This window comes from Carassius carassius, chromosome 37, assembly GCF_963082965.1.
Source record: "Carassius carassius chromosome 37, fCarCar2.1, whole genome shotgun sequence".
Lineage (NCBI taxonomy): Eukaryota > Metazoa > Chordata > Actinopteri > Cypriniformes > Cyprinidae > Carassius > Carassius carassius.
In genome coordinates, this window is record NC_081791.1 from 11318220 (window position 1) to 11390308 (window position 72089).

General features: G+C 38.6%; 1 protein-coding gene across 1 annotated transcript; it reads left to right on the forward strand.

Moving 5' to 3' along the window:
* Positions 1-1429: 1429 nt before the first annotated feature.
* Positions 1430-58582, forward strand: LOC132117999 (protein SOGA1-like). The gene is made up of 14 exons (XM_059527455.1): positions 1430-2571; positions 4331-4555; positions 13721-13879; positions 37332-37391; positions 38380-39690; positions 41592-41720; positions 43237-43362; positions 43498-43728; positions 45431-45577; positions 45712-45879; positions 53105-53365; positions 55795-55865; positions 55949-57401; positions 57631-58582. Exons 1-14 carry the CDS (start codon positions 1726-1728, stop codon positions 57781-57783), a joined length of 5340 nt encoding a protein of 1779 aa, XP_059383438.1. The 5' UTR covers positions 1430-1725; the 3' UTR covers positions 57784-58582.
* The last annotated feature ends 13507 nt before the right edge of the window (positions 58583-72089 follow it).

Here is a 72089-nt window from a genome sequence, read left to right on the forward strand (position 1 = left end):
AGTTTTGTAGCAAATAATGCCATCAGCACACTTGTGTTATTTTGATTTCTGACAAATAATGCCAGTTTTGCTTTTGTTGTAAAAAGAAGCATAGACTGCACATACACAGGAATGCATCACATGTGGATGAATAAAAGGCCTGTTCCTCTTTTTAAATCAATAAAAGATTAAGTAAAGCCTCTCATTGATCTGCCTCCGTCTCAAAGACTCTGGAGGGTTGGGAGAAATCCTCTTCTTTCATGCAGAGTTGAGAATGGCTCAGTTAGCACAGCAGCAACCAGTTTCTCTGCCCTGTCTTCAACACTATTAACTTTGTGCTTATGTGAAGTTCGGGGAGCGCCACCTTTGTCGGGGTCCCAGAAGGGGCCCTTTCTAAGGCTCTAGTGTTCGGCCAGGAGGACAGTCTCTGAATAAAGCCATCGTTATAGACTAATTATGGCGCATGTGACCTGTGCTCACATTCCTGCCTCATCATTCAGCCTCCCATTCCACTGCAGGAGGCAGTATTCAGCACAGAAAAATGTATTTATCATCAAGTAACTATAGAACAGTTTCAGCCCAAAATCCAGTATTCAATACCTTTCCCCTGTGTCATTCCATTTTATTATGCAGAACTTAATTTCTAATCTTATTTGTTTTGTTTTCTTTGTATGTATGGATTACTACTAGGGTTGTTACCGACATCTGATGAACATTTCAAGTCAACAGCACCTTTAGAAATATATTTACTGTATATTTGTTAATACTTTCTTTAAGGAATATAAAATATATATATATTGATACAAACTATTCTTTTTGCAAACAGCTCCCAGAGAACATAGTGCATTTATTTCCCTTACCCTAAACTGTTGTGGAAAGACCTCTCTTTGTTCGTTATGGAGAATATTGATAAAGATTTTTCTTTTTTTAATGGAAATGTTTTGTTTGGATTTGTTAATTTAAAAAAAAGTGCATTTACAGAAAAACGGTTGCACTTAGTGTACTTACAGTGTATTTATCTAAGTTCTGGTAATACATGGTATAACTACATGGGGTATAGAGTTAGGTTTAGGGGTAAGTTCAGGGTCAGTACCTAGTTATTACAAAGTTATTGTAATTACTATAATAAGTACATAGTATGTACATGAAGAACAGGACTGTAAAATAAAGTGCTACCAGAAAAACTAATTGTACTTACTTAACACAATTTGATAGAAGTCTACATACATGTACATTCTCATGTCATAAGCCTGTGTTTTCTGTTTTGCTTGCAGAAATACAGCATTACTTTGGGATTGTTTATATAAGAACCGGTTGTAGATTCCAAACACTTATTTAGGATTGTTTTTTTTTTTTTCATGCATCGACTTTTTTTCACTTGCCGTGTCTTGGTGGCAGTAGTGCTCTGCGCGCGAGGCTCTCTAGAACCACTCGTCACGGTCAGAGCCGCTATCTGGGCGGAGAGAAAGAAACCCAACTGAATTAACCCTCCAGCCAGCCGACACTCAACAGACTAGAGCAGCAGCCGAGGCTCACAACTGAGGACGCACAGCGGGACATCCTACAGACGAGCTAAACAGAAGAAAACAGAAGCATCTCAAGCCAATCCGTTCAAATCTCTTCTGGATTTACAGTACAAAGGTTTTGATGTAGGCTGATCTAGTGTGAAGCGTTTACTAGTTCAGCTTCTGTGTTTGAGGAGAGGAGGTACATTTCAGCTATACTCGGGTCTCGTAAACGGAATGAATGACCAAGACAAAGGTTGACACCGGTTCCCCGACGCATTTTGTCTCGTCGAAGGAGAAGAGGCAAAAGCAGAAAATGGAGAGCAGCACTGGAGAACAAGAGCAGCCGCAGCCGTCACAACAGCAGCCTGCGCAGCCGCTACAAGTTACCGAGAGAAAGAAAATACACCGGGCACCGTCTCCAGCAAGACCCAAGGATGTGCCCGGGTGGTCCCTCACTAAAATCCGCGGCGGTATCGGCACGCCGACGCTGAGCGTGAAACCGGGGGCCATATATTTAGGTGGCCGCGTGTCCAGACGGAGCCCGGTTACCGGGAAGGAGACAAAAACAGAGAAGAGTAAACCGGCCGGCAAACCCGCGCTGTCCGCGCCCGGTGCTCAGAAGAGCTGCGTGAAGTCTAATAAAAGCGGCCGAAGAAAAGTCTCGGACGCCAGCATCGGATCGGATGATTTGAGCAAGGACTCCGGCTGCGCTGCGGGGAAACTCTCACCCACCGACAGCAGCTCCGAGCTCTCCGACTGCGTCTCCGAGGAGAATAAAGTCTCCACAGATGCGCTGAGCAGCGACACCGAGACCAGCAGCCGCGGGGGGGTCGACGGAGAGAAAGCGCCAGCGAGTGGTCAAACCAAGAGCAGCGTGGAGAAAGAGCGGCTCTCGCTGGGAATGGAGACCGCAGAGGGGAGCGTCTCTCCCGGCGACGAGCGCTCGCTCACCTCGGTCGACAGCAGGATGCCCGCCAGCACGTCCTTGGCGTTCTCGGACCTGACTGAGGAATTAATGGACGGCATGCATGAGGAACTAGTCAGGGAAATAGAGGAACTCAGGTCGGAGAATGATTATTTAAAGGTAACATAATGATTATACATATATTTTTTATTGTTCAATAAAATGAGCACTATGGCAACCACAGTTTCCATCAAAATATCTTAGCTGCCACATTCAGGTTAAGGTTCAACATGATGCTATTGTCTAGTTCTTAAGAAATCTTACATGTGTTGGTGCTTTAAACAGCCAAGAACCAAAACACTGTTCTCAAGAACATACTGTATGTGACCCTGGACCACAATACTAGTCATAAGGGTCAATTTTTTGAAACGGAGGAAGCTGAAAGAGCTTTCCGTTGAGGTATGGTTTATTAAGATAGGACAATATTTGACTGAGATACAACTATTTGAAAATCTGGAATCTGAGGGTGCCAAAAAAATCTAAATATTGAGAACAGCACCTTTAAAGTTGTCTAAATGAAGTCCTTAGCAATGTATACTACAAATCAAAAAGTAAGTTTTGATATATTTACGGTAGAAAATGTACAAAATATCTTCATGGAACATAATCTTTATTTAATATACTAATGATTTTTGACAGAAGAAAAATCGATATGTTTGACCCAAACAATGTATTGTTGACTACTGTGACAAATATACCCCAGCGACTTAAGACTGGTTTTGTGGTCCTGGGTCACATATAGGCTAATGCAACATCAAAACCTCCAAAATAACAATCATAAGAACCAAACATAACCAAAACGGTGCTTGATGCACAGGGAGGTTCTTTGCTGAACCTTTAAAGACCTTTAACATTTTTCCAAAGTATACAGTAGAGTTACAGTAAACCTGAAATGCAATATTAGTATAAAAAGATTTCAGAATCTTTTATTTCATGATTATTACTACACTATAAAAATGTAACCCATTCAAAATGAAAATGCTATATTATTGCATTTCTGAAAATCAAACAAAAAAATAAAAACATGTTTTACAATGAAATTATTCAAAACAACTGTATAATTTTCTGGTGAAAACTAGTCACAGGGTAACCAGTATAATACTGTATTTCTGCCATATATCATTATCTAAATGTCTATGTTCCTTCCCCCTGAAACTGGAAACACTGTATTCATTCTTCTCACAGGGCATATATTTAAGATCCTTGTTTACTATCATATGGGTTTGTCATTTCTCCATTACTATGAGTCATATGTAAGAGATAAACAGTGATTCTTTTGTAATCTCGGTTTTCATAAACTATCACAAGACCATGACAGGACCAGATCTATTTAATTTACCATGACTAATATAAAAGCCTTAAAAAGGCTAGTGGCTAGTTGCTCCTGCACGCGTGTTGCTTGAATAATGCAGCTGTTTGTACAGATGCTGCAGCAGTCAGTCAGTCCGCTGCGCCCGCGCCCACTTTTCACTCCATTGTTTATCCGCGCGCTGAGCACGTGACGCACGCTGCAGTAGTTGACCTATATTCACTGGAAATATGTGGCAGCACGCGGCGAGCCTCTGAAAGCTGAATAAATTTTCATTTGTTTGAGGCATTAATAGTTTATTTGGGGTTAGAGCAAAACTGCTTTCTAAACATGGCACTATTATGTAAACGGTTTAGTAAAAGAGTCTGGAGGAAATTCATAATGCAGCATAATACATACATGATCTCAAGTAACTTTGATCCTAGGTGAGACTAGTGACAGATCATTGTCTATGTCTAACTAAAATGTCCAATATGTTTTTGATAAAGCTTGCAAAATGCATTGTCATTTCTAAAATGATGCATTGTGTGTGTGTGTGTGTGTGTGTGTGTGTGTGTGTGTGTGTATCAGGACGAGATGGAGGAGCTTCGCTCTGAGATGCTGGAGATGAGGGACATGTACATGGAGGAAGATGTCTATCAGCTCCAGGAGCTCAGACAGCAGCTGGATCAGGCCAACAAAACCTGCCGCATCCTGCAGTACCGCCTCAAGAAGGCAGAGAGACGCAGCATCCGCGTAGCCCAGACCGGACAAGTGGATGGGGAGCTTATCCGAACACTGGAGCAAGACGTCAAGGTTAGAGCATGTTAATGTGTGATGGAGAAATTCAGTTGGTGTGAAGGTGTGATTTATTACAGATAAAAGCCACCAAATGTATTCTGTTAGCTAACTGTGTTTGGCAAGTGATTGCTTGATCTTTAAGTTGAGTTAGACTCAAACACCTTGTGAAAATTAGGTGCGCTTAGCCTAATTGTTTTGAATGTGTACTTTAAATCTTAAAAGTACACTTTAAGAAACCATATTTGCAGAAAATACAATTTTAATGAAATAAAGCGTCATATGAGTGTTTCAAGATCAAGTTCATTTATTTATAAAGCACATTTAAATACAGCCACAAGACTGACCTAAGTGCTGGACATAAAAAACAAACCTTAAACACATGAAACAAAAATAATAAAACATGAAATTAAAGACAAAAATGAATGACAGATAAACATTCTGAAGACCATAATACAATGTAATTAGAAAGGGATATTAGTAGGCCAGATCGAACAAGTACACTTTCATGGTTGACTGTTTCTTAAACACACTTAAAAGTGCACTTATTATTTTGTCATGCTTTAAAGAAGTACACTTATTTTGATGTTTTGACTAGCATAGTAAATCACATGTAAAAAAGCTAATTCGAATTATAAAAGTGGTGTGTTATTAGATATTACAGTTGATGTTTTAAATGTACTAAATTCAATTGCAACTTCATTATTACAAAGGTGTAATTACAAATATATTTAAATGCATGAAATTACATTAAAAGTATATCATCGTTCACTATAAATGCTTGTCAGTATATGCAGCAACACACTTTAACCATAAAATTACGAAATTACAGAGATGTCACTTAAGTTCTACTTAAGTGCATTTAATATAAATGTAAAATATATTATGTTTGAATTTAGTTTTAAATAACATAAAACAAATAACTGAAAACAGCATATTCAACCCGCACTTAAAATATATCAAGGACTTCTTTTGTATGTTTGCTAAAGTGTACTTATTTTTCACAAGGGACTCTCTGAATGAAGTGAATCTCGTAAAATATCCAATGATGCAAACATCTGCGGTAGACTGTAAGATCATGCTTTAGGCAGCATGTAATGCACCACACAGGCAACTGTCTCACATGTCTGAAGACACAATACTTCCTTTCTCTGGTCTGTCAGTGAGAGGAGAAATAACCATGATGTCATTCCCGTCAGTATTGTATTCCTCTTTTACATGGCTGATTTGTATACAGTAACAGAGGGAGAGTGATTTCCTCTTTGTGCTACTGAGACTGGCTGTGTTGGTCTATAACAAGTTACACTGTACATACGTAAGTTTCACCACTCAGGACACAGCTGGTAAGGATCAGAGCCTGCAGAACACAATCGATGTGGCGTTAAACACAGGAGGGGGATGTGTCTGTAGACATCTCAGCCTCTGCTGAATTCTTTAACTGCTGACAGGAGTCTCCTAACACAGGGTCAATTGTCTCTCCACAGCCAGGTCAGATTACACTGATCTTCACAACGCTTGTGCATTCAACTGGTTGAAATACTCCATTGCTATCGCTTTGACAGGCATGCTATAGGCTTTGAGGAAGAAGGACATTGGTTCTTTACATTCATCTTAGCCCAGCAACAAAACATTGTGCAAATCGAAGTGCTAACTCAGATTTTCTTGTAGCCTTACAGGGTTATGAGAACAACTCATACACCAATCAGTACTTTAATGTGATGCAACAAACTTAATTTTTCTTAAAACAGAGAAACCGTCAATAAAGTTGTAAAGTAGCGAAAAACCAAAACAGACAATAAACGAATCAATTAATCAACTTTATTTAATAATCAACTAATCTGTATAAAAAGAGTTAAATTGCAAACAAGGCCGTTTTTATGTCAACTTTTAATATAAATATGTTTTGATTCCAATTAGATGTTTCAATATTAAATTTAAACAGTGCTTGTATTAAATTCCTTGACATATTTATTCAAATATACATTAAATAATGAAGGAGGGCTGGGTATTGTTAAAATTCTTTTAATATCATACAGATACTTTGACTTCGATACCGATTCCTGAATGCTAATTTTTCATTACCAGTTTTATGAAATCCGTTTTAACAAGATTACTTTACACTAGTGGTCGACCTATATATCGCCAAGGCTGATATATCGGCTGTTATTGGGTAATACGTTTTTCTTCTTGGCCGATGTGTTCTAGTTGGGACTTTTATTTTGACAGCGCTGAGAACAGCAGCGCCTGAACACACAGTTTTCTCCCTCTTGTTTGCTGTCGTCATTAACAGTTCTGTCTAATAAAGATATAAGTTCTTTCTTATAATCAGATAGAACGGTTAAACAAAGGAATTAATGTATACAGAAAGTATTATAATGATTGTTTGCCATCAGCATTAAGCAAATACACATTTATGTCATTACAACAAATCTTTGAATGACTAATGAACATTCAATTTCACAAACCTTGCAAACTCAGTCGAATCCAGCTGTGAGATCTTGTGAAGTGTGCATGTGACCTGCATGATCACGTGTTCTCTGTGTGATAGTCGGTCCGTGTGAACTGAATGCTTTAAACTTCAAAATCGTGATTTCAAATTATGCTGCGCTTTATGCATTTGCCCAGTGTAATATTCATGTCATTTTCTCTGTGTGCTGTTTGTAAAACGAGTGTTACCCTGGCTTTATTTGAAAAATATGATTCCCAAATGCACACAAACTTCCCAGAAAACTGAGTCCCCTGTTGGTTACAGTGTTTACTTCCATTGTAATTATATTTTTATTAAATATTTATGTATTTGTGAAAAATACTTTGTGATCTAAATTGTAATCCACTGTCAAATGATAAAAAATGTCTTAAATATTAATAATAATAATAATATATATATATATCGGCTTTATATCAGCTATTGGCCCCTTTGCTTTCCAAGATATTGGCACCGGCTGTCAAAAAAACAATATCGATCGACCACTACTTTACACGTCAGCAGTTTTATTTTTTTCTACTTTTGACAGACTTAAAGACTCCTCTCCTCTCCTGAGCCACTGCACAAAGGAAAAAATGTAACCAACAACACAAAAAATCAGTGCAAATAATTTTAATGCATGAGAAATGCTAAGCAGGTGTAGTGATAAGCTTGATATAAAAGGCTACAAATAGCATATATACAGCAACATTATATGGCCAAAACACATATTAGACCGCAATCTCCAGCACTTGATGTAGGCACATAAAGCATGCAGCATGCTTATTGGCTCACTGACATTGATGAGATTAACCCCTTAAGTATCAAAATTTGATACTGAACGACAAGATATTTTTTGAAACTCAATGGTATTGAAGCAATTTGATCAGTGACTAAAACGTATCAAACTCAATACCCAGCACTATAATAAAGACCGTAAAAATAAAAGAAGAAATTTAATATAGTGCATATATTTAGCAAGCTCCTCTGTTCAGTTGTGTAACAGTTGATGCAGTGTTCAGTTAAGATTAGTGGTCTACATCTTTTCAATATTCACTGTAGTCCTTGGCAACATAAAGACATAAAGACTATTATGTCTTTTGTTTCACACCACAGACACACTCCCTTGTTTCATACAAACACAACTGCTGCCAAATGTGATCAACTAGTGAAAATTACCTCAGAAGATTGAGTCAGTGTTTTGTCTTGTTGCTAGGCTGATTGTTCTGAACATTTGTTTTTGTATCAGAAACTTTATATTCAGGTAAATCTTACCGAAATGGACTGTGATGTTAACCAAAAACATGAATAGTTGAAAATGAAATATTATATTATGTGTAAGGAGAGAACTGGGGGAGCACAGATATTTAGGAAATTGATTACCACAGAAGGATGCAAATAACCAGTCGCAATCAAGTATTCAACAAAGCCAATGAAGACAAATGAAACAAACATTAATTTTGAATCCTGAAAGTTTGTTATCTTAAAATGACAGAATATGTGCTGATGAATCAATCTGATTTCTGAGAACTTTTTGGGGCTGAGATGACCCACGTGTCAGTTATTGTTTGGTAATTTCCTTATAAATGAACTCCATTCAGAGGTCAGTGATGTTCTGACCAAGAAGCTTTGTAAGACAAATATTTTTTTCCCCATGGACTAACATATACAAGTTTCCCATGTTCGACTTCTTCCCATCTCTCTCTGGTCTCTCTGGGTGATGTCATGGTCAGGAGGGGGTGGGGGTGAAACGGGCTGATGGAGGATCTGAATGTTTGTAAAATCCCTGCACCATTTCCTGCTCTCTGAAGCCCTGGCCTCATTTCTCATCCAATGAGAGAAACATCTCCCAGATCTGTCAGGGGAAGGACGGAAAACAGCTCCACACCTTCTCATCAGCTGCTGTGGCTTGTGAAATTGGGTTTGGAGGAACACTGGAACTTCCCCTCTCCCTCTGTTATCCATCTGAGCTTCTCCAGCCATGTGCTCATGCAAAACAACAGCTGAGAAACAGAGAGAATGATTACAGCTGTAGACAACAAATATCAGAAATTAAATTCTGATCATCTTGTGCGTCAAAACTGAATCACTCCAATTAAAATCTAGTGCCTGATGCACTATACAGCTTGCAGAGTCAGAGTCGAAATAAGACCCTAGTTATCTCTTTTAGACTTTACAGATCTCAACAGTGTCTCAATCTATGTTCAGATTTGCTGAGATATAACTCATATATAATCTTATCCAAGATCATTTGTTGTGCTCTGCTGGTTTGGCTATATAGGACTACAGAAATTCAAAAGCTCTGAAGGTGACATTAAAGTCATGTGACCTTGCTGTATTTGGTTTTTAGCCTATGCTTATGATGCTTAATCCATAAAAGTTCATTTGTAAAGATTATCATGATGAACAAAATGTGTAAAAACCGTAAACCTTTGTTTGAGCTTATTTTCTCCAATAATACGTTATGCAGTTGGGTTTTTGGCAAGAGAACCAGGGTGATGCTCACTTATGGGCTGACCTACAAAAATATGTCATCAATGCAGCACTCGATTAGCGTCAAGTTGATCTGCGAGATGACCGTACAGAGAACACATGCTTATAAAAACCAGGCTTTGTATGTGCATACCGTGCTGCTGATGAAATTATATCATTATTTTCACCACATGCACATACACAAAAATTTTATCATTTTGTGGTATATTAATGAGACTTGCAGTTAGTCATGAGCTATGGAAGAGCAACATATGAGCAGAAAAAAATAATTCTGGGCAGAAGCAGAATAATAAAGAGGAAGTGATGGTGACAGATGATCATAAGCAAGGAAAAAACTGTTTGGTCAGTTTGGACTTTGCCTGCTCAGATATCAGCTTAGCAGCAGCATCCTGGAGATAAGAGGAAGAGAAAGAGACCCAGTAATGAACAGCTCCTCATCGTGAAGCTGGCTTGGTCCATTCGCGGTCGAACTGCTTCATTGTCATTTATGTGAGGAGCGCACTTGCATAATCAGACTTGTGCTGCATTCATATCTCAAACAGCCACGGAGCAAGACAAAGCCCCACTTTAAAAACCAGATCCTAAGCTGAGATGAAACTCTAGAGGAGGTACATTTGAGATAACTAGGGTCTCTCCTAGAATAAAAAATTGAGAAGCAGGAAACTTAGGCTAAAGTCTCCATTTACTTGCCCTACTTTTATCTAATTGAATATCCTTTTTCACCCAGAAATGCATCACATTGTAAGTACAATGGATTGCAAATGCCATTTTATATTGACTCAGTTGTGAGTTTCAAAGGCAGGGTGAGTGACATATGGCTGGAAGCTGCATTTAAAGTGTCAGTGCATTTAAAAATGTAGTGAAGCTGTGTTAATGGTTGTCTTTCAACACAACAGTATTTGGTGCCCTAGGACTGTCTTCATATGGCTCATCTGAGCTGCATGTGTGCTAATAGGTTAAACAATGGGCAGTTTGTTTTTTCTAAGCAGGGCAAGGTTAAGTTTATAGTGTGAATGTGCCTGGGCGGCTGTCCCGCAGATGCAATCAGATACAGATCTGGAGGGAAGTCATTTAAAACGACCGTTTGCACAGCAGAGAGGCGGAGCAATCCTGAAAAGCAGGATCAGAAAGGAGCGACACACACACACAATTAAACCCAAATACAAACAAATTCCACAAAGCCATTTTCATATCTGACCAAGTTCTGCTGACAAACAGTCATGGTCACATGCAAATGAGCCATTATCAGTCTTTGACGGGTCATTACACTCCTTTGATTTCAGGGTTTTGTCAGATATGGCAGCTTTTTCTACTTCAGGCTGTGGTGAGAGGGCGACCAACTAAGCACCTAAACACACACACACACGGCACTGCATTGCTTTACTGCCCCTTTCCCTGTGGATCTAGAGGTGTCTATCTCCTTTTGCATGTAAAAGCAACAACAGGCCGTGACATTGTCAGACAAAGGCAGGTGGGTGGCGTCCAGACAGAATGGAGGGAGGAGTGAATGCAAATAATCTGGACCAACAGACACTTTCGGGGCTCTGGTAATTAAAGCTTTTGTGTGACAATACAGACGTGCAATTACCATAAAACCCTGGGACTGTGGTCTAGAAACATATTCTATACTATATCATGAATTGTAACATTGATTTATTTCCTGCTTTTCTGTTTGTCTGTAGAAAGACTGATACTGTATAAAAACTTCTGTTATAGTTACAGGAAAAAATAAAAGCTGTGGTTGCTTTAATGATGGTGTTTTTACAGTTAATGATGTGCATTTTACAGTTAATAACTCTATATGTCTTTTATATAATTTTAAAGGTCCCGTTTTTCGTGCTTTTTTGAAGCTTTGATTGTGTTTACAGTGTGCAATATAACATGTGTTCATGTTTCGCGTGTAAAAAAAAAAACAGTATTTTTCACACAATTCACCTATCTGTCATAAAAACGGGCTGATGACTTCCTTGTTCTATGAAGACCCTCCTTCAGAAATACGTAACGAGTTTTGAAATAGTTTTGAGGAGCAAGTGTGCAGGATTTGTTTTGAAAACCTGGCAATCCTGATCTGAATGTAGTCAACGCACGTGCTGGAGATGTACTTCTAATCACAGGAGCATTTTTACTGACGAAATGCGCATGAAAACCGTATTCGATTTTTTTGCACAGCCCTAACATCTAGTTAACAAATCTAAACAGCGTTGCCCTTTGTGTAATAAGTTACAGAAACTGTTAAACGCACCAACTTAAATAATAAAATACACTTACCGGTTGTAGTCCATAAACAACGCCTTCTCCAGACAAAGAGGGAACTGCTCCATCTTTCAGGAATAATCTTTGTGCGAATCCGGCATTAAACTGATTGAGATTATAAATAACAGCGTTTCGACGACATGGCGACAAACACAAACGCAACTCTTCCTCTTCTCCGTCGGAGCGCATCAAGGGCACGACCCTTTTTTGTGTATTCCTGTGGGTGGAGGTTAGTCAAAAACGGTTCTAGTGACGTCATTACTGCAGGAACTAGAGGGATGTAGTCCAAACGGCTCGTTCGATGCAGGCGAATTCTGTTAAATAAAATATCTCGCTTGGCATTGAACTTTGAGCTTTATAAATTCACAGATATTATTTATACTCTAACAACAACATTACACACTAACTGAAGTTTGAAACATGGGATCACGAAGAACGGGACCTTTAACATACAATCCAAAAGGGTATTAATGTATAAAAATGTTTCCAGTTCAATAAAGTTTTTTTTTTTTCATGAACTGTGGCAGAACACCATTGGAATAACTGACATAACACTTATAATGCAATAAACATTAAAACTAAAATACAGAATTGCATAACTAATAAAAAAATAGCAAAAAGATAAATGATATAGGTCACACATAGACATCTGACCTATGATTGTTTTTCAGTAAATAGTCAATATGTCAATAAATAGTGAATATTTTTTACTTAGAAAAAGGTAGTTTTAATAATATTATAGATAGTACATAGTGCTAGTACATAACCTATACTAGTACTATAGTACTATACTATATATACTGTATATACTATGTACTATAACCTATCTATATTTTAATTAGAATTTTCACCATATACTGTAAGATAATGTACAGTAGTGTAACGTATTCACTGATATATATATATATATATATATATATATATATATATTATTTTTTTTTTTTTTGCTGTAAAATTATGTTTTTAATGCGCATATCCAATATATAGCAACAGCAAAACACAATTTTATCATGCCACAGCACAACATTTTGGGGAAAGTAGCTTGTACTGGAAAAGCTGAAATAAAAACAACAGTGAACTACTGTAACACTACTGATAAGGTAGTTAAGGTAGTAGTTTTGCTGCTTTTAGTTCGTTTCTTCCACAACATTGATGGATAAACAAAGTTGTTTATAGCTCCTGGCAATGACAATTGGAAAAAAAAGACTGATGAAACAAGGCAGAGAGGCTGTTGGTGATTTAAAGAAAAGGAAAGAATGAGACATGGGGGGATCTGATATGAATTAGAGCATGGTGTTTGGTACAGTGGAGCATTGTGGGTACCCAGCTGCACATTGGCTGTGGTTCAGACACACAGAGAGGAGAAAACCCTCCCTCACAAACAGGGGCTGTGTTTCTCCTAATAGCCCTTCACAATCCCCATTTACCCCATTCAGTGACTGCTGCCCTCTCTTTCCTCATTCCTCTCACACAAACCTACATCCTTCCTTAATATGTGCCCCATAGAAACATACAAACATTGTCAGTAATGACAAACGTTCTTGTGTTGCTAAAATGGTCCAAGCACCAGTATGTGTGTGTTTGGTAGATATGGGTTTGGATTCTCTGTCTTTGTTTGCCCAACACTGATTATTGCCTCCTTAAGAAGTTAGTGCATCTCTAACAATCAACCGCTTTTAATGAGCTTTCCTCTACCTTCAGGGAGACATGAATCATAGACTCGTGAACAAGCCATCTTTAATACTATTCACTGGCAAAAGTAAAATCAAAAAGAGGATAAATTTTATGATAAGATTAATTACTACAACATGCAGTATTTTTAACCATTTCTGTAATATTTAAATATATTACATATACTTTCTCTTGCCTATTATTTTTCACTAAGCTCATTTCTGTAGGCAGCTCACAGAGTACCTTTATTCCAAATGATATTTTTAATGCTCCCCTCATAAAAACTGTTGTGGTTGTTTTAGGTGGCAAAAGACGTGTCCATCCGTCTGCACAATGAGCTGGACGCTGTGGAGAAGAAGAGATCTCGTCTGGAGCAGGAGAACGAGGAGCTGAGGGTGAAACTGCAGGATCTGGAGGTGGCCAAGCAGGTCCTGCAAGCGGAGATGGAGAAGGCCAGAGAGGTGAGAGATAACTGATCATTCCAGAAGCTTTCAGGATGTTGAGTAGATAGCAAGTGGGCTTTAAAATGAGCTGTAGATATGTGAAGTAAGACATCTCAAATTTGTGGAAAACACAATGAGCTGCTGTGAATTTTACCACAGGAAAGAAGCGTGGTGTACATTGATGAAATCAAAGAAAAGATTCTGCTAGGGGGGTTTGAATTGCTATGCGGTTGATAAAGTTAATCTGTGTGGTTGTGTGTGGATTTTTTTTACCAATCATCATTAAAATAATGATGATGCCTTATAATACACCACTAAAAATAATAACGTAAATAAGCCATTCTTTCACCAGGTAATGTAGTTCATAAGCCTATCTGTTTTGTTTAATTAAGAATTTAAATCACAAGTCACATGCATGTGGCCACAAGTTGGCCATTTGGAGCTGGAAAACTACCCGTTTTTGGTTATTGTAGCTACAATGATGGAAATTAGTGCGAGTTCTGTAAGAAGTTGCTAATTGGGGAAAATACGATCAATAATTAGTTTCAGATTCACTGAAAAGGCTTCATTAGGAGCTCCAATGCAGGTTTTTGAAAAGACAAGTGTTTATATTGTAGTTGATTTGGCCTGGGGCAGAACTCTTAATGTTGACACTAGTCAAAGCTCTGTGTGTGTTACGGGAGAAGCTGAGAGCCCTTCGCTCGGACCGATCTGTTGACTCTCGCTCTGTAAATGTCAGCTCGGGTGGGTGGATTTGAGGGTGGACGGGGAGCACATGAATTTAGCATTAGGTTTTCTCTACTGACAGTTTAACGAGGATGAACATAAAGCATGCTACTTGTGTTTGGTTAATTCTCTGTTTTGTCCTGCATTCTTTTTGTAATAAATGTTCCTTTGTGTTCTGAGTAATGGATCATTGGCAGGATGGTCTGTGTTGGCTCAATGGTTGGTCTGTGCTCTATTAGCGATGTCTGCTGCATGATGAAAAAAGTGATGAATGCATTATTGTATGAAGCAACGGTCATTATTGGTCGGTTCACTCTTTTCTTTGAGAATCATTTTACGGGGTGTTGTATACCGCTGTGATAGTCAATGCCAGCGCTCTGATTCGCTCGGCTGCTCTGCTTTGGGTCAGCTCACAGGTTTGCTCTGTGTTCTTATTGTCTGTAAGCCCAGGGCAGGATGCGTGCTGCTCTCTGTTGTTGAGGACTGAATTCTTGGCATAGCGGGCACTTATGGTACACAGTGAGAGTTCATCCTCAACTGAACTTCCAGAAAAGAGCCAGTAGAGCCTTTCAGACAACAGATGACTCAAAGAATGGAAAGAAGTGATGGATCATTACAAGTAAAAGAAGATGATCTGGCTGAACATGATATCTCACTATGACATGCAACAAAGTACAAGATGAAAGAGATGCATGAACAGTTATTAGAGCAAAAAATCGATTCTAATGGGTCAGTGGTGGAATTCTACTGTAAAATAGGCCTATTTTTGTATAATGATACCTAAACTGTATTTCTCATTGACTGATTTCATACATAGCTGTGCTAGTTATGTCTTTATTCATTATTACTAATTTCTTTAATAAATTACATCGTTCCTAAATTTTTATTTTTTTTACTTCTATAGACAAAACTTATCTGTTCTATCGTTACAAACATGGATCTGCACAATTTATGTGCACAAGAATGAAACTTGAAAAAATGCAACAGTAAAAATATCCTTACCTGGTTAACTGTAAGTAATACTATAGGGTGAAACATTGTAAGTGGTTTAACATTGCATTATATGATATTTTACTGTAAAATACTATAACATTTAATTCCCAGAATTCCTTGCATGAAACATCACATTTTACTTTATTTTAATTCAGTTTAATTAAAAATGTTATCTAAATATGTCATTTGTCATTTTGCTATTTATTAGGGTGTTTTGTGTTATATTTTCTGTTGTAACACCATCTTTTATAGGCTACTCGATTAAATTCTGTATTACTATGCTGGTCATTGGATAGTTCAAGATGTTTTTTACTGTACATTTAAAAGAATATTTGCTTTGAGTGGATGGAAAGTTACATCTGATGATGCATTTATAACGAGACTTCTCAGACTTTTAGTAGGTCAGCCGCTGATGTCATCAGATCACCATCAAAGACCTCCCTTCCTGACACAAAAATAAACACTCAAAATGAAAGCTTGCTGATATAGGGCTTTTTAACCTAGATAGCACCACACCCAAAAATCTTCCTATAAATGCTTATAGTTCTCCTTCTATGCTCTCCATCCCTCATTCTCAAACTCTTTCTCAATACTTCATTTAACACACAATGGGTATCGATCGGTACTGCAGCTGGGTGATTAGGTTCACATGTCTACTGCTGCTGTGAGTGTAAGAGGTGTGTGTTTGTGTGTGTTTATGGCCTCTGATGGTGGTCGCTATGTGGAGGGGCTGTTTTATAGGGCCTGTTTTACAGGTGTTAGTATAAGAGCGCAGCCTTATTACTGCTGTTTCTTTCTCCAAATACACATTCATACCAATAGCTCATTTGTTAATTTATCATTCAGAGCCCAAATGTGTCTCAAAAACAGCATGTAATAGTGGCATTATCTATGTAGAGCTTAGTTGTTGATCCAGAGCCCTTCTAGACTGTGCTAGAGGAAACAGTCCTATGAGGCTGACTGAACTTTTATTTATATTTTTCAGGAAGCTCCTATCTTTGTTTCGCTCTAAAGGGGAAACCCTGAGAAAGGAAGGAAGTGCAGGGTCTCTGGAGCAGGGTTCATTAACTCTGCTCTGATGGAAACAAACACTAGATGAGGAAGAATTACAGCTGGACAGTCAGCGGAGAAATGCGTCAGGGCCATTTAATTTTTAAAACCCCCTTGTTGGGAAAATCACTTGAGGATTTTGAGGAATTCTGAGCAAGCCAGAAAACTGCTGAAAACTCCCTGAAAGTTTGAGGGATGATGTGGGATTTAGCAGGTGGTCATGTAACTGTTTTTTCAGAAGGAGAATAATAAAACGCTGACCCGTTGACTCACAGACTATTGGATGACTATTGACTATGTTACCAGAACAGTCAGAGAAGCCAGTGAGCACAGTGCTGTGTGCTTTTATAAGAAATAATTTCCAGATATATGAGTCTTGACATTTTGATTTACTTTTCTCTTACAGTGGTGGTACTGTGGTACTGAATGATCACTCTGTTCATGTACAACGGTTTTTACATGTTTCTCTGTACCTTGAAGATACTAATGGTACATTAGTGGTCCAATAACCCTAGTAAAATGTCCTGTACCATGAAACTTTGTAGTACTTGTTTGTGTGGTTATTGTGGTGCATTTTAAATTGCCCTTTTCTGTCTATTATAATATGATTCAATGAATTAGATACATAAATGCACAATGCACATATTCATAATAAAGCGAGTGTTCTCAGACTATATTTACAATATCCAGTTTTCATTGTATCTAATATTTACATTGCTGTAAATAACACAAAGAAGAGAGTTAAATGGAGGCAGAATTGCTGCTGGGTTGTGAGGTCTTGAGTCTGGGAAGGTTTGGCAGCTGTGTTTGCTGTGTTGTTCCGTATTGTAAGGTCTGATCTGTACAGCAGCATCAAAGCACATGGCATTCAAGGTTTTGTACTGGTTTGGAACATGGAAAAATAGAGAATAAAAGCAAGTGAGAAACGCACACATATACACTCAAACACGTGTGACCTGGATATGTTTATTTTCTCAAAAATTCAAAAGTCCCTTTTGGAAAGCAAAAGGAGAACTTTCGAAAAAGTACTTTTTACAGAAATTATATATTTTAAAAGAATATATTTAAGTTTTAACTGGCTGTGTTTGACGCATAACTGCATGTTAATTGCTATAAAATTAAAATACATTATAGATTAAATTTAATATAAATGCCGTTAGGTGAACTTTAGAGTGATGTTTGGACCTACTTAAGTGCATAGTTATATAATTACTTTTGTGCTGCCAAATGTACTGACAAGCATTTATAATAAACTGAAAATACTTTAAATATAATTTCTCTATGAAACTTGTAATTATGCATTTTTAATGAAGTTTCAATTGAATACATTTAAACTTTAAATGTGATATTGATGATACACTACCATTGAAATTAAGTACTTAACGTGCTTTAGTTATTAGTCAACTCATCAAAGCATACTTCTTTAAAACATAATGATTTCAAATGTACTTTAAAGTAAAGCTTCAAATCTGCAAGCACAGTTACAGTTTTGCACACTTTTAAGATTTGATGTACATTAAAATTACACGCAGTGAATACAATTAAGCGCACTAATTTTTAACAACAGGTATCATTTATATACTTAGAGTTTACTACTTGGAGTAAGGGGCTGGTCCAAATTGAATGAGTATGAGCATGAACAGTAATATTGAGGATTGCCTTAGCAAACACCAATGTTAATATTTTACTGTACCTTTGGCTACTATTCCTGCATTTCAGGAAGTGTAACCAAACCCTGGTTAAATCTAGCACACATCTACATACAGATAACATGTTCTTTCCTCAGGGAGTGAGAGGTGATTTCATGCTCTAGTAAAGATCTGCATGAAAAACCAAACATACTACACAAGACACGCAAGACTGAAGCATACAAAACTCTTGAACACACACATTCAGGCCTGGACTCTACTATATATGTTAGAGCAGGGGGTCCCCAAAGGTCTATTGCAAAGGCAATGCTGGTAGATCGCGCTTTAAGTCATTGAGGTGTGAGATAGCTTAAAAGTAAAATATTATATATTCACTAATGTTATGACTAATATGTTAATGATGTAAAAATGAGTGTTTTATAATGGATGCTCGCGTGTTTCTGAGAAGTTTGTGAGGATCAGTGGTATTTACACACATATGGCCATCAGATGCTCCAAACAGCGTTCTGACAGAGGAACTATTTACTGTAGCGTCGAGCCACCTTCACATCGCTGAGTTGAGAATGGTTTTATTTTTCATTTGTATTTTGGTGTTTAGTGATTCTGAATGGAACCGTACAGTAGTTTATATGATATGATATGATATGATATCAGTCACAGTTGTAGGATTTAGATTTGCACATTTAAATGAAACCCAAACGCTGATGTTATACGAACACTTAATAGCTCTGTATGTGTGTGTATGTTTGTACACATCAGACAGACAGCCTGTAATCTCCCAACTGCTTCCACTTGAGAATTACAAAACTGAACAAATGGCACAGGTAAAACAAACAATAAGAGGATGTTGGGAGGGAGTTAGTGGCAAGCTCTTTTTTTATGAAGCTCAGCAGTATGCAGAACTGACAGACAAAGAAAGTGCAGAAAGGGAAATATGTGTTTGACTGATGTCTAGACCCTTAAGTGTGATACACACATACAGAAGGACATATAATGCAGTTAGAGGTTATTAGATTTGATAGTGACAATGCTGCAGCGCTTGTAGGTTATTTATAAAACCCATGCACACACAAAAAACACACATGCATGCACCAACTGGCTGGTATATTTCTGCTTTTAATGGAAGGGTAATTGTGTTGTCTCCTGGATACATGTCCACACAAACTGGATTAGGTGAGCAGCATGTCATGTATTAAGATTGTGTCTGTGGAAACCAGCTGAGATCAGCTGTTTGAAAGAAGTTTAGCATGTCGGACAAGATTAGATCTGTCAGGTTCCCTGCTGTGTCAATCTTTTTGTAGGCTAGAAATATTGTCCAGACAATACATACTAGCCTGTTTACTTGTTGGAATAGTTTTGTTTAATTTTCCTTTTATTTCTCTTTTATAATTGTTTGATCCTAGTGGCATATTTTTGGAAAGTTTAAAAATAGTTTGATTCAGCAAGGATCTATTAAATTGATCAAAAACAGTGACAAAATATTTCTATTACAAATAAATGCTGTTCTTTGAATTTTTCAGTCATTAAAGAATCCTGATGGTTTCTACTAGTGTTGTGAAGCAATTAATCGCGATTATAATCGCATCCAAAATAAAAAGAAATTCTTTACATAATATATAAATATATACTGTGTATATTTATTATGTATATATAAATACAAACACATGCATGTATATATTTAAGAAACATATGTTATGTTTATATATTAAATATATTTATATATAATATAAAATATAAGATTATAAATATATAAATGTATATATGTAAATAAATGCAAATATTTTCTAAATTATATCCTGTATGTGTGTGTATTTATATATATACATAATAAATATACAAAGTACACACACATATATCATGTCAACAAAAACTTTTATTTTGGATGTAATTAATTGCGATTAATCGTTTAAATTAAACAGCACTAGTTTCTACATAAATATTATGCTTCAAGCAGCAAATTATTTGTGATTTTTGATCATTTCTGTAGGATCAATTTGACACTGAAATGAGTAATGATGCTGAAAATTCAGCTTTACATCACAGGAATAAATTACACTTTAAAATATACTAAAATAGAAAACAGTTATTTTAAATTGTAATAATATTTCACAAAATTACTGTATTTTGATCAAATAAATGCCTTTTAAATAGTTTTGTTTTAAACTTACTCACCCCAAACTTAATAAAAAAGTATTTTAAAACCTTAAACAGGAGCTATAAGATTTATAATCAGCTGAAAGTGTGTTTGTGCCACAGATATTTCTAACAACTGTGCAAATATCTTTCTCTCACGGAGAGCTTGTATTGATCTACAGAGCTATTTCAGTTGTGTCATGCAGCTCCCATCCACTTGTGTTTCCCAGGACTGAGGTTAAATGAATTTGATTGCAATGCTACTGATTATGCTAAAACCCATATTATTGAATCAAGCTATTCAGCCCAAAACATTCATTTTTATAGATATTGTTTATAGTGTGTGAGATGTTAAAAAGTGAAAAAGAAGCATTTATACAGAAGACAAGTCTTCATTCCTGTTACCAGATTCACACATGTTCAGACCTTTACATCATTACACAACACAACAAGCGCCTCCTGCCCTCTGATCGAATACACTGGTCCCTTAGGTGAAGCTAAGTGGTTAGATCTCAAATCCTCCGCTTTCTTCCTAATCAGATCAGTAAGCTGTTGCTTTGATTTTGAGTATGAGACAGATCTTATATAAGACATGTCTCCTCATATCCAGGCTCTTGGGAACTCCTTGTCCTGTGAACCTAATCTGGGTCAACCAACAATCTTCCACTTTCATCACACACACACACACACACACACACACACACACACACACACACACACACACACACACACACACACACACACACACACACACACTGAGTGCTATAGAAAGTATGTGCATGCACTTTGCTGCATTGATTTATATAGAGCATGGATAACAGTGTTCGCTTCACTGCCTTTGCACAAGACTAACTATCAATATTCATCTGCGTCTGTACACTTCACTGATTTGTTAAAGGGTTATTCATTATGGCTTGTTGGAATCTGCAGACTCTTGTTATTTTAGCACGTTCAAAAAGGGAATCCTGTGGTTTAAATATAGATTTACGAGTCATCTGTAAATGTGATGGGTTCATTACAGACAAAGCTCCTAAACTGCTTTTGGAAAAGTGCTGTGTGTGTGAAGTGTGATTGTAGTTAGGATCTTCTGGTTTAGATATAATGACTTGAGAAGTGAGCTGAGATTGAGATTGATTGTGTAATCACACATCAGAATTATACAGTCAGCGATTCTCTTCAGTAGAATGGGTTTATTACTGCATCAAGTGACCTGCTCACCTTATCACTGTAATCTGTCTAGACCAATAATCTGAGGAAATATGACCAGCAGAAACTACAGCTCTATTAGAACAGAGTATTACTGTAGTCCTCACTACATACTGCACAGTATATACTAGATGTAGAAAGAAAAAAGCTGAAAGTGACCCTGGAATTTAAAAATTTGGAGCAAAATCTGCTTAATTTTTTTAAATATAATTTTAATAATGGTTTTATTATTATTATTTTTTTATTTTCTTTAAACCTAGGCCTAGGTGTACATACAATATACACAAAATATGTGTTGAGCAAGATTACATTTTATGTAACAGTCATGTTTATTTAGATTGAGAATTTATGTGAATGCTACTTGATCCATACCTTAAAAATAAGTTAATTGATATTAGGTCATACTTTGTTTTTGTTTTTTGCTGTCATAAAATCAATTAATTTTAAATGTTTTATTTTTCTGCATTGTCTAACCTTTTTTTTTCAGTGCGTAAAGTCATGACACATACGTGCCATTATACATTGTACATGTATTACCCCCAATTTTCTCTGCTTGTGGACAGTATACTTATATATTTTCTTCATGCCTTGAGTTACAGTGCAGCTAAATTCCTTAAACCAGCATGCATACTGATTCATCATGCTATCATAATGAATTCATACTCAGTTTGTTCAGCTGAAGCAGTTCCGTGGTATTTGGCAACAAATCCATTCAATACTGATTGAGGTGCAATGTGTTTATTTTTGTACTATAGACAATTATCTTCATTAATAAATAAAGGCTATCGATTAAGAAGTCATTAAATGCCTCACAATCTAATTACACAGCTCGTGACCGTTTCTCTCTAATGACCATCTAAATATCTTAAATACCATTTCAATAACCTATTAATGATTTTTCAAAAGCTTGCTGAAGCGTTATCTAAAATGTATCCCCTTTGTCACTCATCAATAACTCTGTAGCCGTCTCAATGCACATGTATTTTTAAGTATTTCATGTACAGTGTTGGGAAGGTTACTTTGGAAATGTAATAGGTTACAGATTACAAGTTACCCTATTTAAAATGTAATAGTAGTGTAACTTTTTTAATTACTTTAATAAAGTAATGTAACTAATTACTTTTGAGTACATTTTGATTACTTTTATAAATTTCTAATGAATGTTAATTTGCAACTGTAAATCATCTTCAACCATTTTACACCATGCAGGTTTAACCTTAAAGTAGTGCTCAATACTGTCAGACTTTCACCATCCTTCATCACTTAAATTAAGATGATCACATTTGAACACATCCACCACACAATCAGACTTTACTTTGAGATTGATCTGAAGTTCAAAGCAGATTTAAAATCAAAAGAAATAGTTTATAGATACTGTTTTTAAAACCAAATCTTTGCATAACTACAGGCATCTAACTGCATCTAACAATGGTTTGGGGAAAAATAGTTAATAAAAAAATAAAAGCATATACATCAACTCAAATACGGTTATCTAATAAGCATGTGTCCTATTTTGTGTACTAAACTCCTGAAACATTGGTGTCTTTCTGAAACACTGCTGTCTCCTTGTATATGATATGATGATAGTTTCTCAAAATAAGTAAAAAATGCTCATGAAGTGACTGTTCTAGAGATTAATTTCCATGAGGGGCAGACTGGGAAAAAAATAGGCTGGGAAATCTCACACTCATACACCCACAACCCATTCTGAAACATGGACAACACTATTTTGTGTATGGACCTGACATGAAAAAGATTTGAATCCTTAGGTTGGGGGACTTGCAACGTAATTAAGAGTTCTCTCCTGAACTGCACCTTCACTTCCATTATCCATCCATCTCTCTCATGACTTTAATACTGAAGATTTTTATTTGACTTTTACCATGTTTTGTAAGTGCAATTTAGTTTTTTTGGCAAATGAATTACCACTTGTATTTATTTTTACTACAAATTCCATAATTAAACCACGGTTAGTGCCATACCATAGGCTATATTAATTTTCCTAAGGGTTGTGTTTTTGTCAGTGTTGGGGAGTAACTAGTTACATGTAACGGCGTTACGTAATTTAATTACAAAATTATAGTAACTGTAATTAGTTACAGTTACTAAGAAAAAATGAGTAATTAAATTACAGTTACTTATGAAATTTTTTACGATTACAAAGGGGATTACATTTGAATATTTACACACATCCACATACAGATTTAACTGATTTCTTTCCCAAATTGCACTGACTATTCTGAGACATACCGCCCTAATAATTTCCGGGATGCGGAAACACAGTCTGGTTCGTAGAATCCAGTCATAAAAACGGAATGCCTAACGCGGACGGAATATGCCACATTTTGGATGACTAAATCAAAAGTAGGTCAGTACACTTGAATCAAAACATGACTGACATGTGAATATAAAGCCCCAGAAATGCAATATATGACTTGCACATTCTGCGTGTCTGTGGAAATCAGGCGCGGACTGGACACCGGGAGAACCGGGACAATTCCCGGTGGCCTGGCAGCCGATTTTGCCCTCTATTTAATATCATTATTGTATAATTGCCTGCCGAATGTACTAAAGCGATCATTTGCGAATCCGCCATTTGATAATTAAATCTCTAATAAGTCATGAAGTGTTAGTCATGACTCGCGCGTTCTCCGCGCCTCCGCCAAACGGTTTGGATCAGACTCCGAGTAATCAATGCGAGAGAGAGAGAGAGAGAGAGAGAGAGAGAGAGAGAGTGGACTGCTGGAGCAGAGAAGCAGAACTCCTGTTCAGGGTTTCAGGTCAGTTTCATCTGTAAAGATGCTTTTTTGTCTTTGTTTTTTTATTTATTTAATCAAGCAGCAGCACGTTGCTCATCAGTCATCACTCAAAATACTATATAAAGGACATCATTATTATCTGTTGTAATGTTACAGTAGGAATTTATCTGAAAAAAAAATCCGATTTTTTTTATAGGTTTAGGGGGAGTTACGGACAGACAACAACACAACCCTTACGAAAATTAACATTTTAATATTTAACTATAAATCCAGAGAAAATGGTTACTATTGTTTAACTGTGATAACCAAAAATGTAAAATTATTTTACAAATGTATTTATTTAAAAATAAATACAAATCCATTTGCAAAAAACAAAAAAAAAAAAACATGGTTATTTTACTTTTATATAGGCTAATAAAAGCATGGCAATTTTTTGTAAGGGAAAAACATGACTCGTGTACAGTATTAGGATTTTTCTATAAAGATATTGTATTGTAGAGTATTGTATTGTAAAGTATAGTTTTGTTCAATCTTGAGTATTAAAGTCATGAGAGAGATGGATAACACGGCAAAATAAAGAGACTGAAGAGAAAAATGGAAGTGAAGGTGCAGTTCAGGAGACAACTTTTAATTATTTTGCATGTCCCCAAATTAAAGATTTAAACCTTTTTTTATGTCAGGTCCATACAAAAAATAGTTTTGTCCATGAATTTGTTTGTATGAGTTTGAATTTTCCAGTCTGAATTTTTTTCCCAGTCCGACATGGTTTCATTTACTACACATAGGCCTACTGAAGCTCGCAGTGTTTTCAACCTCTGCCGCCTCAATATAGGAGTACACGAGCACATAAACATAATTTCTAGAACTGTTTTGTGTCACTTAATGTGCATTTTACTTATTTTAGGAAAACTATCATCATATACAGAGACAGCAGTTTCAAAAAAACACCAATGTTTCAGGAGTTTATTACACAGAATACGTCACATGCTTATTAGATAACTGTATTTAAGTTGATGTATATGCTTTTATTTATTATTCTTTAAATTTCACAAATTTAGAAAAGTAATCAAAAAGTACTCAAAAGTAATTAGTTACATTACTTTAATAAAGTAATTGAAAAAGTTACACTACTATTACATTTTAAACAGGGTAACTTGTAATCTGTAACCTATTACATTTCCAAAGTAACCTTCCCAACACTGGTTTTTGTATCCACTAGCTCCCCCTAAACCTATGATAAAATATGATGATTTGTCTGCTAACTTACTACTGTAACATTACAAAAGATAATAATGACGTCGTTTATACAGTATTTTGAGTGATTGCGAGCAATGTGCTGCTGCTGCTTGACTAAGTAAACAAAGACAAAACTACATTAGCATATTTACAGATGAAACTGACCTGCACCTGAAACCCTGAACAGAAGTGTCGCTTCTCTGCTCCAGCTGTGCGCTTACACAATTCACTCCGGTCTCTCTCTCTCGCATTGATTACTCGGAGTCTGATCCAAACCGTTCGGCGGAGGCGCGGAGAGTGCGCGAGCCCAACCATTGCCAGTCACGACTAACCGATTCATGATTTATTAGAGATTTAATTATCGAATGGCGGATTCGGAAATAATCGCTTCAGTATATTCAGCCTGCAATTATACAATAACAATATTAAAGTAGAAGGCCAAATCGTCTGCCAGGCCACCGGGAATAATCCCGGTTCTCCCAATGTCTAGTCAGCACCTGATTTCCACAGACACGCAGAACGTGCAGGATTCATTTTCAGTCTTTTTGTGGCTTAATATTCACAGACATCAGTCCATATCGGGTTTTGATTCAAGTGTACTGACCTACTTTTGATTTATTCGTCCAAAATGTGGCATATTGCGTCCGCGTTATAGGCTGAATTCCATTTTTATGACTGGATTCTACTAATGTGTTTTCCGCGTCTCGGAGATTATGGGCCATATGTCTTAGTGCAATTTGGGAAAGAAATAAACTGTATGTGGATGTTTGTAAATATTCAAATGTAATCCTCTTTGTAATCGTTACAATTTTCATAAGTAACTGTAATTTAATTACTCATTTTTTCTTAGTAACTGTAACTGATTACTGTTACATTTATTTTGTTATTAAATTACGTAACGCCGTTACATGTAACTAGTTACTCCCCAACACTGTTCATGTATACTCATATTTTGTACTTGAGATAATTTTGTGAACCATTGAAAAAACTAAATATATAAGGTGCCTCCTCAAGGGGTTTGTAAGCATTGTTATTATGCCATAACTGCACCATCTAACAATATATAGCATCCTTCTCAATTGACAACCCTGTCTTTTTGGAACGCATATAAATTAACACAATTTTGGAACGCATATAAATCAAAAATAATTATATATATATAATATATATATATATATATATATATATATATATATATATATAATAGTAGAAGTATAACTATTTCAGTATGCCTTTAAAAAGTGAAACAGACTGACTTCACGACTCAGGGTGTTTTGAACTGGGGTGTGTTCTTATGGTGCAGTCAGCTCTTTCATGATGCATTTATGGCTCAAATCAGCCTGACTGCAGAACTGAGTGCATTTTCAAATTGCCTGCTTCTAGGGAGATTCTGGTCCAGCCAAACAATTGCCTTTGAGATGAATGGGTATTCTTTTTTTAAGACCTCCATCCCATATCCTATGATATAGTGCTGATGTGTGTACTTGCCCATCATATTTTCTCCAGCTCAGGACTTCTTTCTCTTACTCGCCCGCTCTTAGATTTTTCATATAGCCTCTTGAGATTTAAGAGGTTCTCCTGAATTTTTCTCCTGAAATATTGAATTCAGTCTGAGATGTCTTCTATTTCTGGACTAGTAAAGACTGTCTGCTTATGCAAAAGTGAAGAAAAGACCACTCAGATGTCAACAAAACTACAAATCTTACTCATATATTTTCATCTTTGGCTATGCTGTAAACTGAGGAAACTGACCTATTTCTGTCTTTTCCACATATTCCAAAAACTTCCTCCAAGTTCAGTCTCCCAGTCTGAAAGCCAAATGTCGTTCTTAATACAAATGAGAGAACAAACCAAGTGAGCAACGAGAGAAATGTTTGGAGAGTTTTCATCCGCCAAGAGCCCATGCGGTTCGCAACCTGACACGCTAATGAGCGTCAAGTGCTTGCTATTCTCGCTAAGGAGCACATGGGCTCCATGATTGAATTCCTCTGAAATGGGAGGGCGAGATACGAAGACAAAGAGCAGTTTATGTGGCTGTGGGGAGCTGGATGTTGCGTTCCTGTTATGACGTACTGTCTTTCACGCGGAAAACGAGGACAGATACTCGATCCAAAGCTTTGGTGGTATCTAGGACAGATCATAGATGAAGGGGCCAATTCCTTCAGGCTGATTCTATACAGGTTTATTGTCAGTTTTCATCAATTTACATGTTGAAAAATTTAAGGACTGTCACATCTATGGAATCTTTGTTTCAATTTTCTTTCAGGTTACAGATAAAGAGATCTTCAGAACTGTGTTTTTTATATATATATATATTTCCCCAACGTAAGGCAAATTGTGACTGCTTTTGATTGCTGTGTCAGTGGTGTTAATGAGAAACAGGCTGCTGTAGTTAGATTTGATTGGCCCACACTGGGAGCAATTACTTGATGCTCAGTACAGGTGGGATTCACCACCACTTTTTTTCTCTGTTTCTCTGTTTACCAAATGTCACAAAACACACTGACGGCAGACTGTCAATATGTATTCACAGGTCTACATCCTGTTATATTCGTGAGATGGTTGATCAGGTTTAATTTAAATGTTAAATTTAAATGTTGAAATCATAATATGGAAACAGCTGTACTGGAGTGCACTCAAAGAAGGTGAAAATGAAGGGATTAAAGTAAGAAAGAGGGAGGTGCCCTTAGCCAAGGCTTTTTTTGTGAAGTGTGCACACAACAGAAGCTTAGAGATCAAACTCACAAGCCAAAGAGAAAGAAAGAAAGAGGCAGAACAGACCTTTTCATACTGTATGCTGCAGCCACATTAATAATATGTTCATGTAGAGGTGGAAGGATGCAGTGTTTCTCAACCCATGTGACCTTTTTATGACCTTTTACACACACACACACACACACACACACACACACACATATACAACCCGAATTCCGGAAAAGTTGGGACATTTTTTAAATTTTAATAAAATGAAAACTAAAAGACTTTCAAATCACATGAGCCAATATTTTATTCACAATAGAACATAGATAACATAGCAAATGTTTAAACTGAGAAAGTTTCCAATTTATGCACAAAATGAGCTCATTTCAATTTTGATTTCTGCTACAGGTCTCAAAATAGTTGGGACGGGGCATGTTTACCATGGTGTAGCATCTCCTTTTCTTTTCAAAACAGTTTGAAGACGTCTGGACATTGAGGCTATGAGTTGCTGGAGTTTTGCTGTTGGAATTTGGTCCCATTCTTGCCTTATATAGATTTCCAGCTGCTGAAGAGTTCGTGGTCATCTTTGACGTATTTTTCGTTTAATGATGCGCCAAATGTTCTCTATAGGTGAAAGATCTGGACTGCAGGCAGGCCAGGTTAGCACCCGGACTCTTCTACGACGAAGCCATGCTGTTGTTATAGCTGCAGTATGTGGTTTTGCATTGTCCTGCTGAAATAAACAAGGCCTTCCCTGAAATAGAAGTTGTTTGGAGGGAAGCATATGTTGCTCTAAAACCTTTATATACCTTTCAGCATTCACAGAGCCTTCCAAAACATGCAAGCTGCCCATACCGTATGCACTTATGCACCCCCATACCATCAGAGATGCTGGCTTTTGAACTGAACGCTGATAACATGCTGGAAGGTCTCCCTCCTCTTTAGCCCGGAGGACACGGCGTCCGTGATTTCCAACAAGAATGTCAAATTTGGACTCGTCTGACCATAAAACACTATTCCACTTTGAAATAGTCCATTTTAAATGAGCCTTGGCCCACAGGACACGACGGCGCTTCTGGACCATGTTCACATATGGCTTCCTTTTTGCATGATAGAGCTTTAGTTGGCATCTGCTGATGGCACGGCGGATTGTGTTTACCAACAGTGGTTTCTGAAAGTATTCCTGGGCCCATTTAGTAATGTCATTGACACAATCATGCCGATGAGTGATGCAGTGTCGTCTGAGAGCCCGAAGACCACGGCCTTGTCCCTTACGCACAGAGATTTCTCCAGTTTCTCTGAATCTTTTGATGATGTTATGCACTGTAGATGATGAGATTTGCAAAGCCTTTGCAATTTGACGTTGAGGAATTGTTTTTAAAGTTTTCCACAATTTTTTTACGCAGTCTTTCACAGATTGGAGAGCCTCTGCCCATCTTTACTTCTGAGAGACTCTGCTTCTCTAAGACAAAGCTTTTATAGCTAATCATGTTACAGACCTGATATCAATTAACTTAATTAATCACTAGATGTTCTCCCAGCTGAATCTTTTCAAAACTGCTTGCTTTTTTAGCCATTTGTTGCCCCCGTGCCAACTTTTTTGAGACCTGTTGCAGGCATTAAATTTTAAATGAGCTAATTAAGTGGATAAAAGTGTAAAATTTCTCAGTTTAAACATTTGCTAAGTTATCTATGTTCTATTGTGAATAAAATATTGGCTCATGTGAATTGAAATTCCTTTACTTTTTATTTTATTAAAATTTAAAAAACGTCCCAACTTTTCCGGAATTCGGGTTGTATATATATATATATATATATATATGTGTATGTATATATATATATATATATATATATATATATATGGGTGTAACGGTACACATACAGGTGCATCTTAATAAATTAGAATGTCGTGGAAAAGTTCATTTATTTCAGTAATTCAACTCAAATTGTGAGACTTGTGTATTCAATAAATTTAATGCGCACAGACTGAAGTAGTTTAAGTCTTTGGTTCTTTTAATTTTGATGATTTTGGCTCGCATTTAACAAAAATCCACCAATTCACTCTCAATCTCAACAAATTAGAATACTTCATAAGACGAATAACAATATTTTTTTTAGTGAATTGTTGTCCTTCTGGAAACTATGTTCATTTACTGTACATGTACTCAATACTTGGTAGGGGCTCCTTTTGCTTTAATTACTGCCTCAATTCGGCGTGGCATGGAGGTGATCAGTTTGTGGCACTGCTAAGGTGGTCTGGAAGCCCAAGTTTTTTTTGACAGTGGCCTTCAGCTCATCTGCATTGTTTGGTCTCTTGTTTCTCATTTTCCTCTTGACAATACCCCATAGATTCTCTATGGGGTTCAGGTCTGGTAAGTTTGCTGGCCAGTCAAGCACACCAACACCATGGTCATTTAACCAACTTTTAGTGCTTTTGGCAGTGTGGGCAGGTGGCAAATCCTGCTGGAATATTAAATCAGCATCTTCAAAAAGCTGGTCAGCAGAAGGAAGCATGAAGTGCACCAAAATTTCTTGGTAAAGGAATTTCTTGGGTGCAGTGACTTTGGTTTTCAAACAACACAATGGACCAACACCAGCAGATGACATTGCACCCCAAATAATTTCAGACTGTGGAAACTTAACACTGGACTTCAAGCAACTTTGGCTATAAGCTTTTACACCCTCCCTCCAGTTCTTTTTCTCCTTAGCCCAGGTAAGACGCCTCTGACGTTGTCTGTGGTTCAGAAGTGGCTTAACAAGAGGAATACGACAACTGTAGCCAAATTCCTTGACATGTCTGTGTGTGGTGGCTCTGTATGCCTTGACCCCAATCTCAGTCCATTCCTTGTGAAGTTCACTCAAATTCTTGAATCGATTTTGCTTGACAATCCTCATAAGGCTGCGGTTCTCTTGGTTGGTGGTGCATCTTTTTCTTCCACACTTTTTACTTCAACTCAACTTTCTGTTAACATGCTTGGATACAGCACTCTGTGAACAGCCAGCTTCTTTGGCAATGAATGTTTGTGGCTTACCCTCCTTGTGGAGGGTGTCAATGATTGTCTTCTGGACAACTGTCAGATCAGCAGTCTTCCCCATGATTGTGTAGCCTAGTGAACCAAACTGAGAGAACATTTTGAAGGCTCAGGAAACATTTGCGGGGGTTTTGAGTTGATTAGCTCATTTGCAATTTCACCATATTCAAATTTGTTGAGAGTGAATTGGTGGGGTTTTGTTAAATGTGAGCTAAAATCATCACAATTAAAAGAACCAAAAACTTAAACTACTTCCATCTGTGTGCACTGAATTTATTTAATACACGAGTTTCACAATTTGAGTTGAATTATATTAATAAATAAACTTTCCCAAGACATTCTAATTTATTGAGAAGCACCTGTGTGTGCGTGTATATATATATATATATATATATATATATATATATATATATATATATATATTCACGCACACATAATTTATTCTATTCAACATTCTATTCATGTGCATCAAATCAGCATATTAGAAGGATTTCTGAAGGATCATATAACATTATTTCCATCCATCACTTCTCTCTTCTGTTTCTGTTTCCCACATGCACACATATCTGCATTTCTCTCATGGGCCTCAGGGTATCATGTGTAATTATAAAAGTGTTTCCCAGCTCTAATTAACACTCTAGCCTATTAAGCATGTAAAATAACCGTCATGCTCACGGATGGACAGAAGCATATGTCACTCTTCAAGTGTGAGAAAGCTGGAGGAAAATGCTGCTTAATGCCAAAACTTTATCCTGAATAAGTAATCCAAGAACAGGATGAGCATAATATGTGGCACGTTGTGTTCGCATTGGTAAAATGGCAACAGTGATTTGCTGACAGATGCAAGCAGCAGAACCTGGCAGGCAGAGAAGCTGCTTGCACCTGTGTGTGTGTGTGTGTGTGTGTGTGTATGAGTGATTTAACCATATATGCTCCATTAGGACTTCCTTAAAGGAGATGTATCCTGCAAACTAGGATTTTCCCCTCTTTTTTATGTAAAGTAGTTGATGTACAACATACATGTATGTTTACTCTAGTGTTCTGCATGCTCTAATTATGTACATAGAGATTAGCCAATCATAACAGAGGTCGTATACATATGGAGGTCTTAAAGGTACAGTGCCCAAAACAGCCTGTTTAATATGAAGCATCACAGAGAGGTAAATCATGACAAAATCTCATATTTCTGTTCCAGGACACATTAGTTAACATGAAATGGGGTAAAAAAGAACATGCTAGAAAAGCATGTGTGTATAAGGATGGACAGAAAAAGGTTAAAATTTATTCTGTTCTTGAGTTGCCTCTGGTTAATGTGGACAGAAAAGCCATGGGCAGCTTTTGGATATAAAGAAGATTGGAAATGTACTTGGGGAGAAATATATTTTAACAGTTCTTTGTGTAAGGCATGGTGTTGTGAACTAATAAACATTCTGTTGCTGTGGATCAAAGCAACAGAATATCTCATTTCCCAATCATGTACGGAGGGACAGAATTTGTGTGGGAAACACGCAGGACCTGCAGGCTCTCAGTTGCTTTATGAAAAATGCTATGATAATGATCTGGCTTTTAGCACCCTTGTGCTTTAGCACAATTAGTAAGAGAGAAAGCTGGGGAAGCGTGGTCATTTTCTGCAGTTGTTTTGCCTGTTTGTGCAGGAGGAGAGGGGCCTCCTCATGTTAAATGGATTTGAAAGGTTGTGATTTCCTGTTTTCCCTCTCACTTCTTCCTCCCCCCATTTATTCATCAATTTGTTCCATTGAACTCTACAGGGGAACTGTTCACAAAACCTGTTGTCATGGGAACTCATTATAGTCTGGAATGGTCGGGTACTCGTGTCTCTGCGGTCTGGGAATTAAGAAAAAACATACAACGCGAAAATGGATTTACCATAGCTTAAGTCTGTGCATATGTCCAGCTTTTGGAGTGGTACACAGTGGTATGTAGAGTAGAAAGCATTAGCAATGCTCAACATTTCACACGGTAGTATAACATTTTGCAGGACCATTTGTTTGTGGCATTCAGCTGAAAACTACAATTATTTTGGATTTTGTGTAAAAACTTCTGAATTTGACCCTCCAATAATTTGAGTCAAGACAAAGGGAAAATCTGTGTCTAATATTACTGATCTGGTAATCTAAATAACCTGAGTAATTGACCCTTTGCTGGGAGTTTTCGATCTGACCAATCATAAAGCCGAATCTGCTATTTTGTCTGACAAACAAACCAGACGGGAGTACTTTAACGTCAGTGGACTTGAACTTGAAAAATGGTGTTTATTGTCATCTATCCGCGGTTGAAACGAATGTAGACACATTGTTAGTGTCCTCTTTGCAAAATATACTGTGAACTACGGCAATCTGAGAGACTGAAAACACCTGGGGTCTCATTAATAAAAAGTGTACATAGGAACAAAAGCTAGATTTTTATTGCACACAGACATTTTATAAAAACATGCGTACGCCAGAAGCTGCGCAAAAATCCTTTAATAAATCCAAGTCAGTGCAAAATTTTGCGTACGACCATCTCCAACCCGTCTCCTCCCCGAAATCACCTTATATGCAGCTTACAACACCTAGTTTTAGTATGCATAACCTCATTTGCATATAATTTCTATGCATATTTCCATCCAAATGACACCATGCTTAACACAGGCAAAGGTACAAGACATTAAGGAAATATGAGATACGGACTATAAATGCCATTTGTGTCATACACATTAACTTTTATTGCTAAAAATCATTCTGTATCCTTGTTATGTGTTAGAATAAATTTATCAAAATATTCATAAACAACCATTTTAAAATTGTTCTCAGAAAAATAATTTGGCATAGAAATGGCCCAATAATATTTCAACTGTTTTAAATTAAATTATCGCAGTTTTGCTGATAAGGTGAACATCTTTTAGTTATTTTTAGTGGACGAAATATAGGCCTATATTTATTGCAGTGTAAATACAATTATCTGACACTGCACGTCATTGACAAATTATTTTTAAAAGGAAATGAGCAAATCTGACCATTTTCTTCAAGTTGTATCCTTCAAATACAGTGGTATTGTTCATAATGTTGTGGAGATGACTTCACACAACATCAACACCTCTGTGCAGCTGTTGTTGTACAGTAAGATATTATCATTGGACCTATTCAAATATCAAAGCAAGGGCGCAACACTGATTATTGTAAATGTAAATGATGAAATAAAAAATAAAAAAGTTTAAAATCATTGTTTACTTCATTACTTTTCTTTCTCCAGGAAAGATATCCCACCTTTTGCAGTGGCTTATGCCTCTTTCAGGTTTTGTTCATATGCAACAGTTATAAATGATGCCCCAGATCATGAGCTGCTCACATGCAGCTGAACACAGTGATGTGCTTCACTCTACAATATGCAGCAAATTTATTTTTTTTAGCTGAAAAGGCATTATTTGAAAACCCATATTGTGATTTTGGTCTTATTTTTTTTATTCATTCAGCCCTATTAACATCACCTTAACACAGTGCTCTCCTGATAAGCAGTTTGTCATGGAATTATTTGCAGTCCTCAAAATAGATAATCCGTCCACATCTTTACCAATGTGTCTCTCCTCCTAGCGTTCTCGCTTTGTCACCTTCTATTTTTAAGAAAGGAAATGAATTGTGACACTCTCTGGAGTCATTTGGGATGTAGAGGATTACAGGAACCTCTGGAGATGACAGAGATAGCAGACAAATAACTAACACTTCAATTCAGTGATGCCTTTTGACATGTTCATGTTAAAGTGCAGTAACTGTTCTGTCATACAAATGACTTATTTAAATGTCCCTCCACATGAAGACTCAAGTTCATTGAAGCAGTGTACACAAATGCTTTCTATACACACACACACACGCAAACACACACACACACACAAACATATATATATATATATATATATATATATATATATATGTGTGTGTGTGTGTAGATAGATAGATAGATAGATAGATAGATAGATAGATGATATAATTCAAATCCTAATGATGCTCCTGTCTAAAGAAAGAGAATCCTCTCTGAAACATTCAGCTCTCTATCCAGCCTCGTGTTTCAGCAGCAGTCTCTCTTACGCAACATTCATTCGATTTTGAAGGAAAAAGTGTGTGAAGTAGAGCGTGACCTCTCAGTTTCACACACTCCACTAACTCAAGTCTTCATAATTCAGTCAACTGAGCAGGTGAAATTAGAAAGAATAATATATATGAGTTCTCCATTGTTTCTTCAGGATGGATGGGGTTTGTTCAATACAGTGACACTCTTCACCCCTGACTGTAACATGTCTTCAACTTATTCCTTACAGACTGTGTTGGAGGATAAGTGTGTTTCATAAGAATAAATCAAGCAGGCACAAGATCAGGGCACGGCTGAATAGACCTGTGTGTGTGTGTGCTTGTTCTCAGATTTCTGTACATGCATTAGGTTTCATGGTGTTGAAATTCAGGTAGCTGGTAAGCAATTCAGTGATCAGATGACTGACTACTTGGATTGAGAGTTTCAACATGTGCTAGCAATAAATGAAGCAATGATGAACATGAGTAAACTTTTACCGTCATGCTTCTAATTAAAAATTTTCATGAAATGAAAATTCACTCTTTTCTAAAAACATTCTATAGATCTTATTAACAATTCATCAATTTATGGTTTTTTTTTTTTTTACTTGAGATGTATAATCAAAATGTCATAACTGGACCTTCCAGTAAAAACAACATTTAATTCTAAAATTTCAAATTCAAGCATCAGTCAGTCTCTATAGTACAACTCCTCATATTGTGATTTAGTTCCCCATATTTTCATGTAGGTTGCTTAATGTGAGGAATATCCCATGTTCGTGGTGCCACATGACTTCTGGAGGAAAAAAACGTCTTTGCACACCTTCGATGGTAAACCTTCCACTGTAGAAGAAACATGAGTCTCGAATGATGTTTTCTTTAGTAAACAGCTTGTATTGTCTTTGATTTGAATTGTCAGTGAGGGTCAGACAATTATGGTTTCATATAACATTTTAAACCATGTATTATGTCACAGTTCCTTATAAGGTTACTGGCCAGTTGGCAAAAAAAATTCTTGCAAATGCCTATTTTTACTCTATGTACATTTATATATATATGAAATTGTGAAACTTTGCATGTCAAAGAAAAAAACTCTGTTTGGGAAACACGTCTGTTGTATTAGAAAGGCAAAATCACATCAGTCTTGTGAGTTGATGGAATTTTATCATAACTGTGTATGGAGCGCCAGAGTAGGAAACACTCAGTCACTAGAGTGACTGTGAATGAGTGTGTTTGTGCTGGAGGACTCATATACAGAATAATACCCCATCACACAGCATGTATAAACACTGTACAGCTTTTACATGTGCAGGCCTTGTGGATCGAGGCCAGTGGGAGTTAGTGGTGGGATAAATGACGTTGCTATAATCTCATTATGTTCAGACTTCTTTCCCATAGACTCAGCAAACCACATTCAATTAAAATTCAATTAAACAGTGGCACAAAAATGGTCGATACACTGCTAAGTCAATGCTTTCATTTTCTTTCAGCACAAATTTATTGATTTTAATGAAGTTTGGTGCCATTTAAAGCAGGATTGCCATTAACCTGTACCATTCTGTTAGCCCACATATAACAGAAAGTGAAAATTGGATTTTACCCAGCAGTCTGTCTGTATTCACCTATTGTGCTATATTGTGAATATTGTGTACTTTCTCACAGCTGAAACCTTGTACTAACTTAACTATTTGTTTTATAATGTATCTGATAGCTCTCTGTCCTCCTCCTATCTCCATTGTGTTTCAGTTTAATTCCATGCTGGTTTGCTGACAAATTATGATTTATGAGTGAAAATATCACAAAGAGAGAGAGAGAAGTAATGTGTGATAGAGTGGATGTGCAGTGGCTGGGGAGGGGAGGATAACAAGAGATACTCATTCATATTTTTACACATTTTAAATTAATTTATCATCTTTTCCCTCTAGAACTTGAAGAAGAGAGGTGCCAGACCAAACAACAAACCTGATAAAAAAGCATCGCCTCAGGTAATGGACTCTAATACTACAGTAAATCTGACGACTTTGCTTTTATTGTGATATTATTTGAAAGAGGACTGGTAACGTACAGCAATGATATTAGACTTTACTTTTAGAAGCAGGTGTTATTGATTTAAAACTTACGTTGTCTTTGTAATCTTATAGGGGATCCTATACCTCCATCATCATCTCTCCTACCAGAATTTAAAGAAACAGTTCACCCAAAAATAAAAAGTGATTAATTACTCGCCCTTATGTTGTTTCAAACCAGACAGCAACATAACTACCACGCTCAAGGCCGAGAATGGTAGTAATGACATCGTTAAAATTGTCCAGTGGTTCAATCTTAATGTTTTGAAGCTACAAGAATGCTTTTTGTGTGCAAATAAAACAAAAATAATGAGTTTATTCAACAAATTCTTCTCTTCTATGTCAGTCTGACAGGTATTTACAATAATACCATGGCACATGCGTATGATGCTGCAGACACAGTAGCCAGTTACACTTTGGCTTGTTTACAGTCAGAGGAATGAACACTTAAGTGTCATGGTACTGTTGTGAACGCATGTCAAAGACTGACATGAAATAAAATAAATTGTTGGATAAAGTCATTATTTTTGTTTTCTTTGCACACAAAAATGTAGCTTCATAACATTACGGTTGAACCATTGATGTCACATGGACTATTTTAATGATGTCCTTACTAACTTTCTGGGCTTTGAATGTGTCAGTTGTGTTGCTGTGTATGCAGGGTCAAGCTTTCGGATTTCATAAAAAATATCTTAATTTGTGTTCCGAAGATGATCGAAAGTCTTACGGTTTGGAATGACATTACGGTGAGTAATTAATGACTGATTTTCCAGTGAAGGAAGGCCTTTTTGGCCACTGGCTCCAGCAACAATACAGTGGTGGAGGAAAAGAGATATAGGGGGACAGTGTATTGTTGAATGTTGTAGTGGCTAATAATTGTTTGGTCTCTGCAAATGTTCCTCTCCAGCCTCCAGAAGACAGTTCAGACCTTAAGTGCCAGCTTCACTTCGCCAAGGAGGAGTCAGCTCTCATGTGCAAGAAACTCACCAAGATGGTTAAAGACAATGAGGCAATGAGGGAGGAACTAGTAAAGTATCGCTCTGTGTACGGAGATGTTGATGCCTCACTTACTGTCGAAGAGGTTGCCGGTTCTCCTCACACCCGAGAGGCTGAGGTCAAAGTCCACCTGAAACTGGTGGAAGAGGAGGCAAACCTTCTAAGCCGACGGATCGTAGAGCTGGAGGTGGAAAACCGCGGTCTTCGTGCTGAAATGGATGATATGAAGATCCAAGATTCCCCGGGTGGAGTTGGCATCATGGGTGGAGTCGGAAGTCAGCTGCTTTCCACGTCTGAGAATGTGATGGAGCTACAGCGCCACCTACAGTTTGTGGAAGAAGAGGCAGATCTGCTGCGGCGCTCCTTGATAGAAATGGAAGAGCAGAACAAGCTGTTGATGAATGAGCTCAACCACTACAAGTCTGAACTTTCTGCTGTCACTGAAATAGAGCCGTTGTCATCCACAACCATCACTTCACCCACGATCATCCCTGATGCTTCGGAAGACGGAGGATCTGGTCTAAACGAAGCCAGCCATAAAGAACTACTTGCTGCCAGGCTTCAGATCGTAGAGCTGAACGGCAAAGTAAAGAAGCTCCAGTATGAAAACCGTGTGCTTCTGTCCAACCTTCAACGCTGTGACTTGGCCTCCAACCAGGGCTCTGCACGTCCTGCGCTGGAGACTGATGCTGAAGCAGGGGACTCGGCTGAGTGCGTCCCCAGCCAGGCGCACCGCGAAGGCCCAGTTGGTGATGAGCAGAATGATATTCTGGAGGAGAAGAACCTGAAAGTTTCAGGAACAAGTCACATTCATACTGCTCAGTGCCTCAGCATAAAAGACCTTCTCGCCATCCGCGACCAGGCACTACTTGTTACCTCAGCCATTCAGCTTCTGACATCACCCGACCCCTCCTGTATCTCACCAGATGCCCTCTATCATAAGATTACGACAAACGAGTCTGCGGAACCAGTTCTGCTAGAGAAGAGCCAGACCCAGAGCTCCATGCTGCCTCTGGTGGAGGCCCTGCATGGCAGACTGCAGGCGCTCCAGGCTCAGCTACAGGCCCTCAGTGAGAGGGTGGATGCCCTGGGGCAGCCCCCAGAGAGGGAGCGTGTGGAAGGGATGTCCCTGATGCCCCAGCTGTCTGAGGCAGAAGACCCTGCAGCAAATTGCTCATGTCCTGCAGATGCTCAGTTCAACCAGAACACGACCCAACAAAAGGTACATTCAATCTCTTAGTCAAATAATCCCTTGCATCTTTATTCTTTCCTTTTTGCTTGGAGTTTTGTTGTGTTTTTACCAGCAAGTTTTCTTTTTGTTGCTTTGCTTGATTAGAATATTGAGTTGTATTTACACTGCTCCATCCCTTAGAAAGGGTTGCTGACCACTATAACAATGCATGCTTGTAGTGCATTAGAAATCCTCATAGAGGATAGCATTTAGGCCTCTAATGGAGTAGATCATCATTATTGTGGTAAAGAACTGAACCGTTATAAAGGTTTTCATTTTGATTGAGGATTCCACCTTTTTGGTAATTGTTATTTTATGTGTAGATTCAAATGAGACCCTATAATATAAGTTTGTTTTTTACTGGTATAATAATTAATTATAAAATGTTGACTTTGTGGTTTCCAATACATTTTTTGACCTGACTACTCAAGCAATCATAATAAACTGTCTAATCCATCCATGTTAGCAAATAAGTGTAAAATCAATATTTGATATTCATATTTTTTTTTTAAAGATAATATCTCTTAATGTCTCTTAAAGGATTAGTTTACTCACCCCCATGTCTTCCAAGATGTTCATGTCCTTCTTTCTTCAGTATAATTTTTTTTCAGATTTTTGAGGAAAACATTCTAGGATTTTTCTCCATATAGTGGACTTCAATGGGAACCAATGGGTTGAAGGTCCAAATTACAGTTTTAATGTAACTTCAATGGGCTCTACACAATCCCAGCCAAAGAATAATGGTCTTATTTAGTAAAAAAATCTTACTGTATATATATTATATATATATATATATATATATATATATATATATATATATATATATATATATATACATATATACACACACACACACACACTTTTTAACTACAAATGCTTGTCTTGCACTAGCTCTGCATTAATTGCGTAGTCATGTTGGAAAGGCGGAAGTATTGACCAAGTGTTTACAAAGTAAACATGTAAAGAAAGTCATACGCCCTTTACAAAAAAAGGTAACAACAACAACAATGTCAGATGATTTTGAAGTGGGAGGAGAAAATGAGATGAGATTTAAACCCTACCTTTATGAACAGGATTACATGGACAAAGAACTAACCATGTGTGACCTTTGCAAAGTTATTACATAATGCGTAAGGGTCACTGACGTGTATCGCAGAGCTAGTGCAAGATGCGCATTTGTGGTTAAAAGTATAAAATTTAGTTGCATTTTTAGAAAATGACCAATCAGTCAGCAGGGTCCAATACAACACTGTTGTATTAGACAGAAAAACACTGAAAGATTTGTCATTTTCTGACACATTTGAGGTTTTGAGGTAATCTAACAGGCATTAATTTAGGCTCCATTAGAGGCCCAACTCTTGAGATCCAATCCAGACTCTTCCCTTCCTCCTTCTCTCTCTCTCTTTTTCCTCACTGCATGGGCACCATGACCTGTGGTCGCTGCAACATTTCTTCCTTTGTTTTTCTTTTTCTTCTGCCTCTCTTTATGATTTGTTTGCTTCCCGCTACCCCATTTCCTGTTTCCTCCTCCTCAAACCAAAGATGATGCTTTCACTCCTTGTTGTTTTGTTTCTTTTTGGCATATTGTCTTATACCACAATGACCAAACTGTTTTTCCTATACATACTTTTCATTGTCTTGTGAATTTTTATTTGCTGACGCTTTATGGGTATCTTTATGCCTTTTTCCCCATGTTTCATTTTTCATTTTTGTTTAAATATGTCTATTCTGTCCTTACATCTCTCCAAATGTTTTATATACCCATATTACACATCACCTTTTTTGATTTGTTCATCATATTCCTCCTGATCTCGTCTGTCTTCTATCATGCTCGTCTTTTATTGTTGTTTTTTGTTTTCCTTCATTAACTTGCCCATGCATGCATGCAACAGCCTGACTCTAGAGACCAGCCAGACTGTGAAGTCAAAGTTCACCCGTGCAAGGCAGAGGAGGAGAGCAACAGCCACAAAGACAGCAACAAAGATGAGAAATCTGACTTAAAGGAAACAAACTCTGATCTGGTAAGGCACTAAAACATGCACACACAAAAATATTTCACTTTAGCTAATGTCTTACAATTGAACACACAATGGCTGTGTTCCAAATCCCATTGTTCACCTAGACAATTTGTAAGCTATCTCTTTTGGACAAACTCTGAGACAGCATGTTGCTCATCCTTCATGCATAAGGCAAGACCAGAATGCATTTAATCCATAGAATTAGTGGTGCTCTCAGTTCTCTCAGTCGATAACTGGTCAATTTCAAAAGCTCAGAAGCTACAATGAAGGCTCAAATCTGAATTTCATAGGGAATTGGGAAATTAGGATTTAGGTAATGAAAGTAAAGTCTATTAAATAGGACATTCATAGATTTTGAAGAATATTTATGTGGTTAAAATATAAAAATACCCATGAGTTCTTAAACAAAACAAGGCCTGTTCACCCATGCAGAGATATGAGCAAATATAGTTCTCACTGCCAAAAACATGGTTTAGTTTTGCCCTAACCCCATTACGTTCTTACATTACACTATATTTACCACAATAAAGAAACTGATGTGTCTGTACAGACTGAGGCCTACTTCTCTATTTTCTCTAGTAAATTTGGAAGGCCAGTCATCTGTTAGGTTTGCACAAGATGTCATAAAAAAATTCCTGAGAAATATGCAGTATTTAAACAGAAGACAGTTTTAAAGTTTTGACATCATGATTAAAAAGAGTCCATTATGCAGAGCTTTAAATCATGAAAGCACACATTATGTGAGTTGGTGTCCCAAACACTGTGCCAAACGCCCTTGCAGCATTCCAGTGAAACCTCCAGCCATCAACAGTTTCCTCCCAAACAATTTATCATCCACCGTTTCCACTAACTGGCAAATGTGATTTTCACAAAGAAAAAGAGACAACTGCAATCTTGTGATCAAGCTCTGATCCCATGTTTTGAAATTTAGGGTGGGTTCAATGTAAAAAAAAAAAAAAAAAAAATCTAAATATTATATTCTCATATATTGAAGTCATGTATATTTAGGTGTTTTTTCCCACCTCAGTATGATATGAAGTGTTTCTTAGAGGGCTTAATATACATTTTTAAGCTAAACACAGGGGTCTCAAGGAACAAGTTAACCCGACAGTGGCTTAAAAAGCAGCCAAAGATGCCCATCAGCAAGTGTATGCTTGTTGCTGACTTATTTTTAGCAGTGGTGCCTTAACTTTATTCCATTTGAACCACCTTCAAACCAAACTATTAATCAAAACAAAATCTAAGAAAAAATCTGGTTGACCAAACAATCAGCTATTCTAGGACTAGGTTATGTCTTACAGAAAGACAAGTAATAAAAACTCTGTTCTCTGCAAACTTGATGCCATGGTCTGATGATGTGGTTATTATTCTGCCATTGTAGGACAGAAACAACATTTACAAAGCAGCAAGTTTTGCCATTTGTTCCAGTTTATTTGTATTACAAATACTGTGTAGCTACAGCATTAACCAATTACTTCTATTTCTCTCTCCTTCTCTCTGTTTTCATGTTGTTTTCTAGCTGACAGAGCAGGTTTGCGAGCTGCACGCTCTGTTGTCTGAGGCGAGAGAGAAGGCTCAGGGAGCACAGGAAGCACTGTCACAGGAGAGACTGGCACGCCACAATGACACACATAAACTCTCTCAGGTGCAAACACGTTAATACATGCTGTGCTAATTTAGATCTTTCTGAAACACTGAACACTTGATAAAGTGAAACCCTAACCTTTTAATCTGATTGGTTCGAGACAATTTTTATGTCTCTCTTGTTCTTTCTCTCTAGCTTCAGGAAGAGCATCAGAAGGCTCTCCTCCGCTGTGACTTCCAGCTGCAGAGTCTGAGTCTACAGACGTGTCTGCACCAGAAGCTGTGGAGTCAGGAGAGAAACCTGCTGGTGCAGGAGTCACAGCAGCTCAAAGAGAGCCTGCTCCTCATCAGCCTCAAACTGCGTTGGCTCCTCAAACAGTGGAGACTCGGCAAGAAACTAGACACCGAAAGCAAGGATATTCTAGAGGTATGGAGCCTTTTTTATTTGGAGAATTCACTAGGAATGAATTGTGCATGTTGAACACAGGTTTATGTGCATATACTGTTTGCATTGTTTTATCACCTGATTCTCTGAGGGAATTATGCAAATTGGAAAATGGTGCAAACATATTCATATGTCTGCATGGCACAATTCATTCACATTTGGAGCCTAATTAAACTGGATTGTGGATCAAAAATGACAGTAAAGACATTTATGATGTTACAAGAGATTTCTATTACAACTTCCAATTAAATGATGTTCTTTTAAACTTTCTACTTATCAAAGAATCAAAGAAAAATTAATCACAGAAATACTAAATATTAGAACTGTTTTCAACGGATAATAATAAGAATTCTTTTCCTGAGCACTAAAACAGCATTTTAGAATGATTTCTGAAGGATCATGTGACACTGAACACTGGAGTAATGATGCTGAAAATACAGCTTTTTTTCACTTATAATGTTATCAAGATTTTTACATAAAAACAGCATAATTTAGAAGTAATAGGCTATTTTCTGTACTGGTTTGACCTTCCTCATTGGAACGCTCTGTTTAAATAGGCGTGGCGGATTGTAAACTTGAAGTAAACGCCCACTGCTATGATTGGCTAACGTTGTGTTTGTTTGACAGTCTACATTCCTCACAGATGGATTCTGCTGTGATTTAGGTCAAAATCGAATAAATAACTCAATACATATTACGCGTTCTGTAAGAAGAGTCAAAGCAATAGTGACCACATAATGTGTTCACTTGTGTGTTGAAACATTATTGTCGGATCTAATATAGTCAGCACAGCATTGTCTTTTAAAAAAGACTGTTTTTACCATAGCTCGGCACTGCCCAGCATCTTGTTGTCTTGAGAGCCATCTTTATCGCTTGGTTTTTAATGTATTATAATCACATAAATGCAGCCTTGGTTAGCATAAGAGAGTTCTTTCTCAAACATTACAAAACATTACTGATGGCAACATTTTTTTAACCGTGTACTTTGAAGATATGATTTAAAGGTACAGGTTGTAGGACATGCCACTAGAGGGCGCAGTATCAAAACAATAACAATCGCGTGGTTTGATGACGCTAAGAAGGAGTGTGGAATGATGGGATTTGCTGTCTTCTACCCAACCACTGACGGCCATCAATCAGACGGAAAGATAAATCATGGATTTAACGCGAGTTCAACAACTTGCGCAAGTAGATTACATAAAAAGTCAATGCAAAGACGCGATCAGACTATGGATCAGATGCATCCTTGCGCGGGTCTAAAGACTCGATGCCCCGCGTTTGCCGTATATGCCCCATAAAACTAATCTTGTTGATCGTTATAATAGCATACATATTCTGTAAAGATACGAATCAAAACAACTCACCTGTCGAGTAAAAGGCATCTCTTTCTAGTTGAAGTTTGTCACGAAGCTACTTCCGAATTTGTCCACGACACTGTTGTCATGTGGTTTCTACGTCAGTAAAGGCGGTAACAAAGGGTAACTACGTCATTGACAAGCGACTACACTGCCCCGTGTCACTGTTTAGAATGGGAATTTTCTCATGATTTACAAGTAGTTAAAAACATTAGATATTGTTAGTAATCAGCTGGACAAAATATATAACACTAGCCCCTAGTGGTTTTTGGATATTTTACGGCAAATATCTTACAAATTGTACCTTTAAGTCCAGTATGTTTTTTTAGGTTAATAGTGTAAAAGATCTTCGTATCCTGCTTGAGGAAGATGGCCTGTCTTCCCACTATGGAGACAACAAGATGTCAGCTGCTGAGGAGCAGCCACTCAATCCTACACCCAAAGAGCACAGCCTGGCAGAGAACAGCTGCCCACAGGTGGGTTAAAACAAGGATTGGAAACACCTTACTTCTGCACAATACTAACATGCTTTACATTTGAATCTTATTATGGTCAAGGCTTCATTGCTATGTTGATGTAAACAGCTTCCGTCTCCTGTTGTCCTCAACAGCCTGGTGGATTCAGCAGTACTCTGTCGGACCTGAAGGTGGCGCTACAAGACCTGAGCGCTGAGCTGCGCGAGGAGCGTCAGAGTTCACAGGAGTTAACGCAGCAGTTTGCCCGTGCTAAAGCATCATGGGAAGTCGAACGGATGGAACTCAAGAGCATTATCACTCAGGTGAGTGATAATGGCTGAATTTATAACTGGTATTTTCCATAATTCAAGTGTCAAAATTTGTTTCTAAAGAACTCGATGTCTTCATTTCACATAGTAAATGCCTGAAAATGCAGTTTGTTTCCTGCTTTGCATTTTGAAACTTTGAAAGTGACTTTTAAATCAAAATATTCCTGTAGCCAACAGTAAATTTGTGTAGCTCAATCTAAGTCATCAGCGGGAATGTGGACAGTTGTTGAAAACTTATCTTTGCTGGAATAATCCCTTAAAGATTTGAAAGCAGTTTAAAGGAAAATTTTGTTATGGAGAGACCAAAACTTAATTAATACATAGGCAAAAAAATATCTGTATATATCTGTAATTTGTAATTACAAAGATGCTCCTATTAAAGATTTATAGCAGTGGAAGGAATAATCATGTATGCAGTCGTTTTCTGTTACTTATTTTTTTAATAATTAAAAAAGAGAATTATTTCGTAGTTTATAGATACATTACAGAGCACTTTGTCAAGTGGGAACATCCTCTGTTAAATACATTGTAGCTTGTAACAAAAATAAAATCTGAAAGAGTCCATGGAGGTGAATCATTTTATAGGTACTTTGCACTGTAGGTGTAAAGTAATTATTTTAACATTGATCTCACTGGGTAATTTAACTCCTGCACTCAGGGCCATAATCATTGATTTAACATACACAGATTACAGTAATTCCTCATGGGATATTCATTCTGGAAACCTCTGGAGAAGAGCTTTTGAAGCCAGATATATATATTGTGATCAGTTTGCTGTCACACAGGCTGGAAAGATGCTGGATGTGGCCTGTAATTTTGTTATTTGATCTGGTGTTGGTTTGGACATGTACCAGTATTGTGGGGAGAGAGCTGTGTGAGCCATCTGCAGTGTGTCAGAAGCAATGTGGCTTTTCACTGGGAGGCGAGAGGGAGTGTGTGTGCTTACCGGCTTGTTTCTGGGCATGATGGTGAAAGATGAGTTTAATATCTTTGCTCTGAGATGCATTCATGACTACAGTCTACTTAAATGACGTAATTAATAAGCTGGGGGAGGAAGACGACTTAGACACAGTTTGTGCATCATTCTGATAAACACAGAGGGCTACAGATGAGAAGCAAATATGGAATAAAGCTGTGATGCAGTGAATTTCGACTATGGAAAATGGAGTTTTAATTAACACTGTGTCCTAACTACTCATTTACATTATTAAAAGTACATACTGAGTGACTGATACCATCTTTGTTATGGAATATAACTTGGTTCGTAATGAGTTCAGTTTTAACGTACATCTTTGCTTTATTTTATTTTCAAGATCTGAGGAAAACTGTCTGTTTTTGTCTATAAATGGCACACAATATTAACACTGTATTAAGCACATAATCTGTACCTGAGGTTATAACTGTCATTAGTTATTGGGAAGTCGTGGCCTGGTGGTTAGAGAATCGGACTCCCAATCGAAGGGTTGTGGGTTCGAGTCCTGGGCCGGCAGGAATTGTGGGTGGGGGGAGTGCATGTACAGTTCTCTCACTGCCCTCAATACCACGACTGAGGTGCCCTTGAGCAAGGCACCGAACCCCCAACTGCTCCCCGGGCGCCGCAGCATAAATGGCTGCCCACTGCTCCGGGTGTGTGTTCACAGTGTGTGTGTGTGTTCACTGCTCTGTGTGTGTGCACTTCGGATGGGTTAAATGCAGAGCACAAATTCTGAGTATGGGTCACCATACTTGGCCGAATGTCACTTCACTTCTCACTTCTTCTTACCTGTCAGCTGTGTGGACGCTAGGGCTAGGTCGACATTTTTATTGGATTAAGATTATTTATTCTAAGCTATTCAGTTGATGCATGAACAGAACTTCACTGAACATTATTTGAATAGTGCATACCATCTAATAATCATAATATACATTGTGTTTTATTACTTTTGATATAAAACAATCTCAGCTTACAAATTCTGACAATAATAACAAAATTCAAATAATAAATGCCATTTTGATGCTCTTTAATGTGACTAAGCGGAATGTGAACTGATCATCTCTTGCTCTTTACTACTAGTTATAGCACAAAATAAACATAAATGAACATCAGAATTTTTGAAAAAAAAACAAACACACAGTACAACTTACCGAAATGTATCATGCCTCCTAATCGCTTTGTGTTTTAAGCACAGGAAGACCTCAGTAAAACCGCTTGTAAACAAAGGTAACAATGTTACATTGATTTAAGGAGGGTGGCCATATGCGCCATCATACGGGACACGTCCCGGCCAGGATTTTAATATTTCCTAAAATATCCAGGTTTAAGCTGTTTGCCCGGTGCAGGTTGATCGTTGTGTGACATTCATGAGAGCTATAGATTGCAGAACAGACGCTCCTTATGCATTCAAATCACTCACAGACATACTTTGGTGTCTTTTTTGATTGTCTTTTTTTAACACGTGCGCATATTTGCATCACTTTGATCGTTCCCTGTAGATCTCATCTTCTCACGCGCAGCCCCACGATTGGTCGATTATGTACAATACCTGCATGTTATTGGTAAAACTGCTTTGGATGTTTTAGGCAATATTAAAATCCAGGACCTGTCCCGTATGAACGGAGCATATGTTCATCCTATATTTAAGCAAGCAATTCCATGGCCATAAATTCGATAGTTACCGTATTTTTCGGACTATAAGTCGCACCTGAGTCTAAGTCGCATCAGTCCAAAAATACGTCATGATGAGGAAAAAAACATATATAAGTCGCACTGGACTATAAGTCACATTCATTTAGAACCAAGAGAAAACATTACCGTCTACAGCCGCGAGAGGGCGCTCTAATGCTGCTCAGGGCTCCTGTAGTCTACACTGAAAACATAGAGCGCCCTCTCTCGGCTGTAGACGGTAATGTTTTCTCTAGTTTCATATTACTTGGTTCATGTCAAATTAATTTTGATAAATAAGTCGCACCTGACTATAAGTCGCAGCACCAGCCAAACCAAGGAAAAAAAGTGAGACTTATAGTCCGGAAAATACGGTAGCTAGAAAAATGTCTAGAGGAGCATTTTGTTAAATATATGCATTACATTTCCATTACTTGTTTACTGAACAAATTGTCTTCATTATTAGGGCCTGAGCACCAATGGTGTGAGGAAAAAACATATTGATTTAATATGTCTATAAAATCAGGTTATTTCAATTGAGTATTAAACAAACTTTAGTTGGTGTGCCATCTTTACAGTTGAAATACCAGTTTAATGTACAGAAACAAATAAGTAAGACAGTCGCAGTATGAATGCCCAATGGAGTGTAAACACTAGGGCAGTTGACACTTTCAAATAGTGCTCGTCCAATATAGGTTTCAGTGGCTGATAGCAATGAAAGTTATCTAAAGAGCAGGTAATATGGCAATATATTACAAGCAGGATTATAAGACAAGCATGCCATTGTACTCATTATACAGTGGTTCACTACATAAGACTACATTTGTTAATAAATTTTTTTTTTGAAAATGCTGCTATGTGAGCAGAACCTGCACTGCAGTCAAATGTGTTTACTTTGTAGATGCCTTCATCTATGTGTAAAGAGCCAGGCCATGCAATCAGTTGTTGAGCTCACTCTCTTCCCTTTCTTGTTTTAAAGGTTACAGCAGAAAAAATAAGGGCACATAACATAGACTGCAACAAAAGCAATAGCCCTATGCTCTCCAGAGATTCTAATGACACTAGACTGCCGCTAGACACTAGACTGATAGGTCGATATTACAGGGCTTCCTATCTCCATGCCACTCCTCGTTTTAATCTGCACTTCCTCTGTTTTACTAAGAATGTGGTTCAGAGAATATGCCATGCGATAATACAATGAATGGTGTAGAATTAACTGTAACCTCTCTATCATGAATAACAACCTGTCACAGAAAATTATTTATCACTGCATCAACTAGACAGGTTATTCATACCGGTTATTTTGTTAGGATAATGCTATTAAGTCCTCTGTTAATGCTGCACATTGTCACCTATTATTAATTTATGATGTGAGTCAAAAGTGATTAAAATAAATCACAATCCACAAAGCCGTGTCAACAGTCAGATGGAAATAAAAGGCTTTCTGGATCCTTCTTCATTTATGAGGAGGTATCTGGAACAAAAAAAAAACTTTCCCTCTCTTTAATAAACCACATCAACCCATTAACCTCTCATTGCCATCCAAAGCAAAACTCATTAGGCATTATGACCGTGAGAAGCTAGTCACTGATTGTCTGATGAGTTCCCAGCAGGCTGTGTGTTTTAATAACCTGACTCGTGTACACTCACAAAATTTATGAGTTCTGTAGATTTGTGGCTCCAACTGAGAGAGCAGGAGGAATTTAAATGAGGATGGGGGATAAAGAGTAGGCTGGCTTCATAATTACTATAACCGGGAACATAATACAAAATATAACCAAGTATCATGACAATCTAATTAGATGAGCCATGTTTGAAGCAGCTGTAAAACAACCAATATGATGTATAGAGCCTGAACAATTCAAGTGGTTGAATAAAAAGCAAACAAGCAGTTTATTAAAAATAGTACTTAGCAGAATCGTTTTCTATTTAATTTTATTCTCAATAATAAATATAATTATTGCTTAAGTGAATGTGATGTGGCCAAGTATGGTGAATTAGTGCTCTGCATTTAACACATCTAAAGTGCGCACGTGCACACACACACAACGTGAACACAAACCCGTAGCAGTAGGCAGCCATTTTTTTGCTGTGGCGCTATGGGAGCAGTTGGGGGATCAGTGGCTTGTTCAAGGGCACCTCAGTCATAGTATTGAAGGTGGAGAGAGCGTTGTACATTCACTCCCTCCACCTACAAGGTCCTGCTGGTACGAGACTCAAACCCGCAACCTTCGGGTTATGAGTCCAACGCTCTAACCATTAGGCCACAACTTCCCCCTAAAGAATATTCAAAGGGATCATTTGGAGGAAGTTGTAGATGAGTTTGTTTGTTCATTAGAACAGATTTGGAGAAATGTAGCATTACATCACTTGCTCACCAGTTGATCATATGAAATGAATGGGTGCTGTCAGAATGAGAGTTCAAACAGCTGATAAAAGCAGGTTGTTTCTAGCTAAAATACCTCTCTCTAGGAGTTCCATAATATCATAAGAACAATAGCATCCATAATATTGCTTTCTCTGGTGAAAGTGAGTTATAAACAAAAACCGGATGGACATGGATTATGGATTCATATTTTGATTAGGAGCATACATTAAAATATCTTAATGACGAATTTTCTTCTTACAAACATGCAGCTTTTCAGTGCACAAAACTATGATTGATGGACTATAGTCATGTGGTTTACTTGTGGATTATTGTGATGTTTTTATCAGCTGTTTGGACTCTTATTCTGACGGCACCCAATCACTGCAGAAGATACATTGGTGAGCAAGTGATGTAATGCTACATTTTGTACAATCTTTCACAATTTAAAAATGAATTCTACATGTTGGATGACCTGAGAATGAGAACATTTCCATTTTGAACAATTTCTTTAATTGTACTTTTATATATTTGTATTTTAATAAATATATACACCTATTTACAGGGGCGCAACTATCCAGTGTTACGAGCAACAGCAAAAATAAATACAATAGAGTAAAGAGGTCTAGTATTAGTTTTTAGGTACAGAAATTTAATAAAGTAATCAAATGTAAAACAGCATCGCATATTTGACTATAACTGAAAGATAGTTCTTTAATAAAGTTACAAAAGCTTTTTTATTTTTTTATATATTTTTTTTTATATATTCTTTTTATTAAACATTTTAATTATTACAAACAAAAACATTAAAACAAAAACACAGCACAGGAAATAATTAACATATTCATGAACATGTGGACAATTTACATACAGCATTTCCTCATATGATTGTACCTAAATTTTATCCAGTTTTTGTTTATGACCGTTTAATCTTTAGACACTTAAAAATATTTTTAATATTTCCCATTTTTTAAACCGGAGCGATTTACCATTGCGACAATACCTCAATCTTTCTAGTTACAACTAAAGATATCATAGATTTCCACATCTGAGTAGAGGGGGCATCACTACCAACCCATTTGACCATTATAGCCTTTCGAGCCAACATTAGGAGAAACTGAACAATCTGTTACAAAAGCTTTTTAATCAAGAGCAGTGAGTGATTTCTTTGTTGTTGCTGTTTCTATTAATATAAAGACTGTCACTTTAAGAGAATGCACTGATACAGTGGCCTACCTTCAGCTGGCTATGTCTGCTATAGGATACTTACCAAGACGGGCATTTTGACATAATTTTTGTCTGAATTTGTCCATTTAAATAAAATACTTCAGAGAGAGCTTATATTTGCGCGCGTTCTGAGGCGCGGGTTTGCGCGCTTCGGATGAGCGCATGCACAAATCTTCTCACTGCGCGCGCGAGCTCGCGTCCTGCCTCTTAAATGTTTAAACTGACAAAGCTTAATTAGTTTAGTTTAAACACAGATATCAATGTGTGCTGTTTAGGTCTCATCTGTGCGCGCGCGCTATCAGCACCCGGGTGATGACGGAATAAATGACAGCTCATATTACAGTTTTATATATTTTTAGAGCATAGACGTCACATTTTAAATCCTACCTGTTGCCTTTCACCAATCACTTATTTAGCTGCTGTCGCATCCCTTGACATGCCATCTGCTTTTCCCTCTTTCTTTTTCTATTTTTAGCCCCCGAGAGCTTTTTTGTTTTATCCAATTTTTTCGAGTTTCAACGACAACGCACTAACGTTACTGCTGCTTACTCAGCGCTCACGGCGCCCCACCCACTCGCGAGGTTCAATGTCTAAATTCTATGATGGAATATTATGAGGGCACCGGAGCCTGTTAGTCCTCTAAACTTTATATATATTTTTATATATATATATATATAACTTTTAATATACATTTTTATTTTTTATCATTAAAAAAAAAATTAACCATCGCTTTGGCGCCCCCCATGGTGCGGCGCCCCTATGCGCCGCATATGGCGCATACCCACTTTTTGCGCCACTGCCTATTTAAAGGTGTAGGACAAATAAACTAAAATGTCATGTCAGGTTGCTGCAGCTGTCAGTATATGACTGTAAATGCTTCCTGTGTATTATTGGGATGTTTCTATGGTTAATCATCCACTTTTGAAGACATCAAGTTTTCTCATTTTATCTCACCCTCTTATTTTGTACTATATTTTTATTATCAGCTGGAGGGTAAGATGGGGAAGGCATCGGTTGCTGGGGGTGAAAAGGAGTCTCCAGACCTCAAGGGGGCACTAAAAAAGGAGCGGGAGGAGCATCAACACCTGTTGGCGGACTCTTATGCTGCTGTGATGGACCTCACCAAACAACTACAGATCAGTGAGAAGAACTGGAGCCGAGAGCGGCTGGAGCTTCTGGAGCACTTCAACCAGGAAAGAAGTCAATGGGAACAGCGTTTACGAGAAGCCCAGAGCAAAGGCACACAGGTCAGATGTCATATGGGGGTTAAATGATTTGTTCACTCAAAAATTTTAATTCTGTTATTTATCTATTATTGTTTATTTCTTTTTGTAAAAAAACCTTTCAAGTTTCAAGGGACATAAAAACACCTAAAAGTTGTCTCATAAACTTAAAGGGTTGGTTCACCCAAAAATGCAAATTATGTCATTAATATCTCACCCTCATGTCGTTCCAAACCAGTAAGACCTCCGTTCATCTTCGGAACACAGTTTAAGATATTTTAGATTTAGTCCGAGAGCTCTCAGTCCCTCCATTGAAACTGTGTGTATGGTCTACTGTCCATGTCCAGAAAGGTAAGAAAAACATCATCAAAGTAGTCCATGTGACATCAGAGGGTCAGTTAGAATATTTTGAAGCATCAAAAATACATTTTGGTCCAAAAATAGCTAAAACTATGACTTTATTCAGCATTGTCTTCTCTTCCGTGTCTGTTGTGAGAGAGTACAAAACACAGCAGTTTGTGATATCCAGTTCGCCAACGAATCATTCGATGTAACCGGATCTTTTTGAACCAGTTCACCAAATCGAACTGAATCATTCTAAACGGTTCACGTCTCCAATACGCATTAATCCACAAATGACTTAACTGTTAACTTTTTTAATGTGGCTGACACTCCCTCTGAGTTCAAACAAACCAATATCCTGGAGTAATTCATTTACTCAAACAGTACACTGACTGAACTGCTGTGAAGAGAGAACTGAAGATGAACACAGAGCTGAGCCAGATAATGACTCGTTCTCGAGTCAAGAACCATTTCTGTCAGACGTGTCTGATTCGAGAACCGAGGAGCTGATGATACTGCGCATGTGTGATTCAGCGTGAAGCAGACCGACACACAGAGCGTCTGAACCAAACTGATTCTTCTGGTGAATGATTCTGAACTCATTCTGTGCTAATGTTATGAGCGTGGGTAAACCGAAGGCTTGAATGAAGGGCAATCATCGCCAATGATGCCATTACGTCGAGCGCAAAAGAACCGGTGAACCGTTTTCTTCAACCGGTTTATTGAATCGAACTGTCCGAAAGAACTACTGGTGATCCGAAAACCGATGCAACCGGTTCTTAACTCGTGAACGAGTCAGTCTATTGTTCGTTATCTGTCTCGGCTCGGTGTTCATCTTCAGTTCTCTCTTCACAGCAGTTCAGTCAGTGTACTGTTTGAGTACATGAATTACTCCGGGATATTGGTTTGTTTGAACTCCGAGGGAGTGTCAGCCACATTAAAAAAGTTTACAGCTTAAGTCATTTGTGGATTAATGCGTATTGGATACGCGAACCGTTTAAAATGATTCAGTTCAATTTGGTGAACTGGTTCAAAAAGATCCGGTTACATCGAATGATTCGTTCGCAAACCGGATATGACAAACTGCTTTGTTTTGAACTCTCTCACAACAGACACGGAAGAGAAGACAATGCTAAATAAAGTCGTAGTTTTTGCTACATCTTACTGGTTTGGAACAACATGAGGGTGAGTTATTAACAACATAATTTAAATTTTGGGATGCACTAACGCTTTAAGTCTTCTGTACATTTTTGAAAAGACATGAAACATATATTTCTGAAAGCAGCGTATTTTTTTCAGAATTTTTCTTGTTGTTCACCACATAATAAAGTCATATGGGCTTGGATAAACATGAGGTTGAGGAAATGAATGAACAGTGAACACAATTTTTATAGTCAAGTTTCAAGTGCATTAAATGGCGTGGAAGTTTTGTTGTGCATTAATAGTTTCATGTTTTTCTGAGTCCTTTTAATCTGTTGTTTTATTTGGGTCTGTGAGGGTGTTGTCATGACATATTTTCCACATAGTTTATCCTCACACTTCCTTCACTTACTTGGGGCTCACCTCACATAATGGACGGATATGACAGTATCTCTAAACATTTCCGCAAAGCGCCTGCCGACAGGCTCTCTGCATGTTGCATCACTTATCTAGAAACTGTAGTTTTGCATATCCATGTGGCTGTGCACAGTGTGCATAGTCCAGTTGGAAAGTAGCCTGAGACAATGTGGTCAGTTTGTCTGTACTAACCACACTGTAAGTAATGAAGCAGGAAAAAGAGATGAGACTTTATAGTTTTTTCCCTTCTTTCTCTGTCTTTCTTTTTGTAACAGTCCAGCTCAGTGCTTTAATTTAACTATTGACATCCTGAATTAGAAAGGTCTAATACCATGCCTCATTGAGAGAATTTGGGTCATTTACATGACATGGTGAACCATACAATTATCATTACCCCCGCAGAGGAAACTAGCTGTTTTGAATGATCTCATTTCCTAAAGAGAATATTGTCTGACTCAGTAATACCACATGAATGAATGTGAGTACTGTGCAGGGGGATGACCATGGCATGCTCCTTTGTAAAACTTCACTAAAATAAAAAAAATCCTTTTCAGGCTCTGCATGATAAAACATCTAAAAAGGAAATCTCAACAGATGCAGCCACCAGTGGTTCAGGACTGCAAAGGTAAACTGACTTGATTAAGGTCTTAACTGTGCCTTGTTTTATCAGACATGACTGTTTTATGATAATCCCCATTCTCTTTACAGGACCAAATCATTTTCTGCCCTCTCTGAATTTAAGTGTCTGCTGGACACTAGTCTGTTCCTTCATGGTCACAAGGTCAGCGGAGTGCCAGAGTGCAATGTTCCACAGCATCAAACTACTGCTCCTACTTCCATTTTGGCTCGTACTGACTTAAGTGATCTCAATAGGAAGAATTGGAAGTACCTGACCAATGATTCTGCAATGCTGGAGAAAGGTGAGCAGTTTAAGACATGGGACTGCCCAAGAACCAACTCTAACAGCAGCTTCCCTGGACTGGAGTTGAGCAAGGAGTACATCCAGAGAAGTTACACTGCTCCAGATAAGACGGGTATTCGCATTTATTACAGCCCTCCAACTGTGAGGAGAATGGAGAGGAGGCCAGTCAAAGAAAAGGCCAAGCAGGATCCTCAGCAAGGACCATCATCTAGAGACACAGCCATGATAGATCCATCAGATCAGACTGCTGCATCTGCACCTTTGTCGACCACTTCCTCATCCACTTATGAGCAGTGGTTTAGCTCACTTTCACAGCAGCATAGAGACCTGCTTGAAGGACGGACGGGAGGTTCTACACCATTCCATGGACTGGAAATTTCAGGCAACCTTAGTGATGACATGAAGGAGATGACCAACTGTGTGCGACAGGCCATTCGTTCCAGTTCTCTGGAGAGGAAGTGCAGCAAAGATACAGGGAGCCAGACAGTTGGTGTTTCAAGTACAGGAACGCAAACAGCACAGTTTGTCAGCATTGGCCTACAAACCGATGGACCCTTTCCAACAGCTAGAGGCCTTCAAGGGAAAGCATGGTCTCCTCGTCCATCCACCTCACTTTCATCTGCACGCTCCCGACAGATCTCTACATCTCTAGAGAAAGTCCACAGTCGCATAGATAGACCATGTTGCTCACCGAAATATGGCTCACCTAAGCTTACCCGTAGGGTCTCCACCTCCTCCTCCAAACTGGAGACGTCCTCAACATCCTCAAGGGATCGCAGTGTATGGAATCTTCATAATCGTAGTGGATCTCAGAGCGGTTCGGCCTGGGCACGTTCCACCACCACCCGAGACAGCCCAGTGCTTAGTGGCCTCAATGATGGCTTGACCAGTCTCTTCAGTGTGGTGGAACACTCCGGAAGTGTTGAATCATTATGGAAAGCAGATCCATGCTCTGGAAGACAAGCTGCTGGGAAACCTTCCTATCCTAGCATAGGTATCGGACTGGGAGAAGCGGGAGCTCAGAAGTATGGCATGGTCCAGGAGTTTCTCCACAATGTTTGCGGCAGGACTGTGCCAGCAGACACGATGGATGAACCAAAGCCTGAATGCCTACCTGGAGCCTTGATTGGCACAGACAACATCACGAAGATCGTCAATAAGAGGTTTATGAAAACACAAAGAGAAGAGTTTGTAGCCACTGGAAAGGATGCAATGAGCTCAAGCTCTAGTACCCTGGAGGTAAGATACAATTCCCAGTGTCACTACTGTTGATCTGGTTGATTACATTTATCAATGAACCTCTGATTGTTTTATACCAGGGCTGGTCAACTTCAGGTGTGTTTGATTAAGGTTGGAGCTAAACTCTGCAGGAGAGTTGCCCTCAAGGATTGAATTTGCCCAGCCCTGTTATCATAAACCCTGAATCAAGGAAATATCTTAAAAACATTTTAATCTTTTTTCTTTGTAGGATTCAGTTTGTGACTGCAGCTCACAAACTGCCACTTCCTGTTTTGCCCGCCACTCGCGCTCCATCACACGACATACCCATGGCCAGTGCAAACATCGAGTGCAAGAGTCACCCATGGGAACTGAAGAACGATTCGATACCAGTAATGAATGATAATGAGGGTGGCCTCTTGTGACACCCAAAAAGTACACAAAGAAGACAACTGTCAACACCCACCCCACACACACTGCCACACAATTCCACTGCCCCATACACCAATACACACAGACACACCCTTAAACAAACAAATACATACTTCATACCTTCAATAAAAGTCTTCAGGGTTACAACAATGGGACCTTGAAGAATTCCTGCATCTGGAGTTTCAAAACCAGATCTCAGTTTAACCAGCACACTTTAATGCCAAGGAAGGGGAAAGAGTTGACCTACCCTTTAGGTCCACCATTCCACTGTCAACCAGCCAGATTCCACAATTTAAGTCCATCATTCCAGCGTAAACCAGCCAGACTTGCCTTTAAAGTCCACCATTCTACAGTCATCCATTCAGACCTCTCCTTAAACTCTGTCATTCCTCTGTTCTTCGTCCAGCCAACAGGAAAGCTTAGCCAGCCATTTCAATCCCCATGGAAGAACTTAATGAAGCTATGTAGATATAAAGGGAACATACAGCATGCAAGTGAACTACACAAACCAAGAACCTCAACATGGCCTTCAGTAAGATCATGATGTTTTTTGACAACTGCCCAGTGGCCCTTACTTTTGACCACAAACAGCATTGCTTGGAGTAGCTGTAAAATTGTCCTGTAATCATGTCCTGTAATCACCTCTTAATGGATTCTACAAATTTACAGCTTTGAGTCTACAATGGACCACTTTTCCCTTCAATAGTTAAGAAAGGTGTTATCAACCAAATTCAACATGGTCTCAATTTGGTATTAAGTTTATGTTCTCTATAGACTCTGCAACTACTTGGGACCATCTTCCATTTTCAAACCAGCCAAAATATGAAACTCTGAATCTACCCCTGGATTTCTCTAAAAAAGGACTGTATGATATGATTGAAAATATTGCATTATGGATCTGTCCTTTTTAAAACGTAATATTCTTATTATGCTGTCTGAAGATGTCTACGAAGAGCACGTTGGTAGCTGTAGAGTAGGAGGATAGCAGTTTGCCTTGGTACTTCGTTCTGTGTTTGAACATTTACATTAACACGTAAATCTCCATTCCCTGGCTAGGATCTCCTCATGAATTTTAAAGTGTAACTGTCATTTTTATTCTTACCCTGTAGTTCTACAGAAGACATGTTGCTGGGTGCATCTTCTGCAATCTGTGTCTACCTCTTCATCCTCCATCATTATGCTGAATAAACCTAATGAACCTTCAGTCAGGGTAGACACCAATTTTCGTTTGATGGGAATGAAAAACATGAGAACATGGGAAACACTGCACAACTTTAGTTGGGAAAATTAGCTGTGACTGTAGAAAACCTATTGAATTGAGACCTTGTTCTACATATAATGCTTGTGGTCAACATTTAAGACATAACATTGGTCAGATAATGCTGCATAGACTGTTGGGTAGTAACTGTATATTCTACATCAGTGCAAGATTAGCAAAAGTGGACATAAAAGGTGCTTATTGGCCTAAAGGGGAGCTCATAAGCACCCTTTTAAACCTAAAATGGTAAATGGGACACCCCTATATGCCCTATTGCGGCACAAGCGGCAGTCAATCTCTTACAGCCTCATTCATGCCAAACTGAATGTTATCTACCCTGACTAAATCCCATAATCCTATTTTCCAGAACACATTTGAAAGCCTCACAAAATACCAATTATGCAGATTTTACACATATAAACAGAGATATGTTTAAGACTGAAACACTAAATGCTAATTAATTGGCCATAGTGAGATTTTGATATTAGTAAATTTTTATCATATAATCCCAAAATATAATCCATAATCTGACTATTCATATAGCTATGCAGTTACCGTAATATGAGTGTGTGCCTCCCTGTGTCTGCTCCTGCATCAGAGTTAAGTATGTTTGTAATGTGTTTTCTCCAATCTCCAGTTGGAGTGGTGCTGCCGAAACTGAAGTTTAGTCCTTTTCGCTGGTGCTTTTCTTAGATTTGATGTCAGTAAATTAGAGAAAACAATTTTGTATGCATTTCTCGAGCCATAAGTATTTCTTTATTCAGCTCTTTTATAAATCGGGCATTAGTAAAGTTTCAGAATATGACAAAAACAAAACAAAAAAACAGTCAGATATTAAAAACCCAGCCTATTATTTCCCAGACAATGTCTCCTCTTTTTCTGTCACAGCCTTGCCATATGTCCCACAGCTACCTCTTAAATCAAAACTGTATCTTATATTACGTTTAACCTGTTCATGTTTAATTTTGAAGGTCACTAGAGTGCCTTTTTTAAAAAAAATTAAAGCAACAAGATTGTGTTCTCAGAAGACTGCTGTTAGCTACTGAACCCCTCTGTTTTTCTGAAAAGGATGAAAATGAGACAAAGTTTGTATTTGTAAGGTTAAATGAAGTGCAAATTAAATCTATAGTGTATATTGTAATTTATAACAGAAGCCAAAATACAGTTTGAGGACATCTAAGTGTGAAATCTGCTAATGTAATCAGTCCAACCTTTCTTTATAAGCCATTTTAACTTGTTTGAATGTTTCCTAAATTGAGTATAATGATGTAGCTTTGCCCACTTATACATATCAGAGAAATGGTGTACCATCCCTTCAAGTGCCCCTTAACCCGTTTAGTCTTGGTATTCGTGCTTCTGGTTTTGGTCACATGATCTCTGAAAAAAAACAGGGGGAATGACCTTAGCTTTTCGTTTGAGTGCTCCCACAATGCTGAAGTCTTACATCAAACCCCACTGATGGTTTGAAAATGGAAATTTCCGCAAATTTAGCAGAAGAATGTAAATGCTACCAATTACACACAGCTTTATAGCAATTCTTAAACCAGTGACAGAAGCTTTAAAGGTCATGTGGTAGGTGGTTTTGGATTTAAAGATGTTGTTTTCGTGGGAGCATCTCTCTGATTGGCCCTCCTGTTCACAATATTGGTCTGCGTCATCACAACACCCTGTTTTAATGCCTAGCAATATATACAACTCCTTGTCACTTATTTTTGTCAATATCGTTTGCTAAATTATTATAAAGAGAATGCTTGTATATTTCTTTTTTGTTTCCATTTGAAATCTCTTTCGAATGAAAAAAGATGATGACAGATGGACATTGAGGAACCTTTGTAATTGTTTTAACTTGAAATCAAATATACTGTAAATAAATACACAATTTGTACTCTTTCTATCCTCGTGTAGGAAATGTTGAATGTCTCTGCCAACTTGAGCTTGATCTCTGTACCTTTCCTCACCTGAATTAAAAACATGAGATGATTTTGTGTAAATAGAAACATTTAAAAAAATAAAAGTGCTGGAAATTTCTTTGTTAGACATTCTTTTGTCCTTTTTTATATCTGCTTGCGAACTACAGTAGTTTATTGTCGCTTTTTTACAATTCACAAACTAACATTAGCTGATAATTAATCAGCATGCAATGACTGTTCTTGTTATCTAAAATGTTATGAAAAAAGTAATTAGTATAGATTTTTTGTTTTTTGTACAACAGACAACAGACACCAGCTGTCATAAAAATTATTCACACAATTATTTTTGTGATTAATTTTTTACTTTTCAATCTGCACTCTTCAAGCTATTTTATCGAGTCATTTACTGAGCACATTCTTTTGATTTAACCATAAATGTGTTTAAGTATATGCATCTGTTGTGGAAAAAATTACTCAAAAGGAAGTGGGTAGAAAGAGTGATGGAGTGGTGTGTTGAATCTAGCTTTTAGGATATAATAGTTCATGTCCAGCTGTGGTCTGTGAGTCTCAGTCCAGCTGGATTCCTTCTTCCTACATAACACACACACACACACACACACACACACAATGCTAACTGATAAAGGGACCACAGAAAGGAAACTTTTTGTACCATTGCATGTGTGCATGGTGTCGGGTTCACTTGGGAAGAACATCTGTGATTTTCTTTAGGGTCATTTTCCTGCCCGCCAAGATTTTCCCCCCCTTTTTTTGAAAACAAACTAGTTTACATTCGAATCTGAGTGCAGAGAAAGAGACAGAGATACAGGATGTGACCAAACAGTTGCATCATTCTAAAAGAGAGAGATTTCCTGTTGCAATGTGATGCCACTGGCATTAACATTCATGGTGTGATTCAGCACAAAAGAGGCTGAGAAGAAAAGGGAAAAAGAAACCGTAAGGGAAAAGCTGTGGCTCTGAATGTCATATGAGGGTTTTTTGCTTTCAAGCTGTGATGCACAGCAATAATACATTCCATTTCATTCTCCATTGAGCATAAACATATACACACACACAGTTTGCAACCAGTGCTGTCTTGCTAATACAAATGGGCAGGACGAACTTCAGGTTAATAATTAGTAAAATGAAATCTGTGATTGTGTTCAAAATAATAATCACACATAAATAGTTTTTTTTTCTTTTTTTCTGAGAAATGCACAAATTGTCTATTCAGCCTTGTTATACTGATTTGACATTTGGTCCTGTAAAAATTATTACTTAATAACCAAAATAACTGTTTGAGTTTCATAATCATCTAAGTGGGGACTATGTTGTTGTTACTGCAAATATAATTTTGCATTGAAATATAATTTTGCATTTAAATTCATTTTTAAATTATAGTTCTTAAATAAGTTTGAGGGATTAGTGGTATAATTACCAAAAACCATTTCATTATATTTTACAGCTCCTTTCTCAGGAGATCTGCTAAGAACAAGTCGATTTTAGCCTGTCTAATTAATATTCATGAGCCTCTCTTCTGATTGGCGTGTTGTTTTCTGAGTGGCGCATTGCCAGGCCAACCACAGGTAATTAGGGTCAGATGGTGACACAGTGCTAGCTGGAGGCAGCAAAACAAAGGGGAAACTGGAGGCGGCCCACTCAAACCAATGCAGATTCGCCTACATAAGGAGCTTAAAATATCATCTTGTTGTGATGTTGGGTGCCAGAATCGACATAATACAACCTGTAATTAGAAATTTGATCACATATCTGCTGCCACTGCCAGACAAACAAACCGGTGACAGCTGTGGTTATGGTTAAACCCAATAGAATGAGCAGACTGGACAGAAACGAGCTTCAAAAATGCATGTATTTGCAGCACACACTTATTAAAAAGGTTCAATAAATTACATTGTTGTGATTTATTGTGGCTGGAACAATAATGTAGCTGAAAAAATAGTTGCCCGCTGAAATTGAAATGTATAAACATCTTCAACATGATGTGCTAGATAGACACGATGAGTTTGTCTTTACTATACACGTCATAGTAACAATCCTGTCAGATCGTCAATCCTTTGAGTGAGAGTGTAACGCTTCAGGTCGGTCGTTCTGATTTCGTGGTTAAAGTTAACCTTTTCAACATGTTTCAGTGCTGTTGTTGCTCAGTGCTCAGCAATGGCACGGACGCAATGTTGTCTGGGGGTTTGACAGAAGGAGAGTGGGACGGTGGGTGATGTTCAGGGTGGTGAGTGAAGGAGGTGACTGTGTAGTTCCGACGTCAACTTTTTACGTAAGTCACAACAATTTATATGGTAGTTAAATAGCCCCTAGACCTCAGTTATCGTAAAAAAAAAGGCAGTACATTTCAACTTTGACAGAATGCACAAAACTCAAGATTATTATATTTCCCACACAAACCCCTTCAATAGCACAGTCAAGCTCTGCACTGGCTCTGATGCTGAGTCAGATGTCCTGTAATCTCAGCCTGATTAAATGGAAATCAGTAGCTTGGGCGATGTGGCCACTGGAGCCTGTAGGTTGAGTAAGAAGAGAGTGATACTGCTTTTCTTGTAAATCCCTGCCAAACCCCTGGTAAAAAATCACTGTAATTTTCTCTCTCACAAAGCATAGATTGTTCAGGTATAGATATAACACATGTTCCCACATTTAATGCATCATAGTCTAATTTGTTCGGCCAGTTACATATCAAACCAAAAATATACTTCTATCATGACAACTCTTGAAATATTTTAGCATGGTAATGGATATGATATTAATGCAATTAAATAGATTAAAGCCTATATAATAAGCCATATTGGATCTATACAGGTGGAGGGTTTCAGAGGAACTGTACACTGCAAACTGCTCAAGTGAATGCTTACCAAACATTTAAATGTAAAGTAGTAAGCTAAATGGACCATTGACACTATCTACAATCTCAATTAGGAGTGTCAATGGTCCACTTGAGAGATAGGTGGTGTTAATGCACTTATAAGTCTGCGATCTGCCGTAAAGCAAGAAGAAGAAGACGCGTCAGGTGCTGGCTGTTCAGAAAGTGCTCAGGATAGTTTAAACAGCGGTGAAAATCGATATAAATACTGTTCAGTTTCTTGCACAGACCGATTGTTTTGTGTCTTTACGTATGTCTTTATGTTTTTTGGACTCTCAAAGCTGTGATTTCTATCCACTTCCATTATATGACTAACAGACTGCAACGGCTTGAGTTTAAAATCTTTCTCTGTGTTCTACTGAAGAAACAAAGTCACCTACATCTTGGATGCCCTGGGTGTAAGCAGATAAACATAAAATTTTCATTTTTGGGTGAACTATCCCTTTAATTTTGATCCCAAAGTGCCCAGATTGATGCATTTATCTTTATGGGGGCTTTCATACACCCGGCGCAATGTGAAGCAAAGCGCAGCGCAAGTGTGTTTGCTAGTTTCAGTCCGGAGCCGTTCGCATTTTCCCGTCCAGCTCCACGTCATTTATTTAGCAAATGCATGTGAGCCCATTTGTGCGCCAATGGGCGTGCTGGTCTAAAAAAGAGATGTGTTCAGACGCATTGCTATTTTAAGGAGCATAAAATAGCAATGTCTGTAAAAATAATAACTGTAATTTAAATTTAAATTTTAAAATAGACTGCGCCATAGACCAACTCAAACCTGGTCTAAAGTCTAAAGTCAATGGTGCAATATTTTTTTGTTATGTCAAGAGCGTGTTAGTAGAAAATGCCCCTCTGGGCGGGTCCACAGTGAGCGTTGACTTTGCTTATTACACACAGGGATGCGCATCACACAAACATGCCAAATATTAAAAACAAAATTGGATAATGATGGATAGTCATTGCGTGTATTAGAATTAGGCTACCTATTTGCAATTCAGTCTATTACTACTTATAATGATGAATGAAATTGGCTAATTAATTGAACAATCGTGCCAATACACACATATACAGTATATTAACTGACTCATTACGCTGAGCTATTTGAAAGCATGCATCCAACGCATCATCCCACGCCTTCCTGCTTGTCCCGTAGAGGATCTGCTCACGTGCTTTAACTTCATGCACGAGCAGATCGGTTTCTTCGCCTGAGAAGCTTTCAGCTTTTCAGCTAACAAATTCCGCCATGTAAATAGCGATCTGCCATGGCGCGAGCGCATCTCGCTCTTAAAGGTCCCGTTCTTTGTGATCCCATGTTTCAAACTTCAGTTAGTGCTCAATGTTGTTGTTAGAGTATAAATAATATCTATAAAATTCTAAAGCTCAAAGTTCAATGCCAAGCGAGATATTTTATTTAACAGAATTCGCCTACATCGAACGACCCGTTTGGACTACATCCCTCTAGTTCCTGCAGTAATGACGTCACTAGAACCGTTTTTGACTAACCTCCACCCACAGGAATACACAAAAAAGGGGCGTGACCTTGTTGTGCTCCGACGGAGAAGAGGAAGAGTTGCGTTTGTGTTTGTCGCCATGTCGTCGAAACGCTGTTATTTTCATCTCGGAGTCCAATCACCTTTGTTTGGGCTTCCTAGTGACACTGTACTTAGAGATCAATGGTTACAATTTATGTTTAACTCGGTTCCCGAAAATTATAATCCACATGTAAAACTATGTGCAGCACATTTTGCTGAGGACAGATTCCTCAATCTCAATCAGTTTAATGCCGGATTCGCACAAAGATTATTCTTGAAAGATGGAGCAGTTCCCTCTTTGTCTGGAGAAGGCGTTGTTTATGGACCACAGTCAGTAAGTGTATTTTATTATTTAAGTTGGTGCATTTAACAGTTTCTGTAACTTATTACACAAAGGGCAACGCTGTTTAGCTTTGTTAACTAGATTTTCATGCGCATCTCGTCAGTAAAGGCGTTCTGTGATTAGAAGTACATATCCAGCACATGCGTTGACTACATTCAGATCAGGATTGCCAGGTTTTCAAAGCAAATCCTGCCCACTTGCTTCTCAAAACTAGTCCAAAACTAGTCCAATCGCGTTTCCAGGAAGGCAGCATGCGCTCAGCTGCTGTCGAATCACAACACAGGAACCGCTGTCCCAATCAGAACTCATTACGTATTTCTGAAGGAGGGACTTCATAGAACAAGGAAGACATCCAGATGACAGTGAAAACAGTGGTATACAGATAAGTGAATTGTGTGAAAAATACTGTTTCCATCGTTAAAATAGCATAAGTGGATTTGGACGCCCTGAGTGCGCCTGCGCCGTGCGCTTTACACTTTGTGTTTAGATCGTTAAAATATGGCCCTTAAATGTATAACATTCAGTAAACACTAAATTCCACCTTTATTTTCTTTCCTAACCCTCAAATGGTTTGGAAAGTGGCTGGAGTTAATTCATTTTGAAAGTGTCCTCAGTACTTTCGACCAATGTTCAAGCTGTCAAGTCTGATTTTGTAAGACTTTGTAAGACTGCTTTTACTGGTTATTAATTGTTTCTCTCTTTGCAAATAAATTAGCTATTTATGTACCCTTGAACATAAGTAAAAAGAAGGGTGAATCAAAAACAAGTGGGATGATGAAAGGAGACCTACAGAATAAGTCACTCATAGAGAAAAGAATATGTGCAAAATATCTGTCGATTCCACTTAATGATTACAGATTTAAGGCAGCAGTACATGAAATCCCAGAGTGCCCTGCCTGTAAAACCCCCATAAGACCAAACCTGATTCTCAAGCTTAGCTGCTATAGAGCTGTCAGTGCTAGGCAGAGATCCCAGAAGACTGAAACCCCCACCCAAATCAATCATACTCTGCACTAATGCAGAGGTCATTCTGGAGGAAAGAGAGCGTCCCTGTTGACTGCAGCAAACTTACTGAAAAGAGCCTGCAGAAGCTTGTATAGGCTTAAGTCTTGAACGTTTCTTCTGCAGTCTGTTTTGCATCTGAAGTCTACATATGTTTGCAACAAACAATTAAAGAAACAACAAAGAAAATGAATTAACCAATAAATAAGGGCATGCATCAAATGAAACCAGTGTGTTTTGTGTGTATGAAACAGTTCCATTCGGCTGTAATTACTCTGCCAGATCACATCAGTCAGTCGTCACACTGATGGAAGGTGGATAAAATACAAACACAGGATGCAGGCAAACAGTCGCCACAGATTATGAGCCAACCTGAGCTGTAAATATGGCTCTCTGTTCCCCGCCGCTCTGAGGGAATGTGTACTGAGATAGCTGTGAGGTGTGTTTTGGCCACTGCGCTCTATTTGAAGGAAGGGTGTGTGTTTCCTCAGAGAGTAAGTGGGGAAAAACAAGCAGGTTGAGCAGACTTAATGAAAAAAAAACCAGAGTTCTAAATCAAACCTGTTCTCAGTAAACACAAGCTTGATAACCACACAACAACATAGTGTCTAAAACTGTTTTGTTAGGTGAAAGTGTAATAGAAAGAGCCCAAAGAAACATTTTATGGCATAAAGGATGTTTTTTCATAGCTCAGATGATTTAATGGTCTATTAAATTAAAATAAATACTATTTAAGTTTGGTGAAGGGGGTAATATCTTAGAATACTATTTGTATTTTATTTCTGCAAAGCATTTCTTCTTATTTTTCCTTCTTAAATTCAATTCTAATAAAACACAATAACACCTGGGATACGCTGATGAACATTTGCCTGTTTTGAAAAAGTCATGCTGTACAAATTATACAAAGATTTGCCTTTTTTCATTAACTAAAACTCTTAATTTATTTGTTAATAAGGTTAAAATAAAATTAGATGGAAAAACTAATTCAACAACAAACAAGCAAACAATTAAATTAATTAAAAATGTTGCTTTGGAACAAGTTTTGCTCTGAAAAAAGTTCAAGTTGGAGCATTAAAATGACTTGGAATAAACTAATACCGAAAAATTATTATTAGGCAAAGAGAGAGAGAGAGAGACAGATGGACTAACACAAATGGATAAAATAAAACAAAAATTGAAAACGTAAAAAATACAAGCTAATTCAAAATTAATTAAAACAATAGTGTACAAATAATGCTAAATTTTAAAAGAGTAGTGTGGCGGGGGGGGGGGGGGGGGGCGCTGCCAGGAGAGTCGGAAGCAAGCGAGAGAGAGACGGACTGCTGACTCAAGCCGGAAGCGGAAACCGGAAGGAGTGAAACGAAACGAAACTAGTGTTGACGTGTCAGAATAAGAGTTACCGTTTGGGTGTTTGTAACTTTTTAGTTCTTTTTGTTTATATTAAACCTGTCAGTAGTCTAGCCGACCCCTTTGTCCTCTTCCTTCCATCCCACGAACTTTGCTACACTGGTGCCGAAACCCGGGAGGAAGTAGGACTGTCGCTGCTGCCATGCAAAGTCCGGCCGCCACGCCGCTTGCGGATATCATCGCCTCCCTCGCGGTCCTTCACCGCGAACAACACCAGGCCCTGCTGGACCTAAGGACGGATCAGGAGAGGCGTTTCCAGGCCATTGTCCAGGCCCAGCAGGAGGACCGCGAGAGGTTCCGGAGCTGGATCGATCGGGAGGTTCGCGCCGAGGCCGCCGGGCCGCCCGCCGCACCCATGCACCTACCGCTGCACAAGATGGGGCCCCAGGACGATCCGGGGGCCTTCCTGGAGCTTTTTGAAAAGTCGGCAGAGGCCTGCGGGTGGCCCCGAGAGCAGTGGCTGGTGCGCCTCATTCCCCTGCTCTCTGGAGAGGCCCAGGTGGCCGCCCAGCAACTTCCGGTGGCGAACCTCCTGGTCTTCGACGACCTAAAGAGGGCCGTCATCCAGCGGGTCGGCCGGTCGCCTGAACAACACCGCCAGCGGTTCCGGTCCCTGGACTTGGGCGAAGTCGGTCGACCCTTCGCTATGGCCCAACAGCTCCGGGACTCCTGCCCCAAGTGGCTACTAGCCAAGGGAAGCGACGTGGAGCATGTCATCGACCTGGTGGTGCTGGAGCAGTTCATCGCTCAGCTTCCCAAAAAAACGGCCGAGTGGGAAGACCACATGGTGGCGTGCCCAGGGGTCGGCGCACCCCCACCTACTAACTCTCTCTCTCTCTCCCCCCTCTCTCTCTCGCCCTGTCCCTCTCCCTAGGTCCCGTCCACCCGGCCTTCCTCGTGCCCCGATAATCTTGGGAACGAATTGGCCCGCGTTTACGGTTTTATTGGGGTCGTTATGTGCGGATGCTTCTTGGGGAAATAAGGCGCGGAAGGAGACCGCGCGGGTAAAGGTGGGGGAAACTGAGCCAGGACTGCTGGGTTCTGCTTCAGGGGAACCGAACGAAATCGGGAGACTGATTCTCTTGGAGCGTGATGACTTTCCTCTGGAGCAGTCTCAGGATGAGACCCTAAAACATGCGTTTCAACAGGTCCGCGCCATCGATGGCCAGTCTCTCCAACCTACCCTCCCGCTCTCCTATCTGTATTTTGCCATTTTAAAAGACTGGTTGTATCGAGTGACCCAAGACGCTCGGACAAAATTGAATACAACCCAATTGTTAATTCCAAAGGGCCGCAGGGAAATGCTTTTCTATGCGGCTCATTCTAATCCTATGGCGGGCCATTTGGGACAGGCAGCAACACTGAATCGCCTCATGGCCCGTTTCTTTTGGCCGGGCATTCATGACAACGTGTGCAGGTGGTGCGCGTCTTGTCCGGAATGTCAGTTGGTAAACCCACCGGCTGCCCCAAAAGCGCCTTTGCGCCCTCTTCCCTTAATGCAGGTCCCCTTCGAGAGAATTGGTATGGATCTCATCGGGCCATTAGAGCGATCGGCACGAGGACATCGCTTTGCATTATTCATAGTTGATTATGCAACACGATATCCTGAAGCGGTGGCCCTCCGCAACATTTCCACTAAAAGTGTTGCGGATGCCCTGTTTCGTCTTATCTCCCGGGTGGGGGTTCCAAAAGAAATCCTCACCGATCAGGGCACGTTGTTTATGTCACGTATGCTACGCGAACTGTATGGATTGTTGGGCATTAAGTCGATTCGAACTAGCGTCTATCACCCACAAACCGACGGCCTGGTCGAACGATTTAATCGCACACTTAAATCCATGATCCCTAAGTTCGTTCACGAAGACGCCAAAAATTGGGATAGGTGGCTAGAGCCCTTGTTATTCGCACGACAGGTCGGAGATCTCGATTATGAGGTAATATGTACCGATAGGAACGGGTCCCATCAGATCTACCACCTCAATCTCCTTAAAAAATGGAATGAGGCGGAATCAGTGATGTTGGCAACGGTGATTGGCGGAGAGGATGATCTCGGGCCAGAGGCGAATATCAAACCACAATCCCTCGCCCTGGCTCCAGGTGGAGATCACCTCTCGCCGTCCCAACTCACTGATTTAACGAAATTGCAGGCAGAGTTTGCCGACGTCTTCTCGCCCCTACCAGGCCGTACTAACCTGATTCAGCACCATATCGAGACCGAGCCGGGCGTGGTAGTTCGCAGCCGGCCGTATCGTTTACCTGAGCACAAGAAAAAAGTAGTTCAGGCTGAATTAGGCGCTATACTTGACATGGGGGTAATAGAAGAATCTAATAGTAACTGGGCGAGCCCGATAGTTTTAGTTCCGAAAACGGATGGCTCAGTCCGGTTCTGTGTAGATTACCGCAAGGTGAATGCTGTGTCGAAATTCGACGCGTATCCAATGCCGCGGGTTGACGAGTTGCTTGATCGGCTAGGCACGGCTCACTTTTATACGACATTGGACTTAACAAAGAGCTATTGGCAGATCCCCTTGTCTCCATTGTCCAGAGAAAAGACAGCTTTCACAACGCCGTTTGGATTACACCAATTTGTTACCCTTCCGTTTGGCTTGTTCGGGGCCCCAGCTACCTTTCAGCGCCTCATGGATAGGATTCTGCGGCCCCATGCTGCGTATGCGGCTGCCTACCTGGATGATATCATTATATTTAGTAATGATTGGCAGCGGCATATGCAGCATCTGAGGGCTGTCCTAAGGTCGCTGAGGGGAGCGGGGCTCACGGCCAACCCAAAGAAGTGTGCAATTGGGCGTGTGGAAGTAAGGTATCTGGGCTTCCACTTGGGGCATGGACAGGTGCGTCCCCAAATTGATAAGACAGTCGCTATTGCGACCTGCCCACGTCCCAAGACCAAAAAGGAGGTAAGGCAGTTCTTGGGGCTGGCGGGATATTATACACGGTTTATTCCTAATTATTCGGACCTCACCAGCCCTTTGACTGACCTTACTAAAGAGGAGGTGCCAGATACGGTCCCGTGGACGGAGCCGTGTCAGCAGGCCTTTACTCAGGTCAAGGCTGCTCTGTGTGGCGGGCCGTTGTTACACTCTCCTAATTTTTCTCTCCCGTTTCTGTTGCAGACAGACGCGTCAGACAGGGGGCTGGGGGCAGTCCTGTCCCAGGAGATAGAGGGGGAGGAAAGGCCGGTGCTGTACATTAGCCGGAAGCTCTCGAAGAGAGAGGCTAAGTACTGCAGGCCGGATGGCTCCCCGGCCTGAGTCGGGCGGTGGGGGTATGTGGCAGGGGGAGCATAGTTTAGCGAAGTCTGCAGCGGGAGAGAGAATCAGGAGATGAGCGGTAAGTGAGTGGTTTGGCCAAAAATTATCATCACCTGTTTCTTGTTCTAGTAATTGGCGTGGAGAGAGTATAAAACGCCAGGAGAGTCGGAAGCAAGCGAGAGAGAGACGGACTGCTGACTCAAGCCGGAAGCGGAAACCGGAAGGAGTGAAACGAAACGAAACTAGTGTTGACGTGTCAGAATAAGAGTCACCGTTTGGGTGTTTGTAACTTTTTAGTTCTTTTTGTTTATATTAAACCTGTCAGCAGTCCAGCTGACCCCTTTGTCCTCTTCCTTCCATCCCACGAACTTTGCTACAAGTAGTTAACCCAAAAATGTACATTTGCAGACAGTTTACGCACCCTCAGGTCATCTTGCGATTTAAGCAACAGTTTGGAGAAATATCTTTATATAATTTTCTCTTCAATAGTTCCTCTGCAGTAAATGGGTGCCATCAGAATGAGAGGCCAAACAGCTGATAAAAACATAAAATTTTTGTGTGAATTTTAAGACTTTTACACCAACATGCATTATGCATACTAATTTTTAAGTTTATTATTTTTTTTTTCATGACATTTATAACAAGATAAGGTCATGTGACAGCAGTGTAGTGTAC

Coding starts and splice junctions, on each gene's coding strand:
- LOC132117999 (XM_059527455.1), top strand. CDS start 1,726: ATGACCAAGACAAAGGTTGACACCGGTTCCCCGACGCATTTTGTCTCG. Junction 2,572..4,330: donor CGGAGAATGATTATTTAAAG/GTAACATAATGA, acceptor TGTGTGTATCAG/GACGAGATGGAGGAGCTTCG. Junction 41,721..43,236: donor AGGAAACAAACTCTGATCTG/GTAAGGCACTAA, acceptor GTTGTTTTCTAG/CTGACAGAGCAGGTTTGCGA.